Source organism: Malus sylvestris, chromosome 16, assembly GCF_916048215.2.
Source record: "Malus sylvestris chromosome 16, drMalSylv7.2, whole genome shotgun sequence".
NCBI classification, from domain to species: Eukaryota; Viridiplantae; Streptophyta; class Magnoliopsida; order Rosales; family Rosaceae; genus Malus; species Malus sylvestris.
The window spans coordinates 4,795,795-4,862,590 of NC_062275.1; the positions used below are offsets into that span (position 1 = coordinate 4,795,795).

Consider the following 66,796-nt stretch of genomic DNA (forward strand, 5'->3'; position numbering starts at 1 on the left):
TTCCAAGGCCCAGATTAAAAGCTCCAAAAAATGGTAAAACCAAAGAAAACCCATGTCAAATTAGATGAAGATTCACTTTAATTAGAACCCAGAAGGGCAGAAAGCTCAAATACCCATGAATGAAGCAACTTTTTATCCAAAAATCAGAGCTTTGAAGGAGTCTACAGTTAAAAAGACCAAGTTCTTGATGACGACGATGAAGAAAACCCAAAAGGCAGTGATAAGAATTTGTGAAATCAATCTACAAGGAATCCTTTCAGTTGGAGAAGAAGCTGGCCGCACAAGCAGATCGCAAGAGAAAGGGAAAGAACGATGAAATTACGTTTTAGCATTTTTGAGAACCCGACTAAATAATACAAAGGTTTTTGAGCCGAGTGGGCAGGCCCTGTTAAATTAACCGGTGGCTATTTAATACATAGTAGCACCAGACACCTGATTCGTATTAAGTAGTCCTATCCGGTGTTTAGTACGGCATGCCAAACGAGGCCATGTCTTTATTAAACGGAGTTCGGATAACATGACACCACAAGAATGTTGATAATTCCAGCATGAACAGAAATTTGAAAACAATATAGTGAAAATTTAGACTACATGAGCAAGTAGACCCCCACAACAGTTTCTCCGTTCACATCCTCAATCCAAAAGCAAATGTAGTTCACAATGACAGAATCCGGTGGAGGAACGAAACCACCGGAGCTAATGTCGGAAATTATCTTAATACATGAACTCCTGATTCCACAACTAAGTTTTAAAACTCATCCAAAAAGGAAAATAAAAGAGTAAGGCACAACACCGTATATGTATATACACAATATTTAGGCAGTGTGGTTTCCTAAGAAAGAAAAACAACAAACACCGGTACAATCAAATATAGATTCGTGTTTCCTCATGTACGAATCAGTTCTCCTTCTCTACTTTCGTAGGCCGCACTTCAAAGCCCCCACCTGCTCTCTTCTCTAATGAGTAAGGCATGTACGTACCAAGTATTCTATCCCACATAACAAAGAATGGCTGGGAGAAGTTATACTTGGTTCCATAGAGCTGGTGGTGGATGTCGTGGTAAGCACTATTATTTCTGAACAATGCATGGAAGAGGTTCCCCGGAAGCCACAATCCACAATGATCGTCTACTGTTTTGATGGTAGCAAAGGAGAAGAAGAATATGGAGGTTCTAGGAGACATACCAGAGAGGAGAAAAGATAAGGCCCCACCAACTGTATCAAGGAGAAGTCCCTCCACAGGATGATTGTACAGAGCTCCAAATGCATAGGGTACAACAAGTCGGTGATGTTGGGAATGGATATGTTTGTATAAGAACTTGTTGTGGTGCATATATCTATGCATAAAGTATTGCCAGGTATCCAAAACCACCATTGCGGTAACAAACTGTCTTGCTAGATCAATGAAAGAAGACTTTGTACCTTCATCCCCGCCATCATTTCCTGTCACCTGTCAATTAAAAAGAAGTCATAAGCTACGTGAGTAAAAATCAGCAAACAAATATGAGCATACCACAGATGATGCATCAGGTCTGAAGCAGGGGTCAGGAAATGGAAAATAACTGATGGCAGGGTGCTACAGAAAAAAAACACTCTTTTTGCGAAAAAAAACAAAACTACCACGGCATTATCCCCGCATAAATGAGGAAGAACTATAGTAATGACTGTCTTTCATGTATCAATTAGGACTTTAAGAAAAAGGAACTCGAACAAGGACTTGTGTACAAAGCTACGTGCACAATGCATAGTGAAGATTCTGGTTTTACTCCCTAAAAATGGTTATCATAAGGGAAGCAATGAATCTTGGATGGCAACAATTATCAAATTGTTTCGTGTAATTCATCGATCAACAATAAACGAAATCCAGTAAGGTGGACGAGAGAACTAATGTTCGCCACCTAATGATATTCAATCATTCACCATCCTTTTTTAAAAGTTTGTACTACTTTATGACATACATTGAAATGGGGCACCTAATTAGTTGAGTGAATATATTTCAAGAGCTAGAAGCTCTACAAAGTAATACTTTCACAAAGCAGATATCCAAACTGACTGAAGGTGGCCACAGCTAGACTAGTTCTGGTTCACTTGTCCTAAACGGACTGAAGAAGCCCAATTTTCTATATTCATGTTACAATTTCTTAATATGCTAACAACAAAATGAAAGAAGCTTGCGTAAACACACAAGTCCATCCCTTGAAAACTCAAATGTCTTCGACGATTAAACTTAGATCATAAGATATGTCATACAGATCACAAAAAACAATATAATGGAAGAGGATAAGGTCACCAAAACGTATAGTTTAGTTCATTCGATAAGCTAAGGATCACTAAAAGCATAAAACACGACGAGGACAAATATTACGCGTCTGATATTGTATTAGGCAAACCAACCAAAAGAAGCAGGAACTCCTGCAATCATCACATTTCCAACTACAACGATATGAAAAGTTCAAGGTATTATGCAACTAGGTTGCCGGCTTAGCAGCCTGTTTGCTACAATTACCACACAATTAACACAACCCAGAAAGGAAACAAGAGAAATTTTTATGCAAAACCAAATTACAGAATTGTATCCCCAAAAAGGAGAATTAACCAGATTTTGACACCCCCAACCCCAACAAACCAAACAATATTAATTACCCACAAAAAAACTAAGCTTTCCCAATTCATAACCTGATCAAAGTTTAATTCTTTCCTTCTGAGAATGCGAAATTAACCAAATTTTAACCTCAAAGAAAAGGGAAAGGTAAGGGAAATTGAAGTAGTTACCGTGAACAGGATAATAGCAACAATAGCCTGAACCGTCTGCTGCAGAAGAACCCCTTTGACCACCGTTCGCTTGGAGACCGAATTCTTCTCGTCCTCGTCCTTCTTGGTGTGCAAACGGTACTTCTCGAACGAATCCAGCAGCACGTAAATCCCCGAATACGCCCAATAAATCAAAACCGGGACGAAAGTTCCCAACAGCTCATCGGAAACCTCGATTCCCATTTTTGATTTTTGGAAGAATTCAAAAAAAAAACCCCGACTATCAAGAAGAAGAAAGCAACCCACAAATCGAAATTCGCATGAGAAGTATCGATTCGTTTCGAATTTATCCCCAAATTCGCAAAAATCCTAAATTAGAGAGAGTGATCTTTACCCTAAACCAAAATAGGAATTTTCCACTATTATTGACGTCGGTTGGAAATGCAATCAAGTTTTTTTAACTTAAAAATATTGGGGACAAACATTTATATAAAAAATCATTGAAGAAAAAGGTGGGTCAAGTTTTGATTTTTTATTTAAATTCAACAGCAGGCTCGTTGGAATCAATGTGCGGGAGGAGAGAGAAAGAGTGGAGAGAGAGAGACCCAGAAATACCATTCATCCAAACTATGGCGTATCTCTGTGGAGGTGCTTGTTCTGGTATTTGTGATTCCATGTTTGGTCATGTGAGCTCGCTACGTGGACTCCACGGATTGGGAGTTTCGTGGGTCCTGCTATTTGGTAGGAGCTTTTGATTCGCTGGAGGGACCGACGGTATCATTCTTTGTAATGAATGAGAACGCGCGAGATTTTCTTTGTCAGGATTTTAGGAATCTTTAAATTATGTATGTTCATCGTATATTTTGTATGATCAGTTTTTAAATAAAAATATTTAAAATAATTTTTTATCATATAATATACGATAAACCGATATAATTTAAAAATTCTCATGATCCGATCTTGTAATGGAAGGGTTTTGCATTAATTTCCTGTGGGACGGACTAAAAAAGGATGCCGGGTTTGACTGAAAAATGAGTGGAGGAATTTTCTCCCGTTTCAAAGCCCACAAATCAACGCGGGAGGGTGGAAAGTCCAGAGTGCCCTTGGGGACGACGTGTCAGCTTGTGCTCCTTGGAAGGCATTTTGGAGATTTTGCAAATTATGACATCAACATATGGTCAAAGAAAAAATAAGGACACCAATTACCAAATATGTCAATAGCACGGTGGAAGAAAAAAATGTCAATAACACGTGTACACGAGATGAACGTATGCGTTAGTAGGGACGTTACGTGGTTTAACTTGTAAGAGCATCCTAATGGGGGGTTTTATCATTTGTGAGACTACCATATTTTCAGCCTTAACGAGAAATTTCATCATCAATGAGCCGAAAAATGAAGCTAGATTCATCACTGGGGGCTAGCTACTTCCTTTTTTTAGTAGCATAAAATCGGGCTGCATCTAGTCCTAAAAAACAGTGGGTCTCACAAAAAAAAGTAGCAACCTATGTGAGCAAAATTCTATCACTCTCCTTTCACTTACGAATACACTTATACTCTTTTTTATTATTATTTTTTTCTTGCAATTTGGATAATTAATGATTGTTTTCAATTCCATATGAATTAAAATTTCAAATTGATTTCACGTTTATGGGCATTGATGGGTGAAATTTTCAATTTTTTTTTTTCAAAATTGTATGATACTAATTTACCAATTGGTGTTAGGTAAATTGTTGTGTTATACGTGAAAATCAAATTATTTCAGAGAGCGAAGTGAGGGTTTGTTTCTTTCAACGGATGAGTTTGAGATAAGAGAATCTAATCCAACGAACGATTCATAAGTAATGAAATCTAACTTTGTCACAATTTGAACTTTTTAGGTTGAAGGGTTCATATAAAAAAAAGTTAAGATAGCACGTCCACAAATCAACTTAAGAAAACCTAAAATTTGGGTAATTTTAAAAATTTAAATACAATAAATCCAACTGTTGAGATCGAAAACGATCAAATCTAACGGTAAAAAAAATCCAACTGCTAAAACAATTGAAAAAAAAACATTTGAATAAAAAATTCACCCAAAAACTCTATAATACATGTTTCATAGGGTCCGTTTAATGAATTTTTAACTTTTCTTGGAATCTAAATATTTGTTAATGTGGAATCTAGTCAATGAATTTTATTCGAGTAAAAAACTTAGGTCAGGTTTATTGTGGAGAAAATTAAATTTCATTGGTTAAAATTATGTTTTTAGTAAGAAAAGTATGAACAGATACATTACCCGAACATTAGTAGTTTCCCGTGATATAGTTCCAAAATCATCGCTTAATCAAATTACTACATAAATAAATATATTTAGCCACATATAATGCCCGAAAGTATAGCCCCTCGTTGGGAGAGATTCCTTTATAAAACCCCAAATATTCCTCAGAGCTCTAAAATGGGCTATATCCACAACTTTTCCAGCTCCATATAGAGTTCCTCAATGGGAATGCTCAAAGAATGTCTAATAAAAAGTTTGTCACATTATCACGATGACTCAAATTAACCAAACAACAAAGAGAGTTTGTGAAAGAGTATGGGGTGAGAGGTTGGAACCACTGGACCCTCTACCATACTGAATTTTTTCTTTCGCTAGACACCATTTTGGTCTCTAGGGGCATGGCCGTGTAAGAATCAGAATGGTTTCAGGCCTACTCTGATATTTTCTTCACGCAAAAAAAAATAGAATTATGCCTTTGATTTTCGAAGATTTTCAAGGTGTTAGGGACCCAACTAGAATCTTTACCTTATTTCTTTCACTAGGTTTGAAGTAAGGTTGGTGGTTGTTATGTTGTTAACCAGCATCACCGTGAATTTTGAGGGATTTAGGTGATTAGAAGAGGAAGACAGAGGAAGTAGGCGAGAGAGCTTCCTTCATTCTTCCACTTAAAATGACTTTTGGGAGTTGAGTTGAGGAAGAGGATGACAAGAACGTCGTACCAGATCCAAACAATGACGGTCGGTAGCTTAAGACAATGCATATCTTTATTTTTCTTGGATCAAGGAAACGTTTTAGGGTGAGACTTTTGGACCCCTTCTCATTTAAAATTTTGACTCCGCCACTATTTGTCTCATTCGATAAATCAACCCAAATACTTCATGAGCAATGGCCATCCCCTACCAAAAAACATGAACTCTGCTTGTATTCAAAGCTGAAATTTGAAACTTTGTATTGATACATTTCACTCGATCTCCATATCGATGTCTGATGAGTTTGCAATCAAAACTTCAATAATTCGTTTACCGTTTCAATGCTTTGCTTGACGTTCTGGATTGTATGGCACAAGAAGGAAAACATGTATCGTCCTACACAGCCTCCAAGTTCTGAGTTTCGGATACGTGTACATGTACATCCTTCGGAAGGTTTAGGCTAGTTTGTCTGGTCCGCTTGCAAAGAACTGAGAAAAGCAAACACATATCAGTTGGGTTTTTCCATCTCAATGTGCATGATTGGTACAGAGTGAAAAAATCTGAAAGGAAATGCATTCAAACCTTTTGCCTTGGTTTCTTTATAAGATATGAGGACTGATGTTTTCCAACCCTCGTAGGCATGCTTTTCGATCTTTTTGTGCCGTTTGTAACTTGAAGGCTGCAAGTTCAAGGGCATCAAACAGTTACATTCTGTAGTTTTCATTTCTAGGGTGGCTGACTCTAGAGGTTGTTAAGATGAGACTGATCAAGAACATAAAGATGAAAGGCTATATCATTTGTTCCGTCATGCTGTACAGGCAGAGTCCACTCTAAAGTGTGTTTGACCTCAAGGTAGCAAATGAAATGGATGGTGATAGCCATATCAAATGTGGCAGATGGACAGAACAAAAACAGCATGATAACAGGGTGTGGAGACGAAACATGCAAGTCTGCTGTTTGTGTGCATTATACAGAGGCAATCACAACCAATACCTTCGCCTCAGCTAGGAACCAATGTAGCAACTCAAATTAGGTTATTAGTACCTCAGTTCCCACCCTCAAGTTTCCTTTTCTCCGGCAAAACATCTAGGAGCTCTGGGCACCAATCGACAAGTTAATGGTTAATGATGGCAAAATATCTAGAAGTTATGCACCATGGAGAAGTTAAAATAAGTTCAGCAACAGATATCTACCTCCGTTCCCTTTCACATCCTTGGGATCCTTCTTTTCCTTTTCAGTTCCACAAACATCAAAGCACAAGTCTTTCAAGGAAGTCGAAACCTGCAGAAGAAGCTCACAAATATGATAAGCCTAGAACAAAAAATGTAGTTGACAACAAAAGGGACTATTGCATAGTAGGAAAGGCTGCATCTTACGGAAGAGAATTCAGTTTCAGATGCACCGCAAAGCTCAATCAACTTAAGCTTGTCTACCTTTAACTGCAAACATATTAGGTATGACACTGTAATTAGTAAAAGTTGTACGGAGGAAATCTGTTTCTGCCCACAAAATCAAGCGTGAGAGATGAACCATGGGGATACCTTGTGTTTTTTCGCACACAAATAGAATGCCACAGCAATGAACACGGGTCGAGTGAAAGCAGCACTTGCCCTCCGAGAAGCTGGCAACGATGCAAGAAACCGAGTCTTGTAACTGAAACATAACGGTATAATAATAATATTCTACACTTAGAACCAAGCCATCCTAACAAATAAACAGAACCTGATGCTCTCAGAAGCATTTTGTCGAGCATTTTGTAGTTGGCAGAATTACAAGGGCAGCGAACAAAACAAAGCATTGTTTGCCTCCAACTTTGAAGCCTGCATTGTTGAACCCCATGCTTGGGAACAACTGGTTTAAGTTGTCACCTTCTAGTATTAGAAACTCAACAGCTACCAAATACGGCTCAAGGTACATGAAAAATGGAGATGGTGGGTCTTCCTTTCTGTCCATAAGCAACTTCTCCAATATCGGGATAACTCTTGATCCGCGGATTCCCGTCCATGCATCGTTGTAGAAGCAACCCGGTATACCAACAAAGAAGCGCCAACTGGAAAAGAAATCAAGCTCAGCAACCCTCCTTCAGAAAGTGCAAATGGACTTGATAGAATCCCAACTCCTGAAGAATTAAACAAGGTGATTAAGAATGTTTGGGCAAAGAGTTATACATGCTGGTTTAGCCAACTGACCTAATTCACGTCTGTAGTAATTAAGAAAATTAAAAATATGGTGTGACCGGAGAGGAAAAAGAGACAAATTTACCTGATAATGTGTTGAGATCATTGAAACATGCTCAACTTTAACACAATTGGAGCACTGGTCTTTGAATTAAAAATTTGTAATCAATGATCCATTCACTCATCAAAACGTGCAGCTATGATCATTTTCTTCAACTCCATCAAAACTTCCATCAAAATGAGTCATGTTAGAAGAATTATTGCTAAAATTGAGTTAAAGTTGAGGGACATTGCTTCAATTTGATTAAAGTTGATGGTCCATTTATCCATTTGGATTAAAATTGAGGGATCATTGCTAATTTGCTACTATGTTCTCATTTGATTTTTCATATTTACCCCTTGATTCAGCTTTACATGCATAGCATGTGAGGAGTTGCTAAGCAAGACCATGATTGCACGTTTTCATGAGTTAAGGGACTAATGATCATAAATTTTTAATTAAGGGATCATAAATTTTTAATTAGGTTAACGTTCAAGGATTATTGCTACAATTTTCTCTTTACAATAATAGCACCTATTGCTTTATAACTGGGACGTATGTCTGAAATGACTCATTTAAACAATTATTTACCTTAGCTAAGGATTTGAACCTCTACAATTTTAAATGTGAAAAAAAAAAGGTATTGACTACTAAAATTAGATATATTTACACTGAAATTATCGAAAAAAAGGTATTGACTACTAACAGTGAACCCTAGGGTATAACAAAGGGAGGGGCATTGTTGGATTGAAATGGAACACCTCCGAGTGGCCTCTCCGTGGTTTACAAGAGTGCGAATGTAATAGATAAAATAAATTTACAAATTTGCAGAGGATCATGATTCCAAACCCAATCATTCAATCAAAAATTAACAAATTTACAAGATTGGGAACAAAATCGATGAAATTGATTCAGCGAGAGCACCGTTTTCGAACCTGAACTTCTTGAATCAGGCATCGCAGCGGTGACCCACCTGAAAATGATGAACGGATTGCTGCAAATCCTAGTTGAAATCGCTTGCAGTTACAGACATTCGAGCGTTCAAAGAAGAAACCATGGAGAACGCGAAGAGGAAAAGGGAGGTGAAGACTTCGAAGTTACGCTCGAGTTCGCCATCGGTTTCATTGGAATTTGGGAGAGGATTTAGTAAAACGGTCCTTTTTTAGTGCAGAGGATTTTGCAGAGTTATCTGTTCGCCGAAATTTGGAGATTTTGGTGGTGGGATGGGAGATTGGCTTTTCTTTTCTGGGTTTGAAGTGCGGTAGTTTGGGGATGGAGACGGCAGCGTGAGGTTGATAACGAAGAGACTTTTTTGTTTTTTGTTTTTTTTTTTTACCACCTAACTTAGTATCGAATTCGTCATTCACGAAATTCAAATCAACACACTTGATTGTATCAAAATTCAAATCGAAACATTTGATGGTATCAAATTGGGTTAAGTGAGTAGTCAACTGCCACAAAATTATAATATGTGATGATTTTTTTTTAATAGAACGATATTCTACATTTAACAAAAACGAAATAATCTACGGTAACACAAATATTCAGCAAACATTACAAAAATAATAAAAACAAAGTGTACGGAGCAGTGAAATTCCCTTCTTCCGAGTGATATTATTCATTGACCAAATAAAAGTATGGTCAACCGCTCTCTCTCCATCTTTCTACTGATCTGAAAAGAACATTGAAAGAGAAAATAATTACAAACAATTATTAATAAGATACTCATACGAAAAACATTGGTTTAGCTGTAATTTATCTAATTCATTGTTGCCAATTGTAGCATTTGTAACATTTTCAGTGGATTTTGTGTTTGAGCAACATCAACAGCTCCTATATTATATATACGCAAACCATAGGGTATTATTCGGTGTTTTTTATTTTTTATTTTTTTTGTGGAAATTTGTATACATGTGTAATATTTGTATAAATAATTTTGAGGCCAGAAATATACTCTAAAAAAGATGAACATGAATTAATTAAATGATTTTTCTATAAAATAATTATAAAAAGAAAACCTAAATCACTTTTAAACTTTGGTTTTAAACTAATCAAATCCTTGTTGGGTCTAAAATAAATTTTGGGTTGAAACCTAAAATTTGGGTAATTTTAAAATTTTAAATATAGGAAATCCAACGGCTGAGATCGAAAACGATCAAATCTAACGGTAAAAAAAATCCAACTGCTAAAACATTACCCGAACATTAGTAGTTTCCAGTTATATAGTTCCAAAATCTGCAGTTTTCAGCTATGACTTGGATCCCACGCTCCCAAACATTTCGAAATCGTAGGTTCAACAACAATATGACCCCCAAAACAATATTGAAGGAACAAACCATGGGCATGAAAAATTGGGGTGCAAGTATGCCATGGAGAATGATCCAGCAGACAGCCCACACTAAGCCAAGCCCTCCCCAGATAACGAATCGGTATGGAAGTCGGGCGGAGAGGACAAAGAGTCCAAACCAAACAAGAGAGAGAGCTGCCATAACCACGACAGAGAGAATGTAGTATGGAGGTTTGGCAAACTGGCTTGGATTCATCCCGACGGGGGTCAGAATGGAAGCTAAGGCCAACAGGATGGCCAAAGCCTCAGTTAGATGTTGTGGGTACGGAGGCGCATTTCGAAGAGGGTATTGATTTTCCACGTCCGCCATAGCAGATTTGGGAGATTTGGGAGGAGGAGAGAAAGAAATCAGGGATTGAGATTGAGCTGAGTACGGCAACTGGAGGAGGAGACATAGTGTGTTTATAAGAGTTGATGAATCATGATGTGGATTGGGGAATTTAGGTTTTCAGTGTATCATGATGTGGATTGGGGAATTTAGGCTTTTAGTGTAAAAGTTCAGCTTGGTAGTATGACCGCACACGCTGAACTTTTGCAGACGGTACGTATGACCGCACACGCTGAACTTTTGGTAGTAGACTCTGTGTTAGGCTAGGCGCTTTTGTTTTGGGCTCAACTCATGGGTTGGGCTCTTCCTTTGTTGGTGTTTTGGAGATTCTTAGTTGTTGAGTGGCTGTTGTAAATTTGGGCCTCCAGTTGCTACAGCGTTTGACAATGATCAGGCAAAAACTGAATCTTTCGTGTGGAGCCGCAGATGTTCTATAAAAAAAAATGAATAATCCAATTAGTTGATTAAATTTACGGAAGAAAGAGAAGAGGGGAATGGAGAAGAACAGCAGAAGGAGACGAAATCAGATTCAGAGTTTGAGAGTCAATTGCTGAATTTAGATGAACTGACCTTTTCGATCACAGACAGTCAAACTGGAATGCACAGGGAGAAGCGGAAGAAGAAAAAGAAGATGGAGAGGGGGTGGTCGACAGCTTACCCCGACGCTGTTCGTGGTCGGAGTTGACAAAAATCAACGAAGCTCTGCGCGATTACGTCGTTGTGAGCTGTGAGAGAGAATACGATGGTCACATGACTCAATGTGACATCCAGAAAACTTAGTACTACAACACTAAACTTAAAAGGAAAAGTACAGAAGAATCGAAACCATTATAATTCCTTACATGATATTGAATATCGGTTGGTTAGAAGAGCACAAGAAGCAATTGTTCCAGCTGCTGGCAATCGGCATCTCCCGGATCCATCTGCCAAAGATAAACACCAAATTAGATGGAAACACAAAAGAGAGAATTGGTGGGGCTAGCCAGCCGTCATTCCAGAGGCGGTCTAGCCGCTCACTACTAATGAATTGGCAACATTCATTTCCTTTTGTATTTCATTTAGCTAAGCTTCCAACGTGGGATTTTAACATTCTCCAACCCCAATAGCATCAATCAACACAATACCACAAACCCAAAACTGTGCATAAAAGAACAGAAATCAATGACTGACTACAAATTTACATGAGGGCAGTAAAAGCTAATCATGCAGGTTGATTTCCACATTGTTAGCATCATAAATATTCTCATTACACACTTGTGCACCACTTAAAGCAGGATATTATGTCCTTCTTGTATCATCCGCTGTCTCTTGCTAGTCCTAGTTTTTTTTGCGCATTGCAGTTACAAATTAACATTGCCAAGCAATAAACTGATAAAAAGGAAGGGAGAAAATACAACCAAGCCACCTATAGACCAAGCAAGCAAAACCAGATGCAAACAAATATACAAATAAGCAAACTTCAAAAGATACAATAGCAAAAAACAAAACACATATAACCACAATCTAAGAACATTTTAATGAAAAAAAAGAAAACTGACCTTTTGGTGGAGGCAATGTGAAAATATAGAGAAGCAGACCAACTATTTGAAAAGGTAAAAACAAAAGACTGAAATCAAACAATGATATATCGGTCTCCAAAATAAATGTACAATATCTTTCAAATTTGATGATAAATTTACATGCAATAAGTCACATTATCACTCCTAAAACTAATGTACTTCCTATATTAGAACACACAACACATGCACCATAATCACTTCATCGGTTCTCTGCCTCATTTGCAAATGTAGTTTTATCTCCACTGAGTTTCTACATGCATGGGAACATATGTTTTTCTTGTTAATTTGATTAGATTATAAATTGTTTAACTAATTCCTGGAATTCATATCTGTAACATCAAACTATATGAGTTGGATTTTACAGTACTGGTAAGTAAAACAGTTGTATAATGAACAAACAATGAAAGAAGGAAGCCAAATAATGACAATGAAAAGAAGAGAATTCAAACACATTGAGAATATTAGTTTCATATTTTGAGAACAGATTTATTCCATTACATTCTACCTTCCCTCTCTTTTAGCAACAGACAATAGTCATTAAATTTCTTCTCATGGCATGTGTGCTGTGAGCTTGGCAAAGCTATGTGACCCTAATTTCTTTCTTCTTTTTTTTTGGGAAAAAAATTATACAAATGGTGCGGTTTCAACTGTACATGTTTAACCTCGGCGTTTTTCAATTTCAGTTTTACTTCTACCATCCATTAATTTTCCTATCCAAAATGCTTTGAAAAATAAATCTATAGCTGCTAACGGTCTATATGCTTCATGTTGTCAGACTCTGCAATCTAAAAATTCATGTAAATGGTGAGGGGCTGAAGGAGAGGCATCGAAGAAATCCAGAAATCCTTCCATGGCAAACTCAGTTGTACACCCATGGCGTGTGTGTTGTATGCTAGATGCCCCCTCTCTTTTAACAACACACAATAGCTTATGCAAATGCAAAGAGACTTCAACATGTTTCATTTAAAATAAGTTTACATTTTGTAGTAAATGCATATGGCGAAATATGTGTACATGTACATCCTTCAGAAGGTTTAGGCTAGTTTGTCTGGTCCGCTTGCAAAGAACTGAGAAGAGCAAACACATATCAGTTGGGTTTTTCCATCTCAATGTGCATGATTGGTACAGAGTGAAACAATCTGAAAGGAAATGCATTCAAACCTTTTGCCTTGGTTTCTCTATTAGATGTTAGGACTGAGGTTCTCCAACCCTCGTAGGCACGCTTTTCGATCTTTTTGTGCCGCTTGTAACTTGAAGGCTGCAAGTTCAAGGGCATCAAACAGTTACATTCTGTAGTTTTCATTTCTAGGGTGGCTTACTCTAAAGGTTGTTAAGATGAGACTGATCAAGAACATAAAAACAAAAGCTATATCATTTGTTCCGTCATGCTGTACAGGCAGAGTCCACTCTAAAGTGTGTTCGACCTCAAGGTAGCAAATGAAATGGATGGTGATAGGCGTCACCATAGAATTCAAAATAAGATAATCGATATAAAAAGAGAAGATTTGTGATTCTATCAGAATTCTAACATGTATCTTAAGCGTAGAATTCTAACATGTATCTTAGGCGTCACCATCAAACAATTGCATACGTGTGTGGACGTCAAATTATCCAATTCTGCCTATCAAAAATTAATTCGAGCAATGCCTTATCATAAACATATAAGCCATTACACTTTTAGTAAGCTAAGGTAATATTAACAACCAAAGATGTCAAAAATGGAACTTGACACAACTACTTGAAAGTAATGTGAATAGAACCACTCTATGATTGAGTAAGCATCAAACATTCCATGCTGGTAATTATCAAAGTAAACTAGTTGTCAAAGCACTAATTGATAAACTATCAATCAAAGAGAAAAAAAATTGATTCAGCGAAAGCACCGTTTTCGAACCTGAACTTCTTGAATCAGGCATCGCGGCGGTGACCCACCTGAAAATGATGAACGGATTGCTGCAAATCCTAGTTGAAATCGCTTGCAGTTGCAGACATTCGAGCGTTCAAAGAAGAAACCATGGAGAACGCGAAGAGGAAAAGGGAGGTGAAGGCTTCGAAGTCGCGCTTGCCTTCGCCATCGGTTTCATTGTAATTTGGGAGAGGATTTAGTAGAACAGTACTTTTTTAGTGCAGAGGATTTTGCAGAGTAATCTGTTCGCCGGAATTTGGAGATTGTGGTGGTGGGATGGGAGCGTGGCTTTCCTTTTCAGGGTTTGAATTGTGGCAGTTTGCGGATGGAGACGGCGGCGTGAGGTTGATAACAGATAGATTTTTTTTTTTGAACTGGTATCGAATTCGTCATCTACGATATTCGAATTGAAAGACTTGATAGTGTTAAGTTGCCTTAAACGAGTACACAAGTGTCAAAAGATTAGAGAGACCAATTATTTTTTAGGTGCAGCAGATTTCAGTACAAATGTATTTTTAAGTAAAAGAGGATTATAATATGTGATTTTTTTTTTATATAGAACGATATTCTATATTTAACAAAAAGGAAATAATTTACGGTAACACATATATTCAGTAAACATTACATAAATATTAAAAACAAAATTACACACTTGACCAAACAAACATGACAGCTTATTAATAAGATACCCAAACATTGGAAGAGAAAATAATTAAAAATAATTATTAATAAGATACCCAAACATTAGTAGTTTCCCGTGATATAGTTCCAAAATCCGCAGTTGTCAGCTATGACTTAGATCGCACGCTCTCAGACATTTTGAAATCTTAGGTTAAACAACAACATGACTGCCAGAACAGGATTGAAGGAATAAAACATTGGATTATAAAATTGGGGTGCAAGGATGCCATGCAGAATGATCCAGTAGATAGCCCACACTAAGCCAAGCCCTCCCCAGATAACGAAGCGGTATGGAAGTCGGGCGGAGATGACACAAAGTCCAAACCAAACAACACAGAGAGCTGCCATAACCACGACAGAGAGAATGTAGTAAGGGGGAAGACATGGGCAGTTATTCAGTTTGCACTCGCAAGTAGCCGTATCGGCAGAGAGGGGTTTGACAAACTGGCTCGGATTCATCCCGAGGGCAATCAGAATGGCAGCTAAGGCCAAGAGGATGGTCAGAGTCTCCGTTAGATGTTGCGGATATGGAGATGGATTTCGAAGAGGGTTTTGATTTTCAACGTCCGCCATAGCTGTGCTCCAAAATTACCAGCTGGGAGAAGGAGAGAATGAGGGATTGAGTTGAGTACGTAGAGCCGGGTTGTGTAAGCTTGTTTATAAACTGGCGGTGTTTTGTTTCTATTGGTTAACTTGTCTTTCTAAATGTGATAATTTTGAGGTTTTGTTTTTTTGGGGACAATTTTGGGGTTCTTTATCATAAAGTGTGCGGTTTGACTTGTCTTTCTAAATGTGATAATTTTGACGTTTTGTTTTTTTGGGGACAATTTTGGGGTTCTTTATCATAAAGTGTGCGGTTTGATGTTGACACACTTAAAAAATTATAGGTTAGGTGAGCTTCGAAAATTCATATTGCCAAAAGCTATGGACTACAATGTGGTTTGATATTTGACACTTACAAGAGTTTTTTGGTTCACTTGCCTTTCTAAATGTGACAATTTTGGGGTTTTTTTTTTTTTTTTGGGACAATTTTGGGGTTCTTTATCATAAAGTGTGCGGTTTGATGTTGACACACTTAAAAAATTATAGGTTAGGTGAGCTTCGAAAATTCATATTGCCAAAAGCTACGGACTACGCGGTGTGGTTTGATATTTGACACTATAGTGTGGTTTGATATTTGACCGTTTTTTAGTCACAGAATTTTGTAGTCAAAATGATTCTTAAGATTTGCATAACACATCACTTTGATCCTTGAGATTGTCCACCATCTATTATTTTGATCATTCCTTTAAAAACTTCGTTAAGTGTCTCAGAGCTATTGACTGAAAGTTTAAGCAATTTTCAAAGCTTCGTAACTCAATCATTTCTTAACCAAATTCGACCCATAATATCAAAATGAAGATAGGAAAGTGTAGAACAAAATTATACCTATTTGAAAGCCCAATGGTTGCCGGAGATGGCCGAAAAATAACATGAAAGGTGACTGATCCACGAGAAAACTGAAAAACTCACCGAAAACTAAGTAAACTTTAAACGTTCATAACTTCTTTAATACTCAACGAAATCGAGTGATTCAAAACGAAAATCATACTTCTCGACGAGATGAAAAGAATGGTACCTTTCTCGACGACTAACTCGCCGTGGTTTGGCCTGAAAACAGCTCGAAAGTGGCTAAATTAAAAGCTATATCATTTGTTCCGTCATGCTGTAAGGGCAGAGTCCACTCTAAAGTGTGTTCGACCTCAAGGTCGCAAAAGAAATGGATGGTGATAGCCGTCACCATAGAATTCAAAATAAGATAATCGATATAAAAAGACAAGATTTGTGATTCTATCAGAATTCTAACATGTATCTTAAGCGTAGAAAATCCAGGTTGCTTGATAAGGTAGTGGCATGAACATGATTGATATCAAATGTGGCAGACGGACAGAACAAAAATAGCATGATAACAGGTTGTAGGGACGAAACATGCAAGTTTGTTTGTGTCAGCTCGGCTAGGAACCAATGTAGCAATTAGAATTTTTTTATTAGGTTATTAGTACCTCAGTTCCTTCATCGGAGGAATAGCCACCATCCTCAAGTTTCCTTTTCTCCGGCAAAACATCTAGAAGCTCTGTGCACCAATCGACAAGTTAATGAATAACGATGGCAAAGTATCTAGAAGTTATGCACCATGGAAAAGTTAAAACGTAAGTTCAGCAACAGATATATACCTCGATTCCCCTTCACATCCTTGGGATCTTTCTTTTCCTTTTCAATTCCACAAACATCAAAGCACAAGTCTTTCATGGAAGTCGAAACCTGCAGAAGAAGCTCACAAATATGATAAGCCTAGAAACAAAAAATGTAGTTGACAACAAAAATGACTATTGCATAGTAGGAAAGGCTGCATCTTACGGAAGAGAATTCAGTTTCAGATGCACCGCAAAGCTCAATCAACTTAAGCTTGTCTACCTTTAACTGCAAACACATTAGGTATGACACTAATTAGTAAAAGACTAAAATTCTTACGGAGGAAATCCCTTTCTTCCCACGAAATCAAGCGAGAGAGATCAATCATGGGGATACCTTGTGTTTTGCACACACATAGAATGCCACAGCAATGAACACGGGACGAGTGAAATCAGCACTTGCCCGCCGAGAAGCTGGCAACGATGCAAGAAACCGAGTCTTGTAACTGAAACATGACAGTATAATAATAATAATCTACACTTAGAACCAAGCCATCCTAACAGATAACCAGAACTTGATGCTCTCAGAAGCGTTTTGTCGAACATTTAGCAAGTGACATGCAGTTCCATGAAGCAAGCATATGAAAAGTATTCATTAAAAACCGAAAAAAGATTGAAATCGCATCTTACAGAGACAAGGCCTTCTGTACAAAGCGAATGATCCGAACACACCCAAACTGAATTGCCAGTTCCTACACCACCACCACAACACACAATCCAATCCAGTAATCAGTATCCACAAAACCGAAAAATGACGTCGAAATCAGAAGAACCAAATGAGAAATGGAAAACCCACTTGACCCCGAGACCGTTCTGCATCGAATTGTAGCATCCAGTGTAAGCCTTTTCAGACATCCCACTCAACGTTATCGCCTTTTTCCTATCGAATAGGAGCCCGGATCTACAAAACAATCACAAGCGTAAAGTTAAAACCCCAGTATGAATCTGAAAAAGGACGGGATTGCAAAATCAACAGCTCGATTACCTTGTGGCGGCGATATCTAAGCAAATCACAGCTTTGCAAACCTCGCCCTGAAAATTACAATCAAATTTGATAAATACCCAGTTGGGAAAATTGATCAGATAAGAGATATATGGATTTTGAGAGAAGCTTACAACGCCGAATATGGAGGAGTCGAACTGGATGTCGCAGAGACGGCGGAGCTCGGCGGCTCGTCGGATGACGTGCTTGGAGTCGTAGAGATCGAGCTTCCTTGCTATGTCGGAGAGATCCATTTCTTCTGAGATGCGATCTCTCTGGCTGATTGGTGGGTTTTGGGGAGGGAGAGAGAGAGAGACGAGACGAGGTATTGCCATTGAGCACACTCGAAAATGGCGGGAAGTAAATTTGCTGGTTTTCGCGCTTAATCGCTTACGGTAAATTTTCATATAGTATGCACGTTAGTTCAAATGTTTGTCTTCTCCACTCTATTTGAGTAACACGTGTATTTTAATTTTGTAATTAAGAAAATAAGTTCGAGAGTTAATTAATTATTAATTATCACTAAATGTGTTTATATCTCAAAATTTGTGTAATAAATAGATTAAATCAACCTCATTTAATGACAATTAGAAAATTTTCAGTGTGCTGAGAACACAAACGAGTACATTAAATGTCATAATACAATTGGTTGAAAATTGTATTTTTCAAGTTTTCAACCAATTGTTTTATTACACATGATGTATCAAGCCGCGTATCTAAACCTCCATTCCTTTAGTATCTAAGAATCGAAAATTTGAGTGTAAGACTATGTTGCCTTCTCTTGAATCATATAAGTTGATTACCAACTTTATTGGATCTAGAAAGAGTTTATGTTGGCCAATTTGAGGAGAGATTCTTATGTACAACCAAGATAATATCTCCCATTACTACGTCTCTCAAGTTTCAACACATGATGCATCCCCCGTTTTTCACTCAGTTACACAGTAGAGTTTATTGTTTAAGATATTCCAACTTGAGGGTTCAGACAAAGCAGAGGTTTACATAAGAAGCAATGAAACTAGCAAATATCTCTTTCCCACTTCTCATCTTCTTCCAAGCATAAAAACTGTTCAGATTTAATCCCTAAATCACATGCTCTATTTCTAAGCAGCTGAAAACTTATCTTCTGACACCGCCAACGGTTACACAATAACACAAATCAACCAGAGGCGGCTTTGATTTCCAACGAGCAGCGTGGAATGCCTGTAGAAGATCCCCCGGATCAAGTAATGAACATCGGTCGTGCTAATTAGATGTCGTCTCGGTTGTGCTAATTAGATATCAAATGTGGCAGACGGACAGAACAAAAATAGCATGATAACAGGATGTAGGGACGAAACATGCAAGTTTGTCTGTGTCAGCTCAGCTAGGAACCAATGTCCCAATTAGAATTTTTTTATTAGGTTATTAGTACCTCAGTTTCAAGTTTCCTTTTTTATTAGGTTATTAGTACCTCAGTTTATCATAAACATAGAAGCCATTACACTTTTACCCGGAGATGATTCTAAAAAAAATTGCTATAAAAAAAATTGGGAGCTTTTTTATGTTTGGTAAACATTCAACTTTAGCTTTTTTCACAGTTTTTGGTGAAAAAAAACCAAAAACACAAAGCTGCAAAACTCAACTTTGAAAAACCAGCTTTTTTTAACATCTATTTTACATAAAAGTTTATCAAACATTATAATACTGTTTTTTTTTTCAAAAGCACTTTTACAAAAAAGTTTACCAAACCCTTTGCTGCTTTATTTCACAGCTGCTTATTCTCACAGCATAGCAGAAGCAGTTTTTTTTCAAAGCACAACAATACCAAACCAGCTAAGGTAATATTAACAATCAAACATGTCAAAAATGGAACTTGACTGACACAACTACTTGAAAGTAATGTGAATAGAACCAGTCTATGATTGAGTAAGCATCAAACATTCCAAGATGGTAATTATCAAAGTAAACTAGTTGTCAAAGCACTAATTCATAAACTATGAATCAAAGAGAAAAAAAAATTGGCCTCCAAAATAAATTAGCTCTCAAAGTTTTTCAAACACAAATTGCATACTCCAACCTATAAAAATAATTAATCCACTCTATTTCTCATTTTTGAATTCTATCTTTCACAGCATCTGTCCACATATTTGTAGCTACAGCGACAAACCAACAATCCAAACAAACATCAGCAACATTTTTCAGATGATCAAAAAACACAAAACAAAAAAAAAAAAAAATTGAATGATAAAAAATTTAATTGATTCACCTCCGAGTGGCCTCTCCGTGGTTTACAAGAGTGCGAATGTAATAGATAAAATAAATTCACAAATTTTCAGAGGATAATGATTCCAAACCCAATCATTCAATCAAAAGTTAACAAATTTACAAGATTGGGAATAAAATCGATGAAATTGATTCAACGAGAGCATCGTTTTCGAACCTGAACATCTTGAATCAGGCATCGCGGCGGTGACCCACCTGAAAATGATGAACGGATTGCTGCAAACCCTAGTTGAAATCGCTTGCAGTTGCAGACATTCGAGCGTTCAAAGAAGAAACCATGGAGAACGCGAAGAAGAAAAGGGAGGTGAAGGCTTTGAAGTCGCGCTCGCGTTCGCCATCGGTTTCATTGGAATTTGGGAGAGGATTTAGTAGAACAGTACTTTTTTAGTGCAGAGGATTTTGCAGAGTTATCTGTTCGCCGGAATTTGGAGATTGTAGTGGTGGGATGGGAGTGTGGCTTTTCTTTTCTGGGTTTAAATTGCGGCAGTTTGGGGAGAGGGACTTTGTTAGTGTCAAATTGGGTTAAGTGAGTAGACAAGTGTCACAAGATTAGAGAGGCCAATTTTTTTTAAAAAAAACTAAAAAAACAAATGTGAAAACTTTGATTTTTAACTATAAGTATAAAATAAATAGTAAAGTGAATTGTACTATGATTGATTTTTTTAGTGTAAAAATGTGGTTTTTCGTTAAAGTAAATAGTACCGGAAGCTTTTCGTTAAAATTCCCTTTTTTTTAGGTGCAGCAAATTTCAATAAAAACAGACGTTTAAGTATGAGCGGATTATAAAATGTGATAATTTTTTTTTTATTATAGCAATATTCTATATTTAACAAAAACAGAATAATCTACAGTAACACAAATATTCAGTAAACATTACACAAATATTAAAAACAAAATTACACACTTGACCAAACAAACATAGCAGCTCATACATAGAGATAAAAAAAATATTAAAATTACACACAATCGACAAAATATAACAAGTCTTACATGGAGAGATCCAAAATATTAAAATTACATACCACTGAATAAAATGAAACAATTCTTGCATGGAGAGATACAAAATAAGAGGAGTGGACCAGGTATTTTGCGGATAACTGGCTCTCTCTCCATCTTTCTATTGATCTGAAAATAACATAGGAAGAGAAAATAATTGTTAATAAGATATTCATACGAAAAACAAAGGAGATAAGTAACTAAAAAACTTTGGTTTAGCTGTAGTTTGTCTAATTTTTTGTTGCCAATTGTAGCATTTGTAACATTTTTAGTGTTTTTTGTATTTGAGCAACATCAACCGCTCCTATATTATATATACGCAAATCATAGTAAAATATGGAACACGTGTGGTGTACAGGTATTATTCGGTTTTTTTTTTTTTGGAAATTTGTACACATGTGTAATATTTGTATAAATAATTTTGAGGCCAGAAATATACTCTAAAAAAGATGAACATGAATTAATTAAAATGATTTTTCAATAAAATAATTATAAGAAGAAAGCATAGATCATTTAGGTTTTAAACTTGGGTTAAAACCTAAAATTTAGGTTACTAATCAAATCCTTCTTGGGTCTAAAATAAATTTTGGGTAATTTTAACATTTTAAATACAGTAAATCCAACGACTGAGATCGAAAACGATCAAATCTAACGGTAAAAAAGAAAAGAAAAATACAACTGCTAAAACAATTGAAAAAAATATTTGAATCAAAATTCACCCAAAAACTCTATAATACATGTTTCATAGGGTTTGTTTAATGAATTTTTAACTTCTCTCGGAATCTAAATATTTGCTAATGTGGAATCTAGTCAATGAATTTTATTCGAGTAAAAAACTTACGTCGGGTTTATTGTGGAGAAAATTAAATTTCATTGGTTAAAATTATATTTTCAGTAAGAAAAGTATGAAAAGATACATTACCCCAACATTAGTAGTTTCCTGTGATATAGTTCCAAAATCTGCAGTTGTCAGGTATGACTCGGATCGCACGCTCCCAGGCATTTCGAAATCTTAGGTTAAACAACAACATGACCGCCAGAACAGGATTGAAGGAATAAACCATTGGATTATAAAATTGGGGTGCAAGGATGCCATGCAGAATGATCCAGCAGATAGCCCACACTAAGCCAAGCCCTCCCCAGATAACGAATCGGTATGGAAGTCGGGCGGAGAGGACTAAGAGTCCAAACCAAACAATAGAGAGAGCTGCCATAACCACGACAGAGAGAATGTAGTAAGGGGGAAGGCATGGGCAGTTATTCAGTTTGCACTCACAAGTAGCCGTATCGGCAGAGGGAGGTTTGACAAACTGGCTCGGATTCATCCCGAGGGGAATCAGAATGGCAGCTAAGGCCAAGAGGATGGTAAGGGTCTCCATTAGATGTTGTGGATATGGAGGTGGATTTCGAAGAGGGTTTTGATTTTCAACGTCCGCCATAGCTGTGCTCCAAAATTGGCAGCTGGGAGAAGGAGAGAAATGAGGGATTGAGTTGAGTACGGCAGCTGAGAGAAAGAGAAATGAGGGATTGAGTTGAGTAAGGCAGCTGGGAGAAGGAGAAAATGAGAAATGAGGGATCAAGTCGAGTACGTAGTGCAGGGTTGTGTGAGCGTGTATATAAACTTGTTGGTTGACTCGGTTATTTTGACAAAGGGGGAAAGGTTCCCTTCCGTTATAGGGTTCTTTATTAGAGAATTATTGGTCGAATTTTTTTTAAGCAATGAATTTAATGGGTCGAGGTTTTTTAAGAACGGAACTTGGCTACTGAAAAATCAGCAGCAGTTCGTGCTGCTCATCAATTACGGATTGACATGTGTCCAAGTGATTAATTTTTCAATCACAAATTGGACACATGTCCCTTTGTAATTGGTGATCGGCAGGAGGTGCTGCTGCAGCCAAATTCTTTCCATTTTTTAAGCAATGAAATTTAATGGGTCGATGTTGACACTCAAAACCAATATTGCTAAAAAATGAAATTTAATGGGTTGATGTTGACGCTCAAAACCAATGTTGACACTCAAAACCAATATTGCTAAAAAATGAAATTTAATGGGTTGATGTTGACGCTCAAAACCAAACCAATATTGCAAGATGTTGACGCTCCAAACCAAACCAATAATGCAGGATGTTGACGCTCAAAACCAATATTGCAAGATGTTGACGCTGAAAACCAATATTGCTCGACGTTGACGCTCAAAATTAATATTGCTCAATGATGCTCAAAACCAATATTGCTAAAAAATGAAATTTAATGGGTCAATGTTGACGCTCAAAACCAATATTGCTAAAAGCAAATGGGTTTTAGCAGTTTAATGGGTCGATATTCACGCTCAAAACCAATATTGCTAAAAGCAAATGGGTCGAGTTTTTCTAGGTTGGACTGGATCTCCGCACGTACTGTACGGTTTGATGTTGACACTTTAGAGAGTTGCTAGCAAAAATGGGTGTCCCTAATGTGTAGTAGTAGCTGTTGGTGATGTGGCAAAATGCACCTGCACAGAAATTCAAAACTAAATCCTGATTTGAAAATGTGCTTGTTTAATTTCTAAGTTCTACCTGTTAAATCATGGTGAATCAATATGGACAATATTACAAATACCTTTTTTAAACCTCTTGGATTGAAGTTAAGCCGAGTCATCTATGACGCTTCAAAAAATTCTTGTAGTTTCACTAGTCTAAACAAAGCATGTATAAGCATAAATAATAAAGTATTTGGGATCAAAAAAGTTTGTTCACACTTACAGCGAGGCCACTGAAGCCAAGTAAAAAAAGAGGAATTGATGATTCTTTTTCGGTTTTGTTACATTTAAAGTGGCACCCAAACTTGATGTTGGAAAAAAAATAATTCAGCATTACATTAGCTTCGTATACATAAGTCATGACCGTAATGTTTTGAGCGTTGGGTTTACCTGAATGCTTGAAATTTAATGGGACTCCAGTGATTAGAAGAGGGAGAGAGAGGAAGTAGGCGAGAGAGCTTCCTTCATTCTTCTGCTTAAAAGGACTTTTGGGAGTTGAGCTGAGGAAGAGGATGACAAGAACATCATATCAAATCCAAACGATGGTGGTTGGTAACTTAGGACAAGGCATATCTTTATTTTTCTTGGATCAAGGAAGCATTTTAGGGTGACACATTTTGATCCCTCCTTAGTTAAAATTCTGGCTCCGCCACTGTTAACCCAAATACTTCATGAGCAATGGCCATCCCCAACCAAAAAACATAAACTCTGCTTGTATTCATGGCTGAAATTTGGAACTTTCTATTCATACATTTCACTCGATCTCCATATCGATATCTGATGAGTTTGCAATCAGAACTTCAATAATTCGTTTACCGTTTCAATGCTTTGCTTGACATTCTCGATCGTATGGCACAAGAAGGCAAACATGTATCGTCCTATACAGCCTCCAAGTTCTGAGTTTGGGATACGTGTACATGTACATCCTTCAGAAGGTTTAGGCTAGTTTGTCTGGTCCGCTTGCGAAGAACTGAGAAAAGCAAACACATATCAGTTGGGTTTTTCCATCTCAATGTGCATGATTGGTACAGAGTGAAACAATCTGAAAGGAAATGCATTCAAACCTTTTGCCTTGGTTTCTTTATTAGATATTAGGACTGATGTTTTCCAACCCTCGTAGGCACGCTTTTCGATCTTTTTGTGCCGCTTGTAACTTGAAGGCTGCAAACCGGAGATTTCTGGATCGAATTGCATAATTCACAGCACCTCATCCTGGGGTTCAGGCAACCGAGGGGGGGGGGGGGAGCCTTCACTTTGCGGCTACCTGGCTGTTGAAACACCTCCGAGTGGCCTCTCCGTGGTTTACAAGAGTGCGAATGTAATAGATAAAATAAATCTACAAATTTGCAGAGGATAATGATTCCAAACCCAATCATTCAGTAAAAAATTAACATATTTACAAGATTGGGAACAAAATCGATGAAATTGATTCAGCGATAGCACCGTTTTCGAACCTGAACTTCTTGAATCAGGCATCGCGGCGGTGACCCACCTGAAAATGATGAACGGATTGCTGCAAATCCTAATTGAAATCGCTTGCAGCTGCAGACATTCGAGCGTTCAAAGACGAAACCATGGAGAACGCGAAGAGGAAAAGGGAGGTGAAGGCTTCGAAGTCGCGCTCGCGTTCGCCATCGGTTTCATTGGAATTTGGGAGAGGATTTAGTAGAACAGTCCTTTTTAGTGCAAAGGATTTTGCAGAGTTATCTGTTCGCCGGAATTTGGAGATTGTGGTGGTTGGATGGGAGCGTGGCTTTTCTTTTCTGGGTTTGAATTGCGGCGGTTTGGGTTGGGTGAGTAGACAAGTGTCACAAGATTAGAGGGGCCATTTTTTTTTTTTTGAGGTGTAGCAGATTTCAATAGTAACGGACGTTTATAATATGTGATGATTTTTTTATTTTTTTTATAGAACGATATTCTATATTTAACAAAAACGGAATAATCTACAGTAACATAAATATTCAGTAAACATTACATAAATATTAAAAACAAAATTACACACTTGACCAAACAAACATAGCAGCTCATACATAGAGATCAAAAATATTAAAATTACATACGATCGACAAAATATAACAAATCTTGCATGAAGAGATCCAAAATATTAAAATTACACACCACTGAATAAAATATAACAAATCTTGCATGAAGAGATACAAAATAAGAGGAGTGGACCAGGTGTTTTGTGGATAACTAGCTCTCTCTCCATCTTTCTGTTGATCTGAAAAGAACATTGGAAGAGAAAATAATTATTAATAAGATACTCATACGAAAAACAAAAGAGATAAGTAGCTAAAAACATTGGTTTAGCTGTAATTTGTCTAATTTTTTGTTGCCAACTGTAGCATTTGTAACATTTTCAATGTATTTTGTATTTGAGCAACATCAACCGCTCCTATATTATATATACGCAAATCATAGTAAAATATGGAACACGTGTATTCGGGGTTTTTTTATTTTTTGTGAAAATTTGTATACATGTGTAATATTTGTATAAATAATTTTGAGGCCAGAAATATACTCTAAAAAAGATGAACATGAATTATTTAAATGATTTTTCTATAAAATAATTATAAGAAGAAAGCATAAATCACTCAGGTTTTAAACTTGGGTTTTAAACTAATCAAATCCTTGCTGGGTCTAAAATAAATTTTGGGTTGAAACCTAAAAGTTGGGTAATTTTAAAATTTTAAATACAGTAAATCCAACGGCTGAGATAAAAAACAATCAAATCTAACGGTAAAAAAAAAATCAACGGCTAAAACAATTGAAAAAAAAATTCACCCAAAAACCCTATAATACATTACCTGAACATTAGTAGTTTCCAGTTATATAGTTCCAAAATCTGCAGTTTTCAGCTATGACTTGGATCCCACGCTCCCAAACATTTCGAAATCGTAGGTTCAACAACAATATGACCCCCAAAACAATATTGAAGGAATAAACCATGGGCATGAAAACTTGGGGTGCAAGTATGCCATGGAGAATGATCCAGCAGACAGCCCACACTAAGCCAAGCCCTCCCCAGATAACGAATCGGTATGGAAGTCGGGCGGAGAGGACAAAGAGTCCAAACCAAACAAGAGAGAGAGCTGCCATAACCACGACAGAGAGAATGTAGTATGGAGGTTTGGCAAACTGGCTTGGATTCATCCCGACGGGGGTCAGAATGGAAGCTAAGGCCAACAGGATGGCCAAAGTCTCAGTTAGATGTTGTGGGTACGGAGGCGGATTTCGAAGAGGGTATTGATTTTCCACGTCGGCCATAGCAGATTTGGGAGATTTGGGAGGAGGAGAGAGAGAAATCAGGGATTGAGTTGAGTACGGCAACTGGAGGAGGAGACATAGTGTGTTTATAAGAGTTGAGGACGTAGTATCGGCAACTGGAGGAGACGGTACTATATCTACATGTAAAACGTAACTTGTATTCTATTCAGGGTAGGCAGGTGGTCCATATTAGCTAGATTTGTAGGGTAATGACCAGCTGATTAACCTGCAGATGAGTGAGATAATGACAAATTCTTAAACCTCTTCAACCTGACAAAGTCAGTGGAATAGAAGCTCTGGGAATGGAATAGAAACGGGATTTTCGGATTTTGAGAAACTAATCTCTTATAGTAATCGGATCCTAATAAGTCCTCTCATAGGAATCCAAATGGTAAAATATTGATATTGTTTGAGCTTTGTCTTGGAAGTTGGCCCCGGTCCACGTTTCCAAACACGGATTTGGATCCTCTCCTGAGCTTAAGGAGAGGATCCTCCTGACCAACATATGTGGGCCATTAGATGAAAATTCAACGGCTACAAACAAAGGAATCCCTTTAAAGTTATAATAATTATAACCGTTTGATTTTCATCCAACGGCCCAAGTGTGTTGGCCAGGAGGATCCTCTCCTTAAGCTCAGGAGAGGATCCAAATCCTCCAAACACCCATTCAAACATCTCAAATTTAAATACTGGTACTTGCTTGGAAGTTTCAAAACATCATAAAGGTCTAAAATATCGATAATATCCCGATATTTCCATCGAAATTTTCATGTTTTTAGACTACTGATATTTCCGATATCATCGATATTTTAGACCTCATAACTTTCACTTAACCAAAAGTACAAAAAAACGGTTGACGAAATAAGGGTTGTCTTCATGCTGTCAAACTCTGCAATCTAAAAATTCATGTAAATGCAGAGGCTTGGCTGAAGGAGAGGCATCGAAGAAATCCAGAAATCCTTCTATGGCAAACTTAGTTGTACACCCATGGCGTGTGTGTTGTATGCTAGATGCCACCTCTCTTTTAACAACACACAATAGCTTATGCAAATAAAAAGAGACTTCATCATGTTTCATTTAAAATAAGTTTACATTTTGTAGCAAATCCATATGGCGAAATACGTGTACATGTACATCCTTCAGAAGGTTTAGGCTAGTTTGTCTGTTCCGCTTGCAAAGAACTGAGAAGAGCAAACACATATCAGTTGGGTTTTTCCATCTCAATGTGCATGATTGGTACAGAGTGAAACAATCTGAAAGGAAATGCATTCAAACATTTTGCCTTGGTTTCTCTATTAGATGTGAGAACTGAGGTTTTCCAACCCTCGTAGGCACGCTTTTCAATCTTTTTATGCCGCTTGTAACTTGAAAGCTGCAAGTTGAAGGGCATCAAACAGTTACATTCTGTAGTTTTCATTTCTAGGGTGGCTTACTCTAGAGGTTGTTAAGATGAGACTGATCAAGAACATAAAAACAAAAGCTATATCATTTGTTCCGTCATGCCGTACAGGCAGAGTCCACTCTAAAGTGTGTTCGACCTCAAGGTCGCAAAAGAAATGGATGGTGATAGCCGTCACCATAGAATTCAAAATAAGATAATCGATATAAAAAGAGAAGATTTGTGATTCTATCAGAATTCTAACATGTATCTTAAGCGTAGAAAATCCAGGTTGCTAGATAAGGCAGTGGCATGAACATGATTGATATCAAATGTGGCAGACGGACAGAACAAAAATAGCATGATAACAGGTTGTGGGGACGAAACATGCAAGTTTGTTAGTGTCAGCTCAGCTAGGAACCAATGTAGCAATTAGAATTTTTTTTATTAGGTTATTAGTACCTCAGTTACTTCATCGGAGGAATAGCCGCCATCCTCAAGTTTCCTTTTCTCCGGCAAAACATCCAGAAGCTCTGCGCGCCAATCGAGCAAATATCTAGAAGTTATGCACCATGGAAAAGTTAAAACGTAAGTTCAGCAACAGATATATACCTCGGTTCCCCTTCACATCCTTGGGATCTTTCTTTTCCTTTTCAGTTCCACAAACATCAAAGCACAAGTCTTCCATGGAAGTCGAAACCTGCAGAAGAAGCTCACAAATATGATAAGCCTAGAAACAAAAAATGTAGTTGACAACAAAAATAACTATTGCATAGTAGGAAAGGCTGCATCTTACGGAAGAGAATTCAGTTTCAGATGCACCGCAAAGCTCAATCAACTTAAGCTTGTCTACCCTTAGCTGCAAACATAGTAGGTATGACACTAATTAGTAAAAGACTAAAAGTCTTACGGAGGAAATCCCTTTCTTCCCACGAAATCAAGCGAGAGAGATGAATCATGGGGATACCTTGTGTTTTGCACACACATAGAATGCCACAGCAATGAACACGGGACGAGTGAAATCAGCACTTGCCCGCCGAGAAGCTGGCAACGATGCAAGAAACCGAGTCTTGTAACTGAAACATGACAGTATAATAATAATAATCTACACTTAGAACCAAGCCATCCTAACAAATAACCAGAACTTTATGCTCTCAGAAGCGTTTTGTCGAAATCAGTATCCACAAAACCGAAAAATGACGTCGAAATCAGAAGAACGAAATGAGAAATGGAAAACCCACTTGACCCCGAGACCGTTCTGCATCGAATTGCAGCATCTGGTGTAAGCCTTTTCAGACATCCCACTCAACGTTGTCGCCTTTTTCCTATCGAATAGGAGCCCGGATCTACAAAACAATCACAAGCGTAAAGTTAAAACCCCAGTATGAATCTGAAAAAGGACGGGATTGCAAAATCAAAAGCTCGATTACCTTGTGGCGGCGATTTCTAAGCAAATCACAGCTTTGCAAACCTCGCCCTGAAAATTAGAATCAAATTTGATAAATACCCAGTTGGGAAAATTGATCAGATAAGAGATATATGGATTTTGAGAGAAGCTTACGACGCCGATTATGGAGAAGTCGAACTGGATGTCGCAGAGACGGCGGAGCTCGGCGGCTCGTCGGCTCGTCGGCTCGTCGGCTCGTCGGATGACGTGCTTGGAGTCGTAGAGGTCGAGCTTCCTTGCTATGTCGGAAAGATCCATTTCTTCTGAGATGGGATCTCTCTGGCTGATTGGTGGGTTTTGGGGAGAGAGAGAGACTGAGAGGAGGTATTGCCATTGAGCACACTCGAAAATGGCGGGAAGTAAATTTGCTGGTTTTCGCGCTTAATCGCTTACAGTAAATTTCCATATAGTATGCACGTTAATTCAAATCTTTGTCTCATTTCTATTTGAGTAACACGTGTATTTTAATTTTGTAATTAAGAAAATAAGTTCAAGAGTTAATTAATTATATAATTATCACTAAATGTGTTTAAATCTTAAAATTTGTGTAATAAATAGATTAAATCAACCTCATTTAATGACAATTAGAAATTTTTTCAGTGTGCTGAGAATACAAACGAGTACACTAAATATCATAATACAATTGGTTGAAAATTTTATTTTTCAAGTTTTTAACCAATTATTTTATTACATGTGATGTATCAAGCCGCATGTCTAACACACTGAAAAATCTTCATTCCTTTAGTATCTAAGAATAAAAAATTTGAGTGTAAAATTATGTTGCCTTCTCTTGAATCATACAAGTTGATTACCAACTTTATTGGATCTAGAAAGAATTTATGTTGGCCAATTCGAGGAGAGATTCTTATGTACAACCAAGATAATATCTCCCGTTGCTACGTCTCTCAACACATGACGTATCCCCCGTTTTTCACTCGGTTACACAGTAGAGTTTATTGTTTAAGATATTCCAACTTGAGGGTTCAGACAAAGCAGAGGTTTACATAAGAACCAACGAAACTAGCAAATATCTCTTTCCCACTTCTCATCTTCTTCCAAGCATAAAAACTGTTCAGATTTAATCCCTAAATCACATGCTCTATTTCTAAGCAGCTGAAAACTTCTCTTCTGACACCGCCAACGGTTACACAATAACACAAATCAACCAAAGGCCCTCGCTTTGATTTCCAACGAGCAGCGTGGAGTGCCTGTAGAAGATCCCCCGGATCAAGTAATGAACATCGGTCGTGCTAATTAGATGTCTCGGTTGTTGGTTCCTCTGTCCCGCTGCTGTTAATCAACTGGTAAAACAGTGACGGGAGTAATATCAGTTTTCACAAGATATAATACAACAGGAAGTGGAGCAGAAAACACTGCGGAGAAAAAGAAGTGTGTGTGTGAGTGGGCAGGCAGAAACTTTTCCATACCAAGGCGCCAAGTTGCTCATATGCTCCCATTACTTTAAGATCTTCCTCGTCTTCGTAGCCTACTTGTATTATTCTCGGTCCATTGACGGACCAGAAGGCTCTTAGACCTGCCTCCTGGATAGAGATAGAACCATACGCGTTATTAAATGTTGTCATACATCTTTCCAACAAGGGTATAAAACTAATCCTCCAAATTCTTTTTCAATAAAAATCAACAGAATTATCCACGGCGAGGAATATGTTATTACTATAAGCTGTAGACTGGTAATACAGCTCAACTGATTCCACGCATTACCTCAAGAAAAGCACTCTATAAAAGCCATTGTATCAATGCACATCTTATCCTAGATATCTGTGTTCTCACTCAACATTGCAATTTGTTGCTAAATCCTTTTCTTTAACATATTTGTGTTCCACGGAACAGCATGATTATTATTTTTTCTGTCTTTCCTATGTCAGACATTTTATTTTATTTTTGGATGAACAAAACAAAATATATTTAGTCATCTGACCTGTAATGTGATCAAGTATATGGCCTCCAGTGCTTGAACACGAATTTCAGGATCATCAACTGGTTCACGCTCAATTGAGAGAGCACTCCCAACCTCAAGTGGCATTTTTGATCTATCCTGTTCACTGTAAATCTGGACAAAACTTACCAGATAAATATGAAGGAACAAAAAAAAGTGTACAAGTGTGTGTGTGTGTGTGGGTATATATATATGAAAGCATCGGAAGTCAAGAGAGTGCAGAATACTACCTTGTTACCAGCAACTGGAAGAAGCAGAGCTGGCCAGAGAAACTCTGAAATCAAAAGCAAATTCTGAAGCTGGCTCTCAGCCTCAAAACAACAGTTGCGAATAGTTCCAGAAACCTGTAAGCAAATAAAATATCTCACTAATAAAGTAAGCAGTTGATAACGGAGCTTCCCTTGGTTAGATTGGCACCAGCTTGGCTGCTCAACCTTGACCAGAGTAACCCGTGCTTCCCTTGGAAAACTTTGAACTCATTCAGATTGCCTAACTGATAGATCATATATGACCAGATAGTAAAGCTCTCTTTAAAAGAAGGACCGTCTCAAAATAATTATATGAGAGCTAGTTCATCGACAGCATAAGCCCTGCTTCTTTCGTTTTTTTCACAAGTAATTTTTACTTTTGTTTCTAACCGACGTCAATCAAAAGTGAAATATAGAGTAAACAACAAAAAGGATTCTCTATCTTGTCCCGTTGTGGGAGCTATCATACATACCCCTTTCCTTCTCAAAGGACTAGGAGAGTCGAACTGTCTAATAATCTGCCTTAAAAGCCCTCGCTTAGGGTCCAGCAAAAGCTTCCTTCCTGCTTCCTGCTTTGAGATGTTTACAAGTATGGAACCAACATGCTCAAATGGATCTTCTGATACATGTGGAACATAAAGTGTCAGAGCAAGATAATGATATAAACATGTCAATATTGGTGACTGCAAACAAAAAACAATGTGAAAATTATGTAACAAAGATCATTTACACATTCAGATTATATCGTTCTTTAAGTAAAACATATAAATTTTGAAAGGAAAAACGCACCGCTAGCTTCATCCGAAGATCTACAAAATGATCTCACAAGCTTCATAACATAGAGCCCTTGCATCTTCTCGTCTCCAGTCTAGCAAATATACATAATTGACACTATTACTATTAACATTTCAGGGACAATACAGTCATGTATGACTATTCCAAAAATCTGCCTTCTTCGTATAACAACGAAAATAATGAAAATTCTTGTCATCGGCAACAAATTATATTCATTTTGTTTAGTACATATATCTATGTGATTCGACGATAAAAAATAAGCTAAGAGAAAAACACCTGCAGTAAAGAAGTAACACCGACATCCAACTGCGTGAGATTAACTAAAAGCATAACCAGCAACGGGCTAATGCTAGACCCTGGCTTATACAAAACGTCCATAGCAACGTTAATCATTCCCATGTCAACCATCTTCGCCACTAGACCAGAATTTTGTGAAAGATTAACAAGAGCTTCCGCTGCAGGTTCCGCGACCTCCTGGAAAATGTTAAACCAATTCTTGTTATTTCCAAATCAATACCAATCAGATAACCGCGCAAACAGGCTAGCTTGCGCAGCATCCAAACCATCAAAACTCCAAATTTAGTTGCACATTTTGCATTAAGTTGTGTATAATCATCAAATTGAAGAACATTATTACTGAAAGGAGCCGTGAGATTGCACCTTGTTTCCGGCTAAGAGACGAGATAACGACGGAAGCAGAATCTTCGAATAATTGGCCAAAGACTGCAGGCCGTCGTCGGAGCCAGTTAGTCCCCGAACGATATCAACAGCTGCCTTTGTCACCTTTATAAACAAAGCATCCAATCCAAGATATCATCAAAGAGACAATTAATTTGCAGTTAATTTCCTTTCAAATTAATTTTAATCAGCAATTAAAGAAGATGAAATCAAACCATCAAGCAATCAAAATCTCAAATTCTCAAATTCTCAAAAAAAATACTTACTGCTGGAGATGGAGAGGATAGAAATCCCACTAGCTCTTCCAGTTCCGTCGCCATTGTTGTCTTCCTCGAAGCTCGCGCAGCCACAAACCGCTTTTACAGTCTACGAACTAAAGAAACTAGACTCTGTTCGACGGAGTCGTATTTGGTCCTGCCCTTATTTACACACGTTTATGTGGAGCGCACCGTTTTGGCCGACATTTGGAAAGGCAGCAGCGTCCACGCTCTATTATTCGCTGTCTTTTTACTGTTGCCGGTAAAATCGTTGGTTGCAAAACATTTACCTTTTGGGCAATAAAAGTGGGAAAATTGCATACATGCCACATGAACTTATCAATTTTGTCATTAATCGCCTAAATTTAAAACAATTTAACAATAGCATTTGTATATTTTTATTCACAATTCGGTTGGATATTGATCACGTGACTTGCACGTTGACCCCTAATAAAGGTTATTATCGTCTATTTGCGTGTATGAGTATTGACACTTTTTATTCAAGAATTTTCCATTTTTTTTAATACAGACTATTTTCTCTAACAGTGTGTTTGGACGTGGAAAAAAAACCTTGTAAATTAAGTAAAAGTCGAGATTTGACAATAGGAATTTGGAATGGCTAACTGGACTAGAGCTCCATTTTCTTGAGTTTAAATTCTGACATAAGAGTCGTTATTCACAAATTGAATAAAGAGAAATTGTGTTTTCAGTGGGCCAAAAATCCAGATAAAACTCTACTGAAACCAAAAAGAAGGAAGAACTTCTAATCACTTTCACGTTCTTATTGGGTTTCAATTTTGTTTTTATACATGATTTTATTTTTAAACTGTTATGAATCATTGTTCTTGATGAGGTGAGTCGCTTGAGATTGGATGGTTGAGTGCGGACGAGACTTGTTAGGTAAGTAGAGGTCACAGGTTGGGGTTGTGGATATTGTAGACCGGGAGTTAGGGCTAAGAAAGAGAGAGAAAAGCGGTTTGTTGTGCTTATTGATTTTCTGCACACACACACACAAAAAAATCTCTGATAAGGGTGAGAATAACAGCTAGTTGTGGCTATTTACTTCTTTATATATATATATATATATATATATATAATTCTAAATAATTTACTCACGTGGAGATATTTAAATAGACTTGTGTGACTTATATATGTACCACATCAACACACAACAGATTTTTTGACAAAATGACCGTATAGATAGTTTGGGCATTCATATTCAATGACAAAATTAATTGATTTTCAATTTTAAAAATCATATTGATGGAGTGAATCAATTTCATAAATTATTTATGATAAAAATATAAACAAAAATATTAAAAAATGGTATTAATGAAAACGTCATAAAAAATGGTATGACGTATATGTTGACAAGAATTGATGATAAAAATTAGACAAAGATGGCATATTACGAAGAGACTATAAATATGAGTTGCTGTTTACGAAATATTTGAATATGTGTGGCAAAAGTGAAAAGTACAAATGCGGAATGGTAAAAAGTGAAAAAAAGGTACAGGTGCCATTTGTTTTCCCAGACAGCACGAGACGGGTGACAAATTACAGAGGACAGAAAATCTTAGGCTCTTTATTGCAAGCTCCCATGGAAGCTCAGTGCTCTATCAGCGATGATAGATCTTCCCACTTCGCCACTCCTTTGCCATTAGATCTCCGACCAGGAAAACCCGCCGTGATAACAGCTCCATAGACGACGGTGGCGAATCGCTGTTGCCGGAGGAGATGAGGAGAGGTATAATTGGCGCGTTGTTGAAGTATCAGGGTGAGCACGGCACTCGCCTTGTTCGCAAAGGAAGGAGGCTCGGTCGAATCGCCAGGAACAAATTTTGGTTCTGGGTTTTTCTCTTTGCAGCCATTTTTTTTATTCACTTGCTGCTCGTCGGCTTCAAAATGCATCCTCTTGGTATGAGCAAATTTACAGCAAAAACTTCAACTTTTGTTAATTGGATTGTTTAAATTTAAATTTAATCATCTTGGTACTAATACGATGGTAATTACGAATGTGGGTTTTGATCAATGCAGCTAAACTAGAAGGTAGTGGTAATAGTATTAGTATTTCGATTCACCCAGAAATTTTGCCGTCTGGTGTTGGAAAACCACCCAGAAGCAAGCGTCGTGCCAAGTGTAAGTGTTGTTATACATCGATCCCATGAATTTTTGTTGTACTTTTTAAAAAATGTGGATAATTCGTCGATATTATTGAGACATACTTGGACCTTGTAGTTGTTTCGATATGTCATTGCTAAACTTGATTGCACTTTTTAAAATAGCGCATTTAACCGCAATGTAGAAGGACTATTGATACCATAACCCTTGAGTTTCTTATTGATTTGGTGCTTATGCATATGAAAGATATGAACTTTGTTGACCGACTGTAATTGGATAATAAAAGATGCATACTTTGGGAACGGGATTTTTACGATATGACTTATCCCTTTTGCTTCCTCCCATATGCTGGCTTTTCAGATTTGCCTTGTGAAGTTGGGTTGCTGGAATCAGTTGAGTATCTTGTTGAACCCTGGGAAGTCAGGAACTTCACACATTTTTCACTGGAATACATTGACCAAGAGGGATTACCTTCTCGTAGTAATATGTACGAACCTAGATTTGGAGGGCATCAGACACTTGAGGAAAGAGAGCAATCCTTCTTTGCGAAAAATCAAACTCTGCATTGTGGATTTGTCAAGGGACCCCCGGGATTCTCAAGCTCTGGATTTGATTTAGACGTTAAGGACAAGGCATACATGAATGGCTGTAAGATTGTAGTATCTTCTTGCATTTTCGGAAGCTCTGACTTTCTAAGGCGGCCTACAAGCAAAAAGGTAAATGTGCTATTCCTTATTGAACTTCTTTGTATCATATCCTTATAAATCATTTAATCAGTGTCTTAGGTTAAATAGCTATTTTTTTCTCTTTTAGTGGGTTCTTTAGTATACAAGATGTCGCTAAATGAACTTTAACTTCATCAGATATTTTGTTTGACTGATAAAATTTGAGTTATTGATTAGACCTCTCCCCCCTGCGTGTCAGACAAGAAGAAGTAACCGAAAAATGTTTGCATTTGCTACAGATGAGTGAATATTCCAAGAAAAATATTTGTTTTGTAATGTTTGTGGATGAGCAAACATTGGCAAAACTATCAACAGAGGGACATGTTCCTGATGATACAGGACGAATTGGCTTGTGGAGGATAGTCATAGTGAAGAATTTACCATATGAGGATATGCGCAGAACTGGAAAGGTGCCAAAACTTTTATCACATCGCCTTTTCCCCAATTCATGGTAATTCTCAGACCATGTTCTAGCCATATAGTTCTTGGGGCAACTTAGGTCCATTCAATTCTGATTTGGGTTTTCAATCCATTTTTCTTCCCCTTTTTTACAATTCCTGTTTTCAGGTATTCAATTTGGCTTGACAGCAAGATGCGACTTAATACTGATCCGATGCTGATTATTGAATACTTTTTATGGCGCACAAAATCAGAGTATGCCATTTCCAACCATTATGGTCGCCATTGTGTCTGGGACGAGGTACTCCAAAACAAGCGTCTAGATAAGTACAATCACACCGCTATTGATGAACAGTTTACATTTTACCAGTCTGATGGCCTCACCAAGTTTGACCCTTCAGACCCGAATACTCCTCTTCCAAGTTGTGAGTCTTATTAGCATTAGTCATTTGTAAAGATTGGGTTTTCTTTAAATCTGGAATCTGTGATATTTTATGCTGATTTCATGTGCTATTTCTGTGCAGACGTTCCTGAAGGTTCATTTATAGTCCGGGCACATACACCAATTTCAAATTTGTTTTCCTGCCTTTGGTTTAATGAAGTTAACAGGTTTACCTCCCGCGATCAACTAAGCTTTGCATATACTTACCTAAAATTGCGAAGAATGAACCCAGAGAGACCATTCTACCTAAACATGTTCAAGGTATTGAAATTTTTTAGAAACTTATGATGTATTTCTCATAGTGGTTACATCATATTTCAACTGTATGCTGCATTCAATTTGTGATCTTTAAGTGTTGTATACAGTGAGATGTAGCCGACATGTTTTCAGAGCTACTCACCATGAATTTGAGCTGTGTTTTTTAAGCAAATGAGAGAATGTGCCAGAGAGATGGATTCATTGTTTGTTCTTAATTTTTTTGCAGGACTGTGAGCGTAGAGCATTAACGAAGCTATTCCAGCACAGGGAAGCACCGCCTTCTCCACCCATTACTTGAACAACGATTATTGTTTATAGTTTATGCAGGTAAGGTTAATTGGGTGTTCATTGTTCTGCATGTTTGTGTTTTCGTTTGTTTAGCAGCTTGTATTATTGTTTTCAGGCATTTGATCTGTGATCTTGTGCTAGGGAGTTTTAAGTATGTAGATTCCCCAAGACTTTCCAAAAAAGGATTGTAGCTGCTGCTTTCGGCTGGTGGGTTTTGTTGTTGCAGCTGACCACTTTGCACTCAGATTGAATTCATTCGACACTACAAAACATCTACAGATCTAATGCGATCAGAACTGTCAACGCCGTTGCTGGCTGATTGTTTCTAAGGAGGGCAGACCAAGCAGCCATTACTATCGGCGTTCGCACAATTGCGGTTCAGTTCCAAACATAGTTAGAGACTTGGTTTTTTCTTCTGTTGTAGTTTTCAGTTGCAAACCCAACTTTCTAATATTCTTGAAAGAAGGGTTTAACAAATTGTAATATTATTTGTGTAGCCTATCAATTTAAAGAAAATTAATGGAAATGGTTTGAAAACTTTGAGTTTTAACGATAAGGACAAAATAAAGGGTAAAGTGAATAGTATCAAGATTGATTTTTTAGTGTAAAAATGTGGTTTTTCGTTAAAGTGAATAATACTGGGAGCTTTTCGTTAAAGTTCTCATCAATTTAATGTAAAAATTCTTTTAGTAGCCTCAAATATTGACGACTGAAAAGTTAGTTATACTTGTTGGCTATAGTTCGTTTTGAAATGCTTATCAAAAAAGTACTTTTAATAAAAGCACATCAATAACAACAACAACAACAACAATAACAAAGCTTTTTCCTTCTAAGTAGGGTCGGCTATATAAAGGGGATCGTATAACTTGTAAGGATTGCAAAGTTATACCAGGAGAGAGCGTGACTAATCAACATCGCTTCTTGGTGATGGATGTACATATCAAAAGAGTGAGACAAAAGAACAAGACTTGGAAGTGTCCAAGGACTAGATGGTGGAATCTAAAAGAAGAAAAACAAGCAATTTTCAAAGAGAAAGTAATCACCAGTGTGTGTGGGATAGAGAGGGGGAAGCTAGCCAAATGTGGGATTCCATGGCTAGTTGTATTCGAAAAGTAGCAAAAGAGGTATTAGGGGAGTCCAAGGGCTTTGCCCCACACCAAAAGGAATCTTGGTGGTGGAATGAGGAGGTACAAACAAAGGTGAAGGCTAAGAATGAATGTTGTAAAGCCTTATACAAGGATAGGACTGATGAAAATGGTGAAAGGTATAGAAAAGCGAAGCAAGAGGCGAAGAAAGCTGTGAGAGAAGCTAAGTTAGCGACTTACGACGATATGTATAAACGACTAGATACCAAAGAAGGAGAGTTGGATATCTATAAACTAGCTAGAGCAAGGGAAAAGAAGACAAGGGACCTAAACCAAGTGAGGTGCATCAAGGATGAGGATGGAAAGGTTCTTGCTACAGAGAACGCGGTTAAAGACAGATGGAGAGGTTATTTTCATAATCTTTTCAATGAAGGACATGAAATGAGTGCTTCTTTAGGGGAGTTGAGTAACTCAGAAGAGTGTAGAAACTATTCTTTTTATCGTCGAATCCGGAAGGAAGAAGTGATTGTAGCTTTGAAGAAGATGAAGCATAGAAAAGCAATAGGCCCAGACGATATACCAATCGAAGTGTGGAAAGTTTTGGGAGAGACAGGTATAATATGGCTCACTAACCTTTTCAATAGGATTTTGAAAACGAAGAAGATGCCAAATGAGTGGCGAACGAGCACTTTGGTGCCTATCTACAAGAATAAGGGCGACGTACAAAATTGCATGAACTATAGGGGTATTAAGCTAATGAGTCATACAATGAAGCTCTGGGAGAGAGTCATTGAGCATAGATTGAGGCAAGAGACACGGGTTTCGGACAACCAATTCGAGTTCATGCCAGGGCGCTCAACCATGGAGGCAATCTATCTCTTACGAAGATTGATGGAAAGATATAGAGATGGGAAAAAGGATTTACACATGGTCTTTATAGATTTGGAGAAAGCGTATGATAGGGTCCCAAGAGACATTCTTTGGAGGATTTTAGAGAAGAAATGAGTACGAGTAGCATATATCCAAACTATAAAGGATATGTATGAAGGAGCAAAGACTGCCGTAAGAACTCATAAAGGACAAACTGAAAGCTTTCCCATAACTGTAGGATTACATCAAGGCTCATCCTTAAGTCCTTACCTTTTTGCGTTGGTAATGGATGAGTTAACAGGACATATTCAAGATGATATTCCTTGGTGTATGCTTTTCGCAGACGATATAGTGTTGATAGATGAAACTCAGGAAGGGGTAAATGCAAAGCTTAACCTTTGGAAAGAAGTGTTGGAATCTAAAGGTCTTCGCCTAAGCCGATCAAAGACAGAATATATGGAGTGCAAGTTCAGTGCAAATGGAGGCCAAAACGAGTTAAGGGTGAGGATCGGAGATCAAGAAATACCAAAGAGCGACCGTTTTCGTTACCTAGGATCTATCTTGCAAAAGAACGGAGAATTAGATGGAGATCTCAACCATAGAATACAAGCTGGATGGATGAAGTGGAAGAGTGCATCCGGCGTGTTGTGTGACCGCCGTATGCCACTGAAGCTCAAGGGAAAATTTTATAGGACGGCAATAAGGCCGGCGATGCTGTATGGCACAGAATGTTGGGCGGTGAAGCATCAACACGTACACAAAATGGGTGTAGCGGAGATGAGGATGCTTCGTTGGATGTGTGGGCACACGAGAAATGATAAGATTAGGAATGAGGATATCCGGGGTAAAGTAGGAGTAGCCGAAAGTGAAGGAAAGATGAGAGAAAATCGGTTACGGTGATTTGGACATGTGCAAAGAAGGCCTACTGACGCTCCGATTAGAAGATGCGACTATGGGACAGAGGTTCAGGGCCAAAGGGGTAGAGGAAGACCTAGGAAAACTTTGGAATAGACTCTAAGAAAAGACTTAGAGTACTTGGATCTAACGAAGGACATGACACAGGACCGAGCACAATGGCGTTCTAAGATTCATATAGCCGATCCCACTCAGTGACTTGGATTTTCCAAGTCTCCAACCGAGAAGTTTTCCTTACTCAGGAAATTAAGGGAACACTACCTCAACCTACATGCTCCACTCACAAAGCTTCAACAAAAGAAAATTCAAATAACTTAACGAATAAGGCTTTGGTGTAATTAACACAATACGTTGAAATGAAGGAAAGCTTATTTATTGATATCCCCGATAAGCTACAAATATGTACATATACATAAGTCAAAATAAACAAACAAGAGGGAGCCTTCACAAAGGTTGCTTAGGAGAAGTCTCAGCAGTCGGTAGAGCCTCAGAAAGAGAAGGCACCGGAGGGGGATCATTCGGAGCCTCAGTACTGGACAGAACCCTAGAAGGAGGAGGCATCAGAGGTTGATCATTTGGAGCTTCATTACGCGGTACAGCCCTAGAAGACGAAGACAATAAATGCCTTTGGAATAAACCCACAAATCTCTGATGATCAAGTAAAACCTGACCATCAGATTCCTTCATCTGGTCAAGCTTCCTCTTCATGTTTGTAGCATAGTCATGTGCGAGCCGGTGCAACTGTTTATTCTCATGCTTGAGCCCTCTAATCTCCTGTTTGAGATTCATCACTTCAGCCGCCAATGATTCAACTTGACGGGTTCGAGCAAATAGGCGTTGGGTCATATTAGACACAGAACCTGCACACTGAACACTGAGAGCCAGAGAATCCTTAACAGCTAACTCATCAGACCGTTTGGAAAGTAGTCTGTTATCTTTGGGAGTGAGAAGGTTCCTGGCCACCACCGCAGCGGTCATATCATTCTTCATCACGGAATCCCCAACGGTAAGAGGACCATTAGGGGAGACGAAGGATGGGCGCCATATGTTGTCTGGAGAAGGCGGAGCTGCCTCTTTAACAAGGTTCAAGTCAAAACGACGGTCGGAGGGACCAGACATTTTCAAAGGTGTTGAAGAGAGAAGAGGTCGGACAAATCAAAATCTAAGAAGTGCAAGAATAGAGCTTCTACTGGTAGAGTTTCAAGTGTGCTTTGGAACTTAATGCCAGCCCCTATAAAAATCTGCACTCGACAGAGCTTCAGAAATCGAAGAGGCGCCTGCTCAGAAATCGAAGAGGCGTTTGCTTTCTCAAAAGCTGGGCTGCTCAGAGACCACGAGGGTCAATCTCAGAAATCGAAAAGGCCTTTGCTTTCTCAAAAGTTGGGTTGCTCAAAGACCACGAAGGCCGTTCTCAGAAATCGAAGAGGCGCTTGCTTTCTCAAAAGTTGGGCTGCTAAGAGACCACGAAAGCCGATCTCAGAAATCGAAGAGGCACCTACTTTTCCAGCCTTGTCAGCACCTGTCACACACACACTCAGCTTTGCGAAAATTATGGGCATTCTGTCGAAGACTTCTGGTGAAGTAGAAAGCACATGAGTCTTACTGTTCAATCACCCACTTCCCACACGCAACAGTAGCTCATGGGTACCACAGATAACTTTGCCAAAGTTCTCTGCCAAAGTTGAGTACGTGAAGCTTGCAGCTCGCACTACATCGCTCTGACCAAGAAGGGTAAAAGAATAGCAAAGAAACAGCACTAACAAAGTTTAGACACATAAATTTTGAAGGTCTAGCTACCATATTATTACCCACAAGGGTAAAAGAACAGTACCACTGCTGGATAATTGGAAAGTCCCTGTGTGTCAACCTCTGTGCTTCGTGGCAAGGTAGACTAGCAAACATGCCCAACCTTTACTCACATTCGAGAAAACACTCCCAACAAGATTGCTTGCTCCAAAATCGAAGAGGCACCGTCCTCCGAATCTCGAGAGCCAGACTCCCAACATGACTACTTTCTCAAAAATCGAAGAGATGGTAAAGGAACAGTACCATTGCTGGATAATTGGAAAGTCCCTATGTGTCAACTTCTGTGCTTCGTGGCAAGGTAGACTAGCAAACATGCCCAACCTTTACTCACATTCGAGAAAACACCCCCCACAAGTTTGCTTGCTCCAAAATCGAAGAGGCACCGCCTTCCGAATCTCGAGAGCCAGACTCCCAACATGATTACTTTCTCAAAAATCGAAGAGACACCGTTCTCCGAATCTCGAGAGCCAGACCCCTAGCATGATTGCCTTCCCAAAAATCGAAGAGGCATCGTTCTCCGAATCTCGAGAGCCAGATCCCCGATAGGATTGCTTGTTCGAAAACCGAAGAGGCAACACTTTCCCAACTTCAAGAGCCGGATCTCCTTGGATAAAGCTGTCTGTAATCTTCACACGCAACATCACCTTTCCAGATACCACAGACCACTTTTTCAAAGTGCTCTGACAGAGTTAAAACATGTGAAGCTGGCAGCTCCCACTACCGTGCTATGACCAAGTAGGGTAAAGGAATAACATTACTACTTGTTGTTAAGGAGACTCCTATATATGTCGACCTCCATTCCCAACGGATAGGCAGACCTGCAAAAATGCTCAACCCTTCATCATATCTGAGAGGGCACTCTCAGCGAAGCCTTTCAAAATATTCAACTTTCTTTCCCCCCGATAATATCTCTGCAAACAAGCTATACTAGAGCAAGAATATCTCATATCGTCAGGTTAAAAGCAAGAGTACCCCATATCATGCTTTTTCCCTATCTTTTCCTTTGGCCTTGTTCTTATCTGCAAGACAAGGAGAAAGAGAGCAATCAGTCAGCACTTGGAATCAAGCTTCCAGCCAGGAACTGACTGCCTGGAACCCCTTACCTGATTACTTACCTGCCATTGCTCTCGAGTACTCATCTTCAACATCTTATGCTTCCAGGAAAGATACCGCATCTGCCTGAGGAACAGATATGGCAAGGGAGAAGGATACAAGGAAGCATGTGGAGACAAGTGAAACAGCACACGTGCCGATACATCCATTACTCTGTCAAAGCAAAAGTATCTCATATCAGCAGGGTCGAACGTACTCTAGATTTGATGGAATTGTTTTGACCCTCAAATTCTTCAGTCGGCCTTATACTCTGGAGGAAACCAGAAAACCCTCCAGCTCAGTTCAAGAATAAGCCTGTGGAAAGTTACTTCTTCAAAAGCAAAAGTATCTCATATCATCTCTTCTCATTTTCTTCTCTTTATCCTTCATGCTGCCTGCAAGATAGGGAGAATGTGAACAATCAGCCGGAGCTCTGATTGCTTACCTTGTTTGTCACCTCTTTCAGCAGATCCTCTAGCTCGGCGACTTGGGGGACTCCTACTACATGGTTTGTATCGCGCTTGACCAAGCCTGAAACTACAAGTAAGCTTCAAGTGAAATTGATACATTACCTTGTGCATCTCCACCAGTTAAAGATACCACCCCTGGATGCAGGAAGAGTACTTCCAGAGAAGATGCCACATCTACCTATGAGACAGATAAGGCAAGTCAAGACGATACCGCACTCCGATATTTAGAAGTTTCGTGATTACGAGATCATTCTCCCATAATATTTCCTAATGTCATTTGTACTAAATCATTCACTTGTACTCACTAAAGGAGAGCTTGAACCTATGTACTTGTGTAAACATTTCACAATTAATGAGAACTCCTCTATTCCGTGGACGTAGCCAATCTGGGTGAACCACGTACATCTTGTGTTTGCTTTCCTGTCTCTATCCATTTATATACTTATCCACACTAATGACTGGAGCAATCTAGCGAAGATCACAAAAAGCGACCGTTTTCGCTACCTAGGATCTATCGTGCAAGAGAACGGAGAATTAGATGGAGATCTCAACCATAGAATACAAGCTGGATGGATGAAGTGTAAGAGTGCATCCGGCGTGTTGTGTGACCGTCGTAGGCCACTGAAGCTCAAGGGAAAATTTTATAGGACAGCAATAAGGCCAGCGATGTTGTATGGCACAGAATGTTGAGCGGTGAAGCATCAACACGTACACAAAATGGGTGTGGCGGAGATGAGGATGCTTCGTGGGATGTGTGGGCACACGAGAAAGGATAAGATTGGGAATGAGGATATCCGAGGTAAAGTAGGAGTAGCCGAAATTGAAGGAAAGATGAGAGAAAATCGGTTCCGGTGATTTGGACATGTGCAAAGAAGGCCTACTGATGCTCCGGTTCGAAGATGTGACTACGGGACAGAGGTTCAGGGCCGAAGGGGTAGAGGAAGACCTAGGAAAACTTTGGAAGAGACTCTAAGAAAAGACTTAGAGTACTTGGATCTAACGGAGGACATGACACAAAATCGAGCGCAATGGCGTTCTATGATTCATATAGCCGACCCCACTTAGTAGGAAAAGACTTTGTTGTTGTTGTTGTTGTATTGCGCTCGGTTCTGTGTCACGTTTTCTATTAAATCTAAAGTACTCTTAAGTCTTTTCATATAGTCTCTTCCAAAATCTTCTTAGATCTCCCTCTCCTCATTTGGCCCTGAAACCTTACCCCTTTATGTAGAAACTGCTTGATTCATTTGCCATGTAAAAAAAATGGCAAACGACGTCGTGCGGCTGACGATTGCTTTTATAATAAAAAGTTGTTCGTAAAACCCAACCGTTGCTTAATGCCACGGTCTCTAGAACGCTGCCATGGAAGGTTGCTTGATGAGATGGTCTCACGGCGGCGCTCTCCTGAAAGCCCTCAAACCTCTCCGTGTGAACGTCCCCAAATACTCCATTCGCTGCTCTTCCATGTCCGTCCACTCCGGCGGGGGAGGATCGGCTGTCAGCCGCAGGGCCTACGACGCATTGCTGTTAGACGCCGGAGGCACTCTGCTTCAGCTGAAAAAACCAGTCGAAGAAGTTTACGCTTCCATCGGAACCAAATACGGTATCGTATCCAATTCCCAGTCCTCAATCTCCCATCAAAATTTAAAAATTGGAACCGAATTCAAACAAACCATTTTCTAATTCTCCGCAGGTGTGACTGCAACTCCAGGTGAAATCAAGCAAGGTTTCAGAAGAGCTTTTTCTGCTACTTGGCCTCAGAAACTTCGTTACCAGGTTTCTTAAATTGGTTTAACTTCTGCAACTAATTGAATATTACTGTGGCTAATTGATTGTTTTGGGCATTAATGATGTTGTGATCAATCAATAATTGTAGGGAGATGGGAGGCCGTTTTGGAAACTTGTTGTGTCTGAAGCCACTGGTTGTGCTAATCTCGATTATTTCGAACAAGTTTATGAGGTAATTTCAATGATTATATACCAAAGCTTGAATCTTTGAAGAGAATTTTGAAATTAGTTTTGATTTCCGTGGTGGGTTTTTGTTGTTATTTCAGTACTATGCGAAAGGTGACTCATGGCGTCTTCCGGATGGAGCTTATGAAACAATGCTCCTTCTCAAAGATGCTGGAGTTAAGCTGGCTGTTGTATCGAATTTCGACTCCCGCTTGAGGAAGCTGCTTGAGGACCTTAATGTTTTGCATCTGTGAGCATCTGTTTTGTTGCTAATTTGTTGTATTCGTGGCGAAAGGGCGTTGGGTTTCTTCGTTTTCTTTTATATGAAGAAATGAAGGATTTCCTTTTCTTTTATTTGCAGGTTTGATGCTGTTATCATATCTTCAGAAGTTGGGTATGAAAAACCAGATGCAGGAATATTCAAAGCTGCTTTAGGTATGCATAAGAAGGTTATCGTTGAGATTGGGAATTTTTCTTGCAATTTAAAAGTCCACTTTGAAGCTATTCTCTAAGTTCTTCGATTGTTGCAGATCAAGTTCATGTGGATGCTGGCAAAGCAGTACATGTTGGTGATGATAAAATTGCGGATAAGGATGGCGCCAATGCCATTGGAATCGATTGCTTGTAAGAGTTCTTCTCAGTATAAATAGCATTTGTGCCATGTCTTGCCATGTCTTGTTCCCGTTTTGATCATGATATAAACATTCATATTGTGCTGCGTTTCATGATTCTTTTTGCAAAAGAGTATTACCGTTGTGATGTTTTATCCATGTCGCAGTAAGTTAATTACAGAGTTCGTAGGACTTACCTTTGATTTGAATAAACAGGTTATGGGGTCTAGATGTGAAGACATTCTCTGAAATTCAAAACCGCATTCTCATTTCAGAGTCATAGCTTCCAAAGAACCAAGGTACCACACTGTGTTTTGCCGATTGTAATTCAATCTGGTTCGATCCTTATTTGTTCCTCATTTTCAGGTATCGCACAGAGGTCGCACTTGGTGCGATGGCAAGTGCCTTCGCCCATGAGCGGTAGGTCTCGGGTTCGAGACTTGGGAGCAGCCTCTCCATAAAATGGGGGTAAGGTTAGCCGACATTCATCTCTCCCAGACCCTACTTAAAGCGGGAGCCTTGTGCACTGGGTACGACCTACGATGACCTAAATAGCGGTAAAACAAATTAGATGCTTCCAAAACATAATCACCGACATTTCTATTGTATTAGCTATTCACATCCCAGTTGGCTGTAAAACTTCATTGGATATTATTCAAATGATAAGATTTTGTTTTAAATTGAATTCACAATTTCAGTCCCATTGTTGTTGTGGGGAATTTTCTTACGTAAAGGACTCAAAGTTTTATCCTATATAATTTCAAGCGTTGCATTTGTTGTCTGTTTTTTAAGAAGCTGCAGATGCAGCTGCTGGTTACAGCAAGATGATGAGTTCGGACTTCAGATGTTAAGTCTTGGATTCGGGAGTGAAAAATATTAGACCATTGTCTCCGACTCCTCTCCACCTCAAAATTAGAAGGCTCTCTGTTTTATATCAGCTATTTTCTGAATCTTATATCTCGCTGCTGCTCTTCTATCCTGCCTGCAGCTCTATTAGCAGCACCAACAGATCCAGCATTCTAAAGACATCTTTATCTTATCCCTCACTCACTTATATCCCTTTGCAGGAACAATTCAATATGACGATTCCATCTGTTGTGACGACCTCTGGGCTGCATTTCTTGAAGCTCAAGTCAACCGTCCCGTGTCGAAAATTATGGACAAACCAGATGATCTTGGGATGCTAGAGCAAATGATTCCAGCTGATATTACATCCAGACAAGCAATGACAGGCCATCTTCTACTTGTCCAGGCCAACTTCCTTGAATGTGGTGGATTGGCAATCGGAGTCAGCATGTCACATGAGGCCGCCGATGTATGTATGGGCAGCACATTTATTAAAACCTGGGCTGCAACTGCCCTCGGCTTGGCCAGTAGTACTAGTAATGGTGATCATCATCGAGTGCTGCTTCCTCCAGATCCCGATTTTGGTGCCGTGGCTTCTTTCTACCCAACACTAGATTTCCTACACAGGTTGTGGAAGTCGCTATGGACAATTGTACTTCAACAAGGAGGTTTTTGTTTGATGGCTCAAAGATTGCCACTCTCAAGTCCAAAGCTGCCAGGGCCACGGTGCCAAACCCAACCCGTGTTGAAGTAGTGTGGTAGTAGTGTCGACGCTCATTTGGACATGCGCTATGGAAGCATCAAGATCAAACTCGGGTTATGTAAGCCCCTCGACATGGTGTTAGCCGGTGAACTTGTGACGGAGTCCCCTTCTATTGAATGATCCGTTGAATAACTGGAAGGAAATTTTCTTGCTAATGTTGTTGCCTCCGCCGGTAATTATGTTAATGTAATCCCACTTTTGGGTTAATTGAAGTAATGATGTCATTGGTGGAACGGAAAATGTCATCCGATCAGCTCAACAGCGAATGTTTCAAGTGGAAAAGAAATGGATATTCATTGAAAATCAATGGAGCTTACAGAGATCAGAACAACATTACAATCACCTGGCCGAGGTACAATTTCCAGTTGTAAATGCTAAGACAACAAATAAACGATTTCGTTAGGCAAGATACCGATACAATTTTCTGTCTACATTGTCGCGTTCCAAAAACTCCCGCTCGATAAGGGACTCAATCCGCTTCTTAATCTCCGTTGGGTTGGCCAGGAATCGAGATTGCAACTGCTTTGTGACCTCGGATATTACGTTGTTATGATCCAGAGTCCTCCTGGATTTCATGATTCTCACTATCGCAGCTTCGATCTGGGGCTTCCTGTCCTCCTCCACTCTCTGACGAGTCTCTTGTTTTTCGGGTTCTGATTCCTTCTGCGCAACCACCGTGCCTATCTTCACCTTATACAACTTACTTGTGAACTTGTCGTTAACAAAGAAAGCATCGTCCTCGCCAATGTCTTTACTCATAGGCTCTTTCCGTAGAACATTCTTTCCCTTCACACAAGCCATGGATTGCAGACATCTCTTCAAATCTAAGGCGGGAATCTCCGCGGCCTGCTCAATCTCCTTATAGTTCAGTCGATCAGCATTATTAAACAGCATTAGGACACACATTTGGTAAGTGGAGACGTTCAACTCATGCCTCTGGCCTTTCCCGAAGGTAGCCTTTATATCTGCTGTGCCCATGTTTGTCTGCCAGGACAATCTCCGGCCTGTATGTGTCCCGAGGTAATACGAACGGAACTTCTCGCAGAGTTCCGACATTTCTAACGGAAGGTTGCATGTCACATTAGGTTGAGTGGGCCAGGACCCTGTCGTCAGAACCTGGACGGTCAATGTAGGGCCATCCTCTAGCTCGGAATGACTTGCATAAAACCCTTGCATTGTATCCTGGGAGGTTTTCATATCTGTAAACATGCCCTCTAATTTTGAAGTAAACTGGTATCCGCATTCGGTCTTGAGCTTAACTATCAAACTTCTCTCTGCATCGTCGGAGACAGTTTTACCAGACAAAAGCCGCTTTGCCAAATGCTGTTTATAGTACTTCTCGAATACGTCTTTCTCCTGCAAGTAACGGAACAACATCATCACCTTGTCGAGAATAATTTCTACATCCTCCTCACTGACCCCCTTCAAACTTTTGCGGAGTTTGTCATCAACAAACAGCGAAATGAACTCAGGCGAACGATTGTTGAGATTAATGAAGTACTCGAAAGAGGAATTCAAAGCATTTAGGAATGTCTTGTCATTGTTAAAAGACAGTCTAATAATGCTGTCATACTTATCTTTCTCATCCAAGAGCCTCTGGACAAACTCCACTGGATCCTTCAACCTTTCTGGATCGGTAACCAGCTGTTTACCAGTTTCCCTGATGTGAGAAGTCATCACTTCTCGTATTGTTGGGAGACCGTTGGCAACCCGACGGAACAAGTTGTACATTCTTCCAAGGTCTTCATACTTATCATCAAGAAGCATGTTCACCAAACCTGAATTCTCCATGTGGACTAATCTCAGCATGTGGTTTGCAATCATCTCCTTCTCCACCACATTTGTTATCTTGGCTTCACTCTTGGCATCCAAGTAATGTGTCACCCTTTCCAGTTCCTCATTCAGGCGCCTCTCAGCCTGCTGCAGATAATCCCCACAATCGCAGCACTCGATAAATTTTTGAGACTCGCCCTTGTAAAATTCAGCTGAAACCTCAAGAAAATGATTCTCAAAGTCATCCCGGTAAACTGAAGGACCTAAATCCATAAGCATCTTAATTATATTCCTCATCAAACCCCGGTTGATAACATTACCGGTTCGTTCTCTGAGCACTAGTTCAAGAAGTGTGTTAAGAAGCCTCATCTGAATCTTGCTAGAGCGGACAGTATTGTCTCTCCAAAGGTTGAGCCCAAGCTCGTGAACTGGGGTTTTCTGAGTGCTCGGAATGTAAGTCCTGTCCATGTACATCAGAATGTCTCGAATCATCTGCAACGCCTTGTTGTGTTCAGTCCATTTCTTATTCATTTCTTCAAGAAACATTCCACCCTGAGCAGATTCAATCGATTTAGATATCTCTTTGAGATGAGAAGTCATGGTTGCAACCAGTCCCGAGTAAAGCTTCTCGCCAAATTTGTGGAGCACCATATTGTAGGCATTTCTGAATCCATAAAACAACATAGTTTAGCAACATGAATATCAATTCTCGTTTTCCTAATAAGAAGCAAAATCACATAAAATCCTAAAGCACTTCTTCTCAATTGCATATCAATTCGCATTTAGGCGTGTTTGGACTGCTTCAGCAGGTGAAAGTGCTTCTCCAGAAAGCACTTAAATTTGATAAGTTTTTTGACGTTATTGTAATAAAAGCACTTGTAGCATAACTGTTTATTTAAACAAGTGCTTTCTACAGCAAGGTTATTCTCATTTCATTCAAACATATTTTTAGCTCTTCCTTCACAAATACTCAATCTATGCCTGGATCGAAAGCATCGAAACGAAAACGATGAAAGTGAATTTAGCAAATTTAAATCAACAAAAATCAATAAAATCTAATTCTCCAAACAAATCAAAGCAATTCAAAAAAGCAAACACAAATACATGAAATTAAGAGGAGCGTGAGGGAGCGAGCGAACCTGTAAAGCTCTTCGAAGCTGAGGCCACTGGCATTGTGATTGTAAATCTCGCGGATTGCGTGCTCCAGAACCTTCCACGTCTTGTCTGCGTACTTCGGATCCACAACCACCCTGTGCTTGAACGCCTCTATCTGAAAATTCCTCTTCTTCTGGTTACTCATCGGATTCTATTTCCGATATCCTAAACGCAACGCCTCAAACACCGATTTCGGTATCGCCGCCACAAACGGAGGAGCTCTGCGTCTTCTTTTGCTTCGACGGAAGCCGAGGGAGCGAGGAGACCGGCGGTGATTGGAGGCTTTGATTTGATTTGCCGCGTGACAGTGGCGTTGAAAATACTTGAAATAATATTCAATTGATTGGCGGATTTAAAAGTTTATAAAGATTATTGATAAATTAAATTAATTAACAATAATTAAAGAATTGAAGGGTTGGAGAGAAGGAGAAGCAAAAGCAAGCAGGAGTGCCTTGTGTGGGAGGCCATTTGATTTTGCTTTTGGTTTTGGTTTTCGTTTCGTTCGGTACGTTTCTCGTTACGACGAAACGTTTCGCCGTTGCGTTCGTTGGTGGGTTTTTTTCTGCACGTTTCGTTTTGGTCTAATATTTTCGGCGCGTCTATGAAACTGAAAGCCTAGGCTTCTTCGGCCTCCTGCCTTTAAGTTGGGCCTGTGCCCGTTGAAAATAAATAGTTTTGGGCCTCCTGCCACCTGTCTCCAATTTTGGGCCTCGTTATTGGGTCTAAGCCCACTGAAAATTAGCAGTTAAATATATGAGTAAATTGTAGCAATACTCCCTTATCTTTAACTCAATTAGAGCAATGGTTCATCAACTAAAAATCAATTATCATTGATCTCTCAACTCATCAAAACGTACAGTTATGATCCTTCAACTAAAAATCAATTACTATTGGTCCTTCAACTTTAATCCAATTTGAGAAATAGTAACTTTAACTCAATTGGAGCAATTCTGACGAAGTTGACGAAATCAGTTGAGGAATCAATGGTAATGAATTTTTAGTTGAGGATTATTACTCTACAACAACAACAACAACAACAAAGCATTTTCCCACTAAGTGGGGTCGGCTATATGAATCCTAGAACGCCATTGCGCTCGGTTTTGTGTCATGTCCTCCGTTAAATCCAAGTACTCTAAGTCTTTTCTTAGAGTCTCTTCCAAAGTTTTCCTAGGTCTTCCTCTACCCCTTCGGCCCTAAACCTCTGTCCCGTAGTCACATCTTCGAACCGGAGCGTCAGTAGGCCTTCTTTGCACATGTCCAAATCACTGGAACCGATTTTCTCTCATCTTTCCTTCAATTTCGGCTACTCCTACTTTACCTCGGATATCCTTATTCTCAATCTTATCCTTTCTTGTGTGCCCACACATCCCACGAAGCATCCTCATCTCCGCTACACCCATTTTGTGTACGTGTTGATGCTTCACCGCCCAACATTCTGTGCCATACAACATCGCTGGCCTTATTGTCGTCCTATAAAATTTTCCCTTGAGCTTCAGTGGCCTACGACGGTCACACAACACGTCGGATGCACTCTTACACTTCATCCATCCAGCTTGTATTCTATGGTTGAGATCTCCATCTAATTCTCCGTTCTCTTGCAAGATAGATCCTAGGTAGCGAAAACGGTCGTTTTTTGTGATCTTCGCTAGATTGCTCCGATCATTAGTGTGAATAAGTATATAAATGGATAGAGATAGGAAAACAAACATAAGATGTACGTGGTTCACCCAGATTGGCTACGTCCACGAAATAGATGAGTTCTCATTAATTGTGAAGGGTTTACACAAGTACATAGGTTCAAGCTCTCCTTTAGTGAGTACAAGTGAATGATTTAGTACAAATGACATTAGAAAATATTGTGGGATAATGATCTCGTAATCACGAAACTTCTAAGTATCGGAGTGTGGTATCGTCTTGACTTGCCTTATATGTCTCATAGGTAGATGTGGCATCTTCTCTGGAAGTACTCTTCCTCCATCCAGGGGTGGTATCTTTAACTGGTGGAGATGCACAAGGTAATGTATCAATTTCACTTGAAGCTTACTTGTAGTTTCAGGCTTGGTCAAGTGCGATACAAACCATGTAGTAGGAGTCTCCCAAGTCGTCGAGCTAGGAGATCTGCTGAAAGAGGTGACAGACAAGGTAAGCAATCAGAGCTCCGGCTGATTGTTCACATTCTCCCTATCTTGCAGGCAGCATGAAGGATAAAGAGAAGAAAAATGAGAAGAGATAATATGGGATATTTTTGCTTTTGAAGAAGTAACTTTCCACAGGCTTATTCTTGAACTGAGCTGGAGGGTTTTCTGGTTTCCTTCAGAATATAAGGCCGACTGAAGAATTTGAGGGTCAAAACAAGTCCATCAAATCTAGAGTACGTTCGACCCTGCTGATATGGGATACTTTTGCTTTTGACAGAGTAGTGGATGTATCTGCACGTGTGCTGTTACGCTTGTCTCCACATGCTTCCTTGTATCCTTCTCACTTGCCCTATCTGTTCCTCAGGCAGATGCGGTATCTTCCCTGGAAGCATAAGATGTTGAAGATGAGTACTCGAGAGCAATGCCATGTAAGTAATCAGGTAAGGGGTTCCAGGCAGTCAGTTCCTGGTTAGAAGCTTGATTCCAAGTGCTGACTGATTATTCTCTTTCTCCTTGTCTTGCAGGTAAGAACAAAGCCAAATGAAAAGATAGGGAAAAAGCATGATATGGGATACTCTTGCTTTTAACCCTGATGATATGAGATATTCTTGCTCTAGTATAGCTTGTTTGCAGAGGTATTATCGGGGGGAAAGAAACCTGAATATTTCGAAAGGCTTCGTTGGGAGTGCCCTCTCAGATATGAGGAAGGGTTGAGCATTTTTGCAGGTCTGCCAGTCCGTTGGGGATGGAGGTCGACATATATAGGAGTCTCCCTAACAACAAGTAGTAATGCTATTCCTTTACCCTACTTGGTCATAGCACGGTAGTGATAGCTGCCAGCTTCACATGTTTTAACTCTGTCAGAGCACTTTGAAAAAATGGTCTGTGGTATCTGGAAAGCTGATGTTGCTTGTGAAGATTACAGACAAGCTTTATCCAAGGAGATCCGGCTCTTGAAGTTGGGGAAGTGGTGCCTCTTCGGTTTTCGAACAAGCAATCCTATCGGGGATCTGGCTCTCGAGATTCGGAGAACGATGTCTCTTCGATTTTTGAGAAAGCAATCATGCTGGGGGTCTGGCTCTCGAGATTCGGAGAGCGGTGTCTCTTCGATTTTTGAGAAAGTAATCATGTTGGGAGTCTGGCTCTCGAGATTCGGAGGGCGGTGCTTCTTCGATTTTGGAGCAAACAATCTTGTTAGGAGTGTTTTCTCGAATGTGAGTAAAGGTTGGGTATGTTTGCTAGTCTACCTTGCCACGAAGCACAGAGGTTGACACACAGGGACTTTCCAATTATCCCGATGATACTGTTCCTTTACCCTCTCTTCGATTTTTGAGAAAGTAGTCATGTTGGGAGTCTGACTCTCGAGATTCGGAGGACGGTGCCTCTTAGATTTTGGAACAAGCAATCTTGTTGGGAGTGTTTTCTCGAATGTGAGTAAAGGTTGGGCATGTTTGCTAGTCTACCTTGCCACGAAGCACAAAGGTTGACACACATGGACTTTCCAATTATCCAGCAGTGGTACTGTTCCTTTACCATTGTCGGTAATAATATGGTAGCTAGACCTTCAAAATTTATGTGTCTAAACTTTGTTAGTGTTGTTTCTTTGCTATTCTTTTACCCTTCTTGGTCAGAGCGATGTAGTGGTAGCTGCAAGCTTCACGTGTCTTAACTTTGGCAAAGTTATCTATGGTACCCATGAGCTACTGTTGCGTGTGGGAAGTGGGTGATTGAACAGTAAGATTCATGTGCTTTCTACTTCACCAGAAGTCTTCGACAGCATGCCCATAATTTCCGCAAAGCTGAGTGTGCGTGTGACAGGTGCTGACAAGGCTGGAAAAGTAGGTGCCTCTTCGATTTCTAAGATCGGCCATAGTGGTCTCTGAGCAGCCAAGTTTTTGAGAAAGCAAGCGCCTCTTCGATTTCTGAGATCGGCCTTCGTGGTCTTTGAGCAGCCCAGCTTTTGAGAAAGCAAACACCTCTTCGATTTCTGAGATCGACCCTCGTGGTCTCTGAACAGCCCAACTTTTGAGAAAGCAAACGCCTCTTCGATTTCTGAGCAGGCGCCTCTTCGATTTCTGAAGCTCCGTCGAGTGCAGATTTTTATAGGGGCTGGCATTAAGTTCCAAAGCACACTTGAATCTCCACCAGTAGAAGCTCCATTTTTGCACTTCTAAGATCTTGATTTGTCCCACCTCTTCTCTCTTGAAAACCTTTGAAAATGTCTGGCCCATCCGATCGTCGTTTTGACTTAAACCTTGTTGAAGAGGCAGCCCCGCCTTCTCCAGATAACATATGGCGCCCATCCTTCGTCTCCCCTACTGGTCCTCTTACCGTTGGGGATTCCGTGATGAAGAATGATATGACCGCTGCGGTGGTGGCCAGGAACCTTCTCACTCCCAAAGATAACAGACTACTTTCCAAATTGTCTGATGAGTTAGCTGTTAAGGATTCTCTGGCTCTCAGTGTTCAGTGTGCAGGTTCTGTGTCTAATATGGCCCAACGCCTATTTGCTCGAACCCACCAAGTTGAATCATTGGCGGCTGAAGTGATGAGTCTCAAACAGGAGATTAGAGGGCTCAAGCATAAGAATAAACAGTTGCACCGGCTCGCACATGACTATGCTACAAACATGAAGAGGAAGCTTGACCAGATGAAGGAATCTGATGGTCAGGTTTTACTTGATCATCAGAGATTTGTGGGTTTGTTCCAAAGGCATTTATTGCCTTCGTCTTCTGGGGCTGTACCGCGTAATGAAGCTCCAAATGATCAACCTCTGATGCCTCCTCCTTCTAGGGTTCTGTCCAGTACTGAGGTTCCGAATGATCCCCCTCCGATGCATTCTCTTTCTGGGGCTCTACCGACTGCTGAGACTTCTCCTAAGCAACCTTTGTGAATGCTCCCTCTTGTTTGTTTATTTTGACTCATGTATATGTACATATTTATAACTTATCGGGGATATCAATAAATAAGCTTTCCTTCGTTTCAACGTATTGTGTTAAATACACCAAAGCCTTCTTCGCTAAGTTCTTTGAATTTTCTTTTGTTGAAGCTTGTATGTTGAAGCTTTGTGAGTGGAGCATGGAGGTTGAGGTAGTGTTCTCTTAATTTCGCGAGTGAGGAAAACTTCTCGGTTGGAGACTTGGAAAATCCAAGTCACTGAGTGGGATCGGCTATATGAATCTTAGAACGTCATTGTATTCGGTCCTGTGTCATGTCCTTCGTTAGATCCAAGTACTCTAAATTGATTAAAATTGAGAGCGTATAGGTATAATTTAAATTTACTCTAAATATAACTCTCCTTCTTCTTCTTCCTAGTTTCGGGCGTGCGTGAGAACTAAGTCGTCGTGAAGTTCAAGCAACTGTACTCTATAAATACACACGAAAATCAGCAGACAGCAGAATTCGAACTTTCAGAAGCTTCCACAGAAAGAAAGCAGAAGCTTCTGCTTCTCAGAGGTACGAGATTCCACGATTCCTTCCAAAACTTCTAATCGCTCACTTTGAATTCTGTGCTTTCTGTTCTTTTCGTTCTGTTTCCAGTTTTATTTTCTCGAATTAATTTCAGAGATTACTCTGTTTTCCGATTCTCAAGTAACAAAACGACGCCGCTTGCCTCCGTGTTTCCCATCGCCGAACGAAATGTCCCAAGATATCTACTCCGAGCGCCCCTTGTTCGGCGGCGCCATCACTAGCACCTTCCCTCTCAGATTCGAGGTCAGTTTTTGTATATATTTTAATTATTTTTGTGTTTGTTTTTGTAATTTTATTCCAAAATTTGCATCTTTTTTCTTGCTTTCTGTCAAATTTGTAGGATGTGAGCAACATTCGGCAAGTTCCCGATCACCAGGTTCGCTAATATTGCTAATTGGTTTGACCACTTTTCAAATTTAGCTTCTTTTATTTAATTTCATGTTTTTTATTTTAATTTTTTTGGTGGGTTTTTGAAGGAGGCTTTTGTGGACCCTGCCCGGGACGAAAGCTTGATCTTTGAGCTTTTGGAATTGAAGCATGAAGTCGGCGACAATGGAAGCGCCAACTGGTTTCTTCAGGACCTTGCCACTGAGCAAGATGCTGACAGGAGCATGGTAAAACCCTAAACCCTGAACCGTAAACCTTTGCAGCTAATTGATCCGTTTTGCAGTTGTGTTTTAACGTTTTATTTTCGCAATTGCCGTCAGGTGATCGAGCAGTCTGGCGTAATTGAGGCCCCCAGATTGTGTTATAGAAACACACCTGCTGTTGTTACGACTGCTGTTGGCCAAATGGTATGTGCAGTTTGAATTTCGTGTTATTCGTGGCTTGCTGGTTTTCACTTTTGATTCTTGCCATTCGTTTTGGGTCATATATTTCTTGTTTTCCGTTCTTGAATGTAGGCAATTTCGAAAGGGCGGCAAGGAAGGGAAGCGCAAAATATTGTGAGGGTATGTTTGTTTTGTTGTATGGTGTTCTAAACTGTTTCAGGGTGCTACTCCTGATTCACTTCGGCAAGTATGCTAACTGGGGTTTATTGCTTGGAATCGTGCAGGTCTATGTAGCAAATTTGCGCCTTAAGGAAGTTAATACAGATGTGCTGATTACTGCATATGAGCCCGTTCATATAAAGTAAGTTGCCGCAAAAATTCTATGTGGATGCAATAGGAACTTATCTCTTGTAAACAAGATAGTCATGAATTATGTGATCAAAGATCTTGACTTCCTGATCGGGCCATACGAAGTAGGATGTGGTGTATGCCTTCTTACACCGTTACACGTAATTTGCAATATCCTTTCATCGGCTGCCTGATTTCTTAAACATTAGGCAACTAAAAAGAGAATAATTAGCACTACAGGATGACTAGGAGGGTCCTAAACTTAGCTTATGTCGCAATACATCCCGCTTTGTTAATCCCTTAAACACCTTAAGAAATACAGGTCCCTCCCCATGAGTCTCCTCTGTGTTTTCTTTTAAGGTAGTAGTAGTTCTAGCACTACCTTAGGAGTGCGGGGATCTATCTAAGGGGTACGGACCCCTCCATTAATATCAGTGCACGGTTTCTCTCCTTTTATCTTACCTTATCATATAAGATGGTAAAAAAGAATACGGTTGCTGCAGAAAGGATTTAAATCCACTGTGGTTGAGTTCATTCGGTTCAGAAAGAGTATACATGCATGCTAATGTTGTCTAATGTGCATGATAAACTTTTGCATTATATGACATTGATGTGATTATGTTGTTTTGGTTGCAGTCCTTTGAGCGAAACTGCAAACACTGTGGGGGCTGGTTTTGCTGTTCCTGCAGTACAATCCGGGCATATGCCAGTGGCCGAGGTCTCTAAACTCGCCGTCTCTAGCTTCAGAGTCAATGACTGGAATCTTTTTGGTTCTGTTGCCTGAGATGTATTGTGTGTTCATATCAGCAGTAATTTACTTTTTAAAGATAAGGTGAAACTCTAAGCTACGAAAAGCTGGGTTTTTTTGGAAGAGGCATGGGTTCTGTAGTTTGTTATCTTTGCCCTTTTCGACTTCTATGAATTCTAGTTTTCTCCCGATCCACAAAAAGTTCAGACGCAAATTCTTCTCGTGCAGTTTATTTGCGTTAGTGAGTTAAATTGTTAAATGTTAAGGGGAAGAGAAATCGCTGATGTTCGAATTTGCACCAGAGTGTCCAGAGTGTGCAGACTATAACTTGAGAGACTCGCTCAAGTTCAAATTAGAAAAGTACGGATGGCTTGCAAAATTGATGTTGGGCTGGGCTTGGCATCTTATTTGCACAAACTATAGCTTTTAGATCGTTCATATTTGCAAACAAACGCCTCATTTTTGTGTGTGGAATTATTTTTTGTTTTTGTTTTTAAATGGGAAGGAAAGAGAGAGAAAAAAAATACGTGTAATTGAATAGAGAAGTTTTCCTTTTTATTTTTTTGATTAGAGGATGCTAGGATCACTTTTGGGTATGACTTTCCAAAAGAAAACTAAAATTTATTTTGTGTGAATTTATTTGACTGTTCATGATTTTGTTTTGTGTAAATTACTAAATTGTCTTTTCATCCGCTTTTAGTTTACAAAGAAGACTTTTTTAATATGTAGTTTCGATTATTGATGGATACTTTGATCATGTAAAGTCAATAAATTTGTCAACAAAATTAATATGAATATATAATTAATTACTCGACAATTCAACAAAGTTGATATGAATACATAGTTAGCTGTTATGACAATTCAAGATTGATACATCAATGATTATAACATATTTTTCATACTGTTGATAAGATCAATACTTTAATTACATAATTATTGATACGGTGCTCGCAATTATCTACATATGATTGCGCAGTCGGTTGTGTGATCCAAATTTTTCTCAAGAGTCAAGATAAGAGAAAAACCCAAGTACTGTGATTTTCACATTGGCAAATGAGAAATGCTAAGGAGAGTCTCCATAAATTCTCTGCTATCTCAATGTTTAATAATAATTCTCGTACTAACATTATAAAATATTGTACCAAAAATATAAGGTGATAGATAACAAATTATACCAAATCAATCACGTGGCAGGCGACTGGTTTGAATTATGAACTGAGTGGGGCCCAAGAACACGTACAATATGGCTGTATTTTGTTTTCGTACTTTAGAGATGATGACTAATTTGTTGAAATTATTGGTTGTCAAATTGCCCAATTCACATCACATCATTGCAAAAACTTAGAATCTAGATACGATAAGTATGACAATGATATAATAAAATATGACGATTTATTATCTTAAGTTTTGCATTACATTGTGTGAATAATCAAGAAGTGAACTACATTCATGCGAGGCATCGGCGTGGGTTTGTCATGTCTGTCGTTTTTGTGATAAATTTATCATTGAACTCTTGATTCTTGTGGTTTTGTGTGGTGGTCATATGATTTAAAATTATTTACGTTCTATATGAATTATCTCCATATCAAAATATTAATCATTGAAAATAATGTACTCATCTGACAGCTCTTGAACTTAATTGTTCTTACTAATAAAACATCTTATCGTTAGCTTCGTCCAATTGTTTTTTGAAGCAATTAATAAACGAAGCTCATTTCCCACCAGCCACAGATGAAAGAAAGGGGGATGTGTGTCAAATTTACAAATTTTGGTCGGTAGCTTTAGCTTGGTGAGTTAGTATTACAGTCTAGTGTCATTTACATTTTTCTTCACCTGTAAATGAAAATTTTTATGTTTAATTCTCGCTAAAGATGAATTTGAACCATTTTTTTGCTAGCTCATTATAAGACTAAGTCTACCTTTAATGTAGATAACATCGTTTATTCACAAAACACATTCAACGTAGATATGATTTGGAGAAAAACTTATCGAGGAAAGTCAAACTTTACAACTGAGATCTGACCAAAAAAAAAATCACTACGACTTTTTGGATAAAACTTTACACCTACTCAGCCAAAAAGTATTCCCCACCTTCTGAACGAGCATGTTGCTAATTAGATACAATACGATGTTGGATACATTAGCAGTGGACTATTGGCCTATCATTCATCGGTCGATGTAGTCAAGGGAGATGATCACGTGTATTGCACAAGTACATCGCAGTAGTGGCATGCCAATAACTTAAGAACATTTGAAAAAATAACACAAATACTTTTGTATTATATGTAAAGGACGCCACTGCTTGTGCCACACAAGTCTCTCTTGAGAATGACATTCTATTGACTGAGCTGGACTATGGAGGCCCACTCCTACTAACTATTCCATCCGTGCAACTGACTGTTGTAATTGTGCCTATTTCTCTTTCGGTAAGTTTGTAATGTCAATGTGTGTGCTTTTACGACTGAATTAATGTGAATTAGTAGCATATATAATCACAGTGTTAATGCTTAAGGGTTTAATTCTCAACATTAATACATAGATTATATCTTGGCGCGTACAAAGACATCAATTTCCAAAACAAGAGTAAGAGTAATTAAATGTTGTTTCGGTAATATGTTCTGCAAGATGCTAATTTTGTAGCAAATGTGATTCCAAACTAAGGTCATCGAGGATTTGCACGCATTTACGTAATATTTTTTTCCACTTATAACTAGCTGACGAGTTCGATACTGGGACATATTTCAAATTATAATGTGAAACGCCCAAAGGCTAGAAGAATATGGAATATATGAGTTTAATGGGCATGTAAATAAACAATTATTGGACCCATACCTCAGTCGTGCACGGATATACTTTTACCGACATAGGCGTAGCTGTGGATCGTGACATGGTTTCTTTAGTTTTAGCATGGTCAATCCTTAATTTCTCATGACGGAGACGGTTTTATTTATTATTTATTGCACCATGCAAGCAAACATATCAACACTTCCCATGTATCCCATGTTCAACAGGCAAAATCTATAGTCATATACAAACTCTAATTATATGGGCTTTTTCCTTTAAATAATAAGAGAAAGAGAGAAATTGAACCTGAAATCATGAGTACAAAGATGAGTATTCTAACTCGATCGAGATATCATTCTTGCCCAAGAAAGATTGATTGAATTATCAAAAGTTTGGAGCGTGAAGTTCAATTAGATCAATCTCTTAATTGGCTCCGAACAACTGAAAAAAAAAATCATTTAACTATAAATAACTCAGTTCAAATGTAAGATACATATTCAGAAGGTTTGGCAGATAGAGTAATCTAAGTTGAAATCATAAGTACATAGGTGAGTATTCTTAAACTCTTACTGAGTAGGAATTGTTTGCATGGTTGCTTGTTTTGGACGAACCATGTTTACCCCCAACCCTGATTACTTTTTGCCTTTGAATTGGACACCGCAGCAACCACTGCTTTGACAAAGGAGACAATATTGTCTATGAAACCGCAAATTCTACTGATCTATTGCTTTTCACTAGCAAAAGTTCAATTACACACTAGCCTCTTTTGTCAAAGCATCCTATGCGATTTTCAAACTTGCTTATTTTAAGTTGACTTGACTTGTATATGAAATTATGTATAGGCATGTCAACATACTTTTAAGTCGACGTAAGTGTAAGACTCATAACTCATGAGCATGAACGGTCAAGATCCATGTGCATGCACGACATAGTCTACCATGGCAGATAGTATGTAGTACGTAAAGAAAATTGAACGGTGAAGAGTTGAAGCAGCTGTCCTCTTCTGTTGACAAAGACCATAAATTATGAAAGCAGTACTAAGATGGAAAGGATATCAGACGGAGGAGACCCGTCACAGCTAGCTACCAAAATTAGGTAAGGTCACCGCAAGCAATAGGTCTGGAATGACCCACAAATATGCGCCGATGCATTGCTTTTTGTGCATAGTACGGAAAAGTGCTTATTGGATTCTTCAAGTTGGTTAAGCTGCTTAAAATAGTACTCTCATGATTAATTATATGATCCCAATAGCCTGTCATTCAGTACTCCATTCTTTCCCTTCATTTTATTTTGGATTAATATTGTGCATGCACAACTGTCATTCCCTATCTTTCTGGCTGGTATTCTTCTAATCATAGAAACGAATTTATCTATGCATGCTATGTAGGTCATTGTTTAAATATATTTTTTATATCACTTTACATACGGACATGTCATATCTACACCCGTAGCGGACTCAGGAAATCTTATCTACACCAAAGGCGGACTCAAGAAATCTTATTTTGAGAAGAGAGGGGGGGCAAGAAATCTTATTTTGAGAGGGGGGAGGATGGAAAAAAAATTTGGACGGTATAGCATGGAAATTGTCATTTTATTGAACCTTGGTAGGCCTCAGGTCATTTGCCAAGTCATATTACATGCATGTCAACAGATACCAAATCACCTTCCAAACAAGCACATCGACTGATATCAATAGCTTTTAAGCGAGTATGCCGACATGTGCCAACATATGCCCAATGAGCCTATCAAAAGATACTCATAGCAAAGCAACAAAGGCATGAGGCTAGCAACTACCTTGCACAGTGCCCATAAAAGCAATTCATCGACCAGTTGGAGGGAAGCTTTCAAGCCCATCTCAGATTTTCAAGGGCAACACCCAGTTCTTCCATAGAGAATTTTTGAGTTTGGGGGCGGGTTAGCTGACCCGCCTTGTCCAAAGTGAATCTGCCTCTTATCTACACCATTCTACATACGAATCACTTTGGGTGTATACACATGATATGTTTTCTCAAACTAAATAGAAATCTGCATCTGAAACTTCTTCTGATATTAAATGACAATAGATTAAAAGCCCGTTAGTGTATTATACAATTTGTGAGAATCAATTGTCTAATTAATGATTAACAGTTTTTCATTAACAAATGGCTCATGCGTAAACAATTGATGGTACCTAGCATGCCCATTTGGACAACACAAAAGGCCATACACTTGAATTTTTTTTTTTAACACCAAAGTCTTTCTTTTTTACCAAGAATTTGAGTACCATGCGATAATTAAATCCACGGTGCTTACAAATATGTTTGGATATGAATTGACTTATGATTTTTGAAAAAAGAGGGACTGGCTTCACCTAAATAGGACGAAAATGATTTATTTATAGCTCGGCCAACCACCAGCATTCCGACAAATTTGTTTATATGATTAAGTCTTATTAGCTAACCAATGTGGAGGGTAAGCCATCTTCGTCACCGGCAAGAATATGATAGCCAGGTAGCAAGGCACGTGATTTCTTAGGCAATCATCATCAAGTATTAATCCCTTCAACGGTGTGGCTTCAATGTTGTGATGTTGGAGAGATAGAACCCACGACACCACATGAGGGCCATATTTTTTTAGCATAATGGCCCTTTTTCTGAAAGTATTAATTCCTACGGTTTTTTTCAATTACCACTACCAGAAAATAGAGCTTGTTCTACAAAATTTTGTCCGACAAACAAAATTTCGTCGTTTATCCAACATATTTTTATTGGTAAGTTAAAAATGGTCAACGTTTATGATTTACTCAAAACCTTTACACGACGGAACGCAATTGCAGGGCAAGTCATAATTCGTCAGGTAACATCTTGGCGTGAAGAGGGAAAAAATGGTGCGCAATATCAAACAGTTTGCCCAACGAATATATAGTATTTATCAGCTAGTTAGGCTTTGCTCGATAATAGTATTTGTTGGCTAAGTCTATTGTCAGTGGTCAAAATCTCATAGTGACGTGTAATAAATATCCACCAACACAACATTTGCTTGACATTTTTCTTGTCATACCTGACGGAGTGGTCCGTTGAGCAAACCCTTATTCATCAACTATAAGTATGTGCCTTCCTCTTCCTCTTTCTCCCCTTCTTCTCTCCTTCAATACGCCCTTTTCAAACTACTTAAACCCTACCCTTTCACCACTTTGCACAAAGTCCCCAAGTACCTCATGAAAGACAGCAGCAGCAAAGGCATAGTTGTGGTGGCCTGAGTCCAAAACTAGAAGATGACGGTGCTTAGACCCGCACAACTAGTTAGGGGAAGGAGGTGCATGGAGGTCTAGGGAGTAGTATTGGTGGTAGAAATCAGAGCACTACGTACGAGAACAACTATAAGTTTTCTAATGATAATATTAGAACTAGTAGTTTGAAAGGATATGGAGAGGATACCACCGGCATGGGTTCCAAAGCTCTAAGCTCTATGACTGAGCCTTTTTCACGACATATGTGCAAAAGCAATTTATTAAAAATGCAAAAAACTTGAATTTATTCGCACGTATTAAACCGTATTTGACAAATATAAGAATTACATCTAAAATTTATACTTCCACGAAAATAAGTCCAATTTCTTATATATATTGCGAGCCGAGGCCAAGACTAGCCCTAATTTTCACCTTCTTTCTATTTTTATGTAAAGAGATTGACAGTGTTATATTTGTCACAACCATTTTGATGTTTAATTTTCTTTTTTTTTACAATGATGTTTGCTTTTACCCTGAAGTTGCATGTGGTAAGAGAAAAAAAATATACTTGAGATAAATCCATTTTATAACACGTGATGTGTGAGGGTTATATTCAAATTTTCTCGTGCTTTGTATCATAAAGAAAATAAATTAATATAATGGAATATATAATTGATTAGTTAACTAAGTTGGGTGCAGAAAAGTAAATAGTTTGGAATACTAAGGACATGATTCTTAACCTCCATGAAAGAATTGCAAAATTGAAGAACATAGAGAAGCTTAGAGAAAAAGAAAGAAGTATATATTTATGATGATCTCAAAACAGTTATTACAACCCAATCTTATCTAATTAATACAAGGAAATAATATTCTATATAGTCGGTTCAACATACAATGGCTTATATCCTAAGCTACTGCTGATGTGGCAATTTTAATGACCTGGCATATATTCAATACACCTGGCATATATGCATCTCATTATAGTATTAGTATTCAAGTTTAGTTTAGCACAAGTTAATCAAACGTTGATCGATTGATAGCTTAATTCAATTAATCGTAATTATCGAATACCAACTTCTGTTAATTCCATTTATATGTAAGGTTTATTTAGTTTCTACGTACATATGTATGATTACTCTCTGGTAGCTAGGTTTGTTGGTTGTTGAAATGTAATTGTTCCTGCCTCCTATTTCTCTTCTTTTTTCTTTTTGTTCCCTTTTAAGTTACACTAATTGACTGTTAGGTCTGTTCAGCACATCGGTTGAGATCTACAATGTTCTAAAGTTCAATCATTAAAAATAAAAATTGAGACCAAAGACTAATCTACTCCACGAACACGATGATATTAATTTATGTGCTAGGCTCTAATATTCATCAAAAGTTAAGTAGCCTCGATATACATACATATATATATATATATATATATATTCTGAGATATAATATGTCATTTTTATACTTTTTTTTCAAAAAAAAAAAAAAATTTATTACAAATAGCTTGTAGCTCAATTAGTTTAGAGTATTCGCTCTTCCATTTGAATATCCGTGTTCGAATTCTCCTCCCCTTTCTCTTATATTTTTATCTTTATTCTGCTAATAATAACTGTTACTTGGCAGCGATGCAAAACCATATAGATGCCTTATGTTCCTTGGAAACTTTATAGAAAAAGCAAATTTTAGAATTTGAACTTTCAAAATCATAGTTCTTGAGTGATGAGGACCACATATCTTGCACAATATTGTGGCTCACATGTCTTGGATACAGGACACACAAAAATGTAGGGTCTTAGCCAAAATATCTGTTACAATTTTTTTTTTCTAAATCAAATATCTCTGATTTTTCAATATAGTTTAGAGCTTTAGGTCCAGAGGCGGTTTACAGGCAAAACGAAGGCACGCGTCTTAAGTCTCACCTTAAATTAACTAAGTCTCATATTTATTCATACTCTTATTTTACATATCCTTTAAAATTTCCTAATACTTTGAAATCTAATGTAATGAGTTGTAAA

The 66,796-nt window shown here is 38.7% G+C and overlaps 9 protein-coding genes across 26 annotated transcripts; 3 read left to right on the top strand and 6 right to left on the bottom strand.

The window, feature by feature from the left end:
* Positions 1-600: 600 nt before the first annotated feature.
* LOC126607142 (sphinganine C4-monooxygenase 1-like) lies at positions 601-3,373 on the bottom strand. Its single transcript, XM_050274608.1, has 2 exons — positions 2,772-3,373; positions 601-1,449 (listed from the first exon to the last, which is right to left on the bottom strand). The coding sequence occupies exons 1-2, from the start codon at positions 2,991-2,993 to the stop codon at positions 898-900; spliced, it is 774 nt and encodes a 257-aa protein (XP_050130565.1). The 5' UTR covers positions 2,994-3,373; the 3' UTR covers positions 601-897.
* Positions 3,374-6,142: 2,769 nt separating this feature from the next.
* Positions 6,143-14,146, bottom strand: LOC126607147 (origin of replication complex subunit 6-like). 2 transcript variants are annotated; one of them, XM_050274613.1, is made up of 8 exons: positions 7,960-8,101; positions 7,420-7,816; positions 7,239-7,318; positions 7,074-7,136; positions 6,891-6,978; positions 6,742-6,792; positions 6,280-6,376; positions 6,143-6,185 (listed from the first exon to the last, which is right to left on the bottom strand). In XM_050274613.1, exons 2-6 carry the CDS (start codon positions 7,493-7,495, stop codon positions 6,743-6,745), a joined length of 357 nt encoding a protein of 118 aa, XP_050130570.1. In that variant the 5' UTR covers positions 7,496-7,816; positions 7,960-8,101; the 3' UTR covers positions 6,143-6,185; positions 6,280-6,376; position 6,742. The 2 variants fall into 2 exon arrangements, with proteins under 2 accessions (XP_050130570.1, XP_050130569.1); XM_050274612.1 differs by lacking the exon at positions 7,960-8,101 and adding an exon at positions 14,043-14,146 and having other exon boundaries at positions 6,166-6,185.
* On the bottom strand, positions 9,367-20,511 carry LOC126607135 (origin of replication complex subunit 6-like). Of its 10 annotated transcripts, none has more exons than XM_050274592.1 (15): positions 18,083-18,392; positions 17,952-17,998; positions 17,763-17,867; positions 17,597-17,658; positions 17,304-17,380; positions 17,133-17,195; positions 16,949-17,036; positions 16,778-16,848; positions 13,310-13,406; positions 13,127-13,215; positions 12,128-12,169; positions 11,432-11,512; positions 11,249-11,314; positions 10,112-11,020; positions 9,367-9,586 (listed from the first exon to the last, which is right to left on the bottom strand). In XM_050274592.1, the coding sequence occupies exons 1-12, from the start codon at positions 18,353-18,355 to the stop codon at positions 11,453-11,455; spliced, it is 1,074 nt and encodes a 357-aa protein (XP_050130549.1). In that variant the 5' UTR covers positions 18,356-18,392; the 3' UTR covers positions 9,367-9,586; positions 10,112-11,020; positions 11,249-11,314; positions 11,432-11,452. The 10 variants fall into 10 exon arrangements, with proteins under 10 accessions (XP_050130549.1, XP_050130547.1, XP_050130556.1 ...); XM_050274590.1 differs by having other exon boundaries at positions 11,160-11,314; positions 18,083-18,391; XM_050274599.1 differs by having other exon boundaries at positions 10,112-11,314; positions 17,304-17,412; positions 17,723-17,867.
* A 3,388-nt stretch (positions 20,512-23,899) lies between these two features.
* Positions 23,900-30,173, bottom strand: LOC126607140 (origin of replication complex subunit 6-like). Of its 4 annotated transcripts, XM_050274605.1 has the most exons (10): positions 29,934-30,173; positions 29,803-29,849; positions 29,614-29,718; positions 29,340-29,448; positions 29,169-29,231; positions 28,985-29,072; positions 28,835-28,905; positions 28,270-28,366; positions 28,141-28,175; positions 23,900-24,662 (listed from the first exon to the last, which is right to left on the bottom strand). In XM_050274605.1, the coding sequence occupies exons 1-10, from the start codon at positions 30,075-30,077 to the stop codon at positions 24,606-24,608; spliced, it is 816 nt and encodes a 271-aa protein (XP_050130562.1). In that variant the 5' UTR covers positions 30,078-30,173; the 3' UTR covers positions 23,900-24,605. The 4 variants fall into 4 exon arrangements, 1 of the variants encoding a protein (XP_050130562.1); XR_007617503.1 differs by lacking the exons at positions 28,141-28,175; positions 28,270-28,366; positions 28,835-28,905; ... (4 more) ...; positions 29,803-29,849; positions 29,934-30,173 and adding exons at positions 24,792-24,888; positions 25,182-25,410 and having other exon boundaries at positions 24,662-24,697; XR_007617501.1 differs by lacking the exons at positions 28,141-28,175; positions 28,270-28,366; positions 28,835-28,905; ... (4 more) ...; positions 29,803-29,849; positions 29,934-30,173 and adding an exon at positions 25,182-25,410 and having other exon boundaries at positions 23,972-24,697.
* A 598-nt stretch (positions 30,174-30,771) lies between these two features.
* Positions 30,772-33,931, bottom strand: LOC126607137 (uncharacterized). The gene is made up of 9 exons (XM_050274601.1): positions 33,764-33,931; positions 33,480-33,602; positions 33,096-33,293; positions 32,814-32,892; positions 32,498-32,643; positions 32,007-32,120; positions 31,759-31,890; positions 31,247-31,360; positions 30,772-31,120 (listed from the first exon to the last, which is right to left on the bottom strand). The coding sequence occupies exons 1-9, from the start codon at positions 33,815-33,817 to the stop codon at positions 31,070-31,072; spliced, it is 1,011 nt and encodes a 336-aa protein (XP_050130558.1). The 5' UTR covers positions 33,818-33,931; the 3' UTR covers positions 30,772-31,069.
* Positions 33,932-35,288: 1,357 nt separating this feature from the next.
* Positions 35,289-38,524, top strand: LOC126607132 (probable hexosyltransferase MUCI70). 2 transcript variants are annotated; one of them, XM_050274586.1, is made up of 8 exons: positions 35,289-35,672; positions 35,792-35,893; positions 36,236-36,591; positions 36,840-37,051; positions 37,168-37,424; positions 37,524-37,702; positions 37,926-38,026; positions 38,103-38,524. In XM_050274586.1, the coding sequence occupies exons 1-7, from the start codon at positions 35,492-35,494 to the stop codon at positions 37,995-37,997; spliced, it is 1,359 nt and encodes a 452-aa protein (XP_050130543.1). In that variant the 5' UTR covers positions 35,289-35,491; the 3' UTR covers positions 37,998-38,026; positions 38,103-38,524. The 2 variants fall into 2 exon arrangements, with proteins under 2 accessions (XP_050130543.1, XP_050130544.1); XM_050274587.1 differs by having other exon boundaries at positions 38,129-38,524.
* Positions 38,525-45,534: 7,010 nt separating this feature from the next.
* LOC126607141 (uncharacterized) lies at positions 45,535-48,702 on the top strand. Of its 4 annotated transcripts, none has more exons than XR_007617504.1 (9): positions 45,535-45,825; positions 45,916-45,998; positions 46,099-46,182; positions 46,277-46,425; positions 46,537-46,610; positions 46,706-46,799; positions 47,003-47,085; positions 47,153-47,343; positions 47,854-48,702. XR_007617504.1 is itself a non-coding variant. In XM_050274607.1 (8 exons), the coding sequence occupies exons 1-7, from the start codon at positions 45,585-45,587 to the stop codon at positions 47,067-47,069; spliced, it is 792 nt and encodes a 263-aa protein (XP_050130564.1). In that variant the 5' UTR covers positions 45,535-45,584; the 3' UTR covers positions 47,070-47,085; positions 47,854-48,702. The 4 variants fall into 4 exon arrangements, 2 of the variants coding, with proteins under 2 accessions (XP_050130564.1, XP_050130563.1); XR_007617505.1 differs by having other exon boundaries at positions 47,153-47,316; XM_050274607.1 differs by lacking the exon at positions 47,153-47,343.
* LOC126607127 (cullin-3A-like) lies at positions 48,664-51,856 on the bottom strand. The gene is made up of 2 exons (XM_050274577.1): positions 51,308-51,856; positions 48,664-50,832 (listed from the first exon to the last, which is right to left on the bottom strand). Exons 1-2 carry the CDS (start codon positions 51,466-51,468, stop codon positions 48,795-48,797), a joined length of 2,199 nt encoding a protein of 732 aa, XP_050130534.1. The 5' UTR covers positions 51,469-51,856; the 3' UTR covers positions 48,664-48,794.
* A 4,901-nt stretch (positions 51,857-56,757) lies between these two features.
* Positions 56,758-59,012, top strand: LOC126606295 (uncharacterized). Its single transcript, XM_050273666.1, has 8 exons — positions 56,758-56,917; positions 57,054-57,175; positions 57,273-57,308; positions 57,409-57,546; positions 57,640-57,726; positions 57,835-57,882; positions 57,987-58,063; positions 58,687-59,012. Exons 2-8 carry the CDS (start codon positions 57,101-57,103, stop codon positions 58,832-58,834), a joined length of 609 nt encoding a protein of 202 aa, XP_050129623.1. The 5' UTR covers positions 56,758-56,917; positions 57,054-57,100; the 3' UTR covers positions 58,835-59,012.
* The last annotated feature ends 7,784 nt before the right edge of the window (positions 59,013-66,796 follow it).

What these genes read in the sequence shown, in the direction of transcription:
- LOC126607127 (XM_050274577.1), bottom strand. Translation starts at nt 51,468, where the DNA reads ATGAGTAACCAGAAGAAGAGGAATTTTCAGATAGAGGCGTTCAAGCAC. An exon ending in AGCTTCGAAGAGCTTTACAG is followed by an intron (nt 50,833 to 51,307) that starts GTTCGCTCGCTC and finishes TTATGGATTCAG; the next exon opens with AAATGCCTACAATATGGTGC.
- LOC126607135 (XM_050274599.1), bottom strand. Translation starts at nt 18,355, where the DNA reads ATGAAAATTTACCGTAAGCGATTAAGCGCGAAAACCAGCAAATTTACT. An exon ending in TTGGTTCTTCTGATTTCGAC is followed by an intron (nt 17,659 to 17,722) that starts GTCATTTTTCGG and finishes GTGGTGGTGTAG; the next exon opens with GAACTGGCAATTCAGTTTGG. An exon ending in GTACAGAAGGCCTTGTCTCT is followed by an intron (nt 17,413 to 17,596) that starts GTAAGATGCGAT and finishes GTCATGTTTCAG; the next exon opens with TTACAAGACTCGGTTTCTTG.
- LOC126607132 (XM_050274586.1), top strand. Translation starts at nt 35,492, where the DNA reads ATGAGGAGAGGTATAATTGGCGCGTTGTTGAAGTATCAGGGTGAGCAC. An exon ending in CGCCTTTTCCCCAATTCATG is followed by an intron (nt 37,052 to 37,167) that starts GTAATTCTCAGA and finishes TCCTGTTTTCAG; the next exon opens with GTATTCAATTTGGCTTGACA. An exon ending in TCTACCTAAACATGTTCAAG is followed by an intron (nt 37,703 to 37,925) that starts GTATTGAAATTT and finishes ATTTTTTTGCAG; the next exon opens with GACTGTGAGCGTAGAGCATT.
- LOC126607137 (XM_050274601.1), bottom strand. Translation starts at nt 33,817, where the DNA reads ATGGCGACGGAACTGGAAGAGCTAGTGGGATTTCTATCCTCTCCATCT. An exon ending in GTCCTTTGAGAAGGAAAGGG is followed by an intron (nt 32,121 to 32,497) that starts GTATGTATGATA and finishes ATTTGCTTACAG; the next exon opens with GTTTCTGGAACTATTCGCAA. An exon ending in TATACTTGATCACATTACAG is followed by an intron (nt 31,361 to 31,758) that starts GTCAGATGACTA and finishes ATCTCTATCCAG; the next exon opens with GAGGCAGGTCTAAGAGCCTT.
- LOC126606295 (XM_050273666.1), top strand. Translation starts at nt 57,101, where the DNA reads ATGTCCCAAGATATCTACTCCGAGCGCCCCTTGTTCGGCGGCGCCATC. An exon ending in AAGATGCTGACAGGAGCATG is followed by an intron (nt 57,547 to 57,639) that starts GTAAAACCCTAA and finishes AATTGCCGTCAG; the next exon opens with GTGATCGAGCAGTCTGGCGT. An exon ending in AAGCGCAAAATATTGTGAGG is followed by an intron (nt 57,883 to 57,986) that starts GTATGTTTGTTT and finishes GGAATCGTGCAG; the next exon opens with GTCTATGTAGCAAATTTGCG.
- LOC126607141 (XM_050274607.1), top strand. Translation starts at nt 45,585, where the DNA reads ATGGAAGGTTGCTTGATGAGATGGTCTCACGGCGGCGCTCTCCTGAAA. An exon ending in TTCCATCGGAACCAAATACG is followed by an intron (nt 45,826 to 45,915) that starts GTATCGTATCCA and finishes AATTCTCCGCAG; the next exon opens with GTGTGACTGCAACTCCAGGT. An exon ending in ATTTCGAACAAGTTTATGAG is followed by an intron (nt 46,183 to 46,276) that starts GTAATTTCAATG and finishes TTGTTATTTCAG; the next exon opens with TACTATGCGAAAGGTGACTC.
- LOC126607140 (XM_050274605.1), bottom strand. Translation starts at nt 30,077, where the DNA reads ATGGATCTTTCCGACATAGCAAGGAAGCTCGACCTCTACGACTCCAAG. An exon ending in TTAGAAATCGCCGCCACAAG is followed by an intron (nt 29,719 to 29,802) that starts GTAATCGAGCTT and finishes ATTGTTTTGTAG; the next exon opens with ATCCGGGCTCCTATTCGATA. An exon ending in CTGAAACTGAATTCTCTTCC is followed by an intron (nt 29,073 to 29,168) that starts GTAAGATGCAGC and finishes CTTCTTCTGCAG; the next exon opens with GTTTCGACTTCCATGGAAGA.
- LOC126607147 (XM_050274613.1), bottom strand. Translation starts at nt 7,495, where the DNA reads ATGCTTTGTTTTGTTCGCTGCCCTTGTAATTCTGCCAACTACAAAATG. An exon ending in TGTGTGCGAAAAAACACAAG is followed by an intron (nt 7,137 to 7,238) that starts GTATCCCCATGG and finishes ATATGTTTGCAG; the next exon opens with TTAAAGGTAGACAAGCTTAA. An exon ending in CTGAAACTGAATTCTCTTCC is followed by an intron (nt 6,979 to 7,073) that starts GTAAGATGCAGC and finishes CTTCTTCTGCAG; the next exon opens with GTTTCGACTTCCTTGAAAGA.
- LOC126607142 (XM_050274608.1), bottom strand. Translation starts at nt 2,993, where the DNA reads ATGGGAATCGAGGTTTCCGATGAGCTGTTGGGAACTTTCGTCCCGGTT. An exon ending in TTGCTATTATCCTGTTCACG is followed by an intron (nt 1,450 to 2,771) that starts GTAACTACTTCA and finishes TTTAATTGACAG; the next exon opens with GTGACAGGAAATGATGGCGG.